Source organism: Prinia subflava, chromosome 4 (assembly GCF_021018805.1).
Source record: "Prinia subflava isolate CZ2003 ecotype Zambia chromosome 4, Cam_Psub_1.2, whole genome shotgun sequence".
In the NCBI taxonomy this organism is placed as follows: Eukaryota; Metazoa; Chordata; class Aves; order Passeriformes; family Cisticolidae; genus Prinia; species Prinia subflava.
The window spans coordinates 50,135,053-50,207,141 of NC_086250.1; the positions used below are offsets into that span (position 1 = coordinate 50,135,053).

Genomic DNA, 72,089 nt, shown 5'->3' on the forward strand with positions numbered 1-72,089 from the left:
GTAAACATTAAACCCTCACCCCAAATACGTCTTTTTCTTAATGGAAGAAGGCTTGGCTCTACTGCAGATACCAAGAAATTAACCAGGTTTTAAAACCCAGCTTCTTGGAAATATTGGTGCATTCCCAGACTACAGTCCTGCAACTCTGGAAATTTATAGACAGCATAAAACAATTTGAGGAGTTTTGGGGTCAAGAGTAACCCCATTGTCATGTAATGGGGTAGCACACCACTTTCAGGGTGTTGTTTTCAACAAGCCCCAAGAATCAGCCATCACCTTTTGAGAACGGGTTTTTCACTGCTGAACAAGAGAACAAATATCTTTCAAGTTAAAGAACTGACTAGACTTTCCCTTACTGATATGCTAGATGTTAACACTGGCTTTCAGTTTGCTTTGTCCAGCAGTCAATAACCTTCACTTCTCATCAAAAGCCAGCAATAAAGCAGCATTTACTGTTGGCTTTTCCATGCAAAAGGAACTTGTAGCTTGTTTGGGTTAATTAACAGGTGGTTTATGTCTATATCCAGGTAAGGGTGGTGAGAAGTACCTCTAAAAGGGTTGGTCAGTCTGCTGACAGGATACCAGAGTAATATTCTCTCTGCAAAGCATTGATGAGGCAGCTGGAACTGCAGAGGTCAGTGAATTATAAGCAGATCCTGGGTATTTCAGAGGTCAAGGTTCACTGAGTGGATATGTGAGGGTTCTAACAGCACTGTTCAAACTGCCTTTAATCAATTGTTCAAGCCACTATTCTGCTAACAAATAACAATGAAAAACTAATTATGTTTTGTGGCTACAGTTCAGTGGAAGATTTTGAAGACTGAAAAACCCAGAAAACTTCTTACATCATTTGTTGTGAGGAAAAGGCAACTGGTATAATGAGATTTCCTGAAACAGAGTTATATATTCTGTACAACCGTATTACAAAATCTAGTAATTGTCTTGCAGCCATTGATCTGCAAGGGTTTCTGAAATACCTTAGCAAGGAAATTAAGAAACACAGTTGTTTTCCTTGGAAAAGTAATCAGGAAGTTCCAAAAATTAAATGTCACTGTTACAGTGCAAGCTAAAGAAAGCATTACCAAAGACTATTACTCACATAATCATAGGTGGCTACCAGATTGGCATGGCATTATTGTCCACTTTACAAACCTGTGCCAATTCCTCCCCATCACATTTTTGTCCCTACCATCTTCAAAATTGGCATTCCAGGAGAATGTACTCCAGCACCTTCGCAGGCAGCGAGATGAGGCTGATTGGCCTGTAGTTCCCCAGCTCCTCTGTCTTGTCCTTCTTGAGGACCAGGCAGGTATTTCCTGTCTCTCAGGCCTCAGCAGCCTCCCCTGACTGCCTTAGCCCCTCTGAGATCCCCGAGCATCCTCCCTGGGACACTGGAGATGGACCTTCATGAGAAGGAGTGGATTTCTCCTTAGCCCTGCACCCCCTGCCTACACTGACTCTGTTCCGCTGCTCCACCCACCAAGCGGCAGCACGCAGCCTGCTACAAACACCCTTTGAAACATGTCCCCATTTGTCCCAACGACAAGCAAAAGTGAAGGCCCAGAAGCCTTCTGCTTTCTGGGTGGAGAGCTGCTACACAGTCCTGAAAGCAGGCTGGAGAAATTCCCTAACACTTTTTCAGGGTACAGCTGGGTCAGCACCCCCACCGGTAGGATGTTCCTGTCTTTGACAGCTGACCGAAGCTCATCCAGCACCTCTGCCTCCAGCACAGACCCCAAGGAGGATTGCCCTAAAATGCAGGAAGAGTCTGGGAACCCATAATTGTTACTAGCTGAGCCTGAGCCCACGATTTTGACATGACTGTACTTCAAGTCCCCCGGAGGAAAGGGACACATTTGCCTGGCCTCTGGCTGTTAAGATCTGACTGATTATTAAAATTATTGGAGAAGCCTCTGCCTGACTAAAGGTGTTAGTACAGATCCTTATTTAACAGTAAGTATGAGGTAGAGAAAGGTAGGAAAAAGGCAACTAGAGGGAGAGAGGGAGAGAAGGGAGAAAGAGAGTGAGAAACACAATAAACATCAGGAATCTCACCACCCCATAGCTTCTGATGACTGGTTCTCGTCTTGTTGGCGGCTGCAGTCCTGTTCCTGTGGTGGGGGCAGACTGTATCTATCAAGTGGGGAGGAAAGAGTCCACCAACACCAGGTCCATGGGGTTTATATTATGCTGAGGCTAGGTGGAAACACCTCTTGTAATTCCCCTGGATGATGTATTATTGGATCATGGGACATTTCATCAGTCATTGACATCTTCTGCAGCTGTCTCTTACCCAGTATAGCTCAATCAATCATAGCCCATCAGCCCAGATGAAAACCTTCATCCTCTGGTACTTCAGAGGGGAGTTCTCACAGCTGAGCCATTATGTAAGGGATGATACTGGCATGGTAAGAAGGACTATCCCACTTGGCAGGATATGCCTCTTCACAGCCTCTTCCCTTACTGGAAAGCCAGTTTGTGGCCTCAGGTGTGCACACCCACCTGCACTGGAAGGCCCTGAGCCTCACTAGCCACGCAGCCAGCTGGTTGTTTCATTCATCTGTGGCAGGCAGTCCCTCACAGGGGGACAGGCAAGGTGCATCTGTGAGCACAGAACTCTGGAAAGCTCCATGAGCAGGGAAGGGGTGGAAAGCAGTGTCAAGAAGGGGAATAAAACAAAGCCATGTTCTGATTGCAAGGTTTATTAAATATCAAGTTCAATTAAATACACTGTAATAACTTCACAAAACTGTATTCATATAAAAAGGAAGAGTGTCACAGAAGCATTTAATGCTTTTCTCACTATCTGTCAACTCCATAAAATAGTGTGTAAAACCCTAAAATTCTTTCAGTCTTGATTCATCTCAGTACAATCATTCCTACTTTTCCAGAACTGGGACTTTGTTCTATGCTCTGCTGGTGACGTTTTCAGATGGAAAATGACAACTCACATCTTAATTAAAAACTGGTAACTCCCTGAAATAAGTAAAACTGCTTATATGGTTGCTATCAATTTTCCATCCTATCTGGGCTAAAGACACCATATCAACAGCTGCTAGCAGCAACAAAAAGATTGGGTATCCTGTCACACAAGTTCTGAACAGACTGAGGAAAGCTGGTAATATTAATGTTCCTTTTTTTCCCCTTCCACTAGAAGTGTTTTTAGGTGTACTATGTGCTTAAACAAGAGCTGCAAAAGTCTGAAGCTGCAGCAATTTTTAATACAGAAGTGAACACTAATACCATGAGAGGTACTGAGTTTGAATATCTCTCATGATATTCAAGTGTATTGTGACAGTGACTGATCATGAGGCCAGGTTGCCCAAAGAGGCTTTTGTGTCTCCATTTTTGAAGGAACTCAAAAACCAACACAGATCTGGGAAACTAGCCAAAGGTGGTCCTCCTGGAGCAGGAGGGCTAGAACAAATAGCCTCCAGAGGTCCCTTCCAACTTCATTCATTCTGTGATACAATATAAAAATACCAAAAAGACCATAAAACATCTCTTGGCACTACTACACACTCACAGTCATTTTAAACATACGTCACATAAAGTGACAACAATGTAAAGTGCCCTCTTCTCCAGCTTGAACACCACTATAAGTTAATTAGCAGCAATTAGTCACTGCATTAGGACTGAAGCACTGGGCTCAAAGCACATCAAATGATGTCCTAAGCATTGAAATAACACTGGAGAACTTAGAAACACAACGAGTGAAAGGATTAAACAGAACAAAGGAAATGCTTTTGTTAAAGCACAGAACATGAGTGGACCAACATAACGTAGCTACTGCTTGCTGAAACATCTCTGACAGTTTTGTCAAGCTCAAGAATCCAGATCAGCGAAATTCTTGGTCAGAAAAAACAGATGTGGTTCCTACCGTGAGTGCAAAAGAAGCCAGCTATGCAGAAAAAACCCAATGATGAGTGCACTGTGCTTGACATTCACTTAACAGACTTAGAGTTTGTACTCAGACTGCAATGAACAAGTTTTCACATCTGAGGTCGGGAGAAGGGAAACCACAGATGCTCTATAAAAGCAAAAAATGCACAGTCTTTTCACAGCATTTCATTCAAATCATGTAATTTTTGGTTAAAACATCACGGTATTCCTCTATTGCTCTGCAAAGGGGATCCTGGTCCACATTAAGGTTTTTTGAAGATCCAGCATATCCAGTTTCAAGTTCAGCAGTGGCTGGGGGGAAATAACACAAGATTCCTTATGTCACTTTTAAAGTAGACAGGGAGAATTAATGCACTAAAAGAACATTTTACATGACACAAGAGTCTGCAAACCTGAAAGAGACTTTTAAAATTTCCAAGGACATCTAACAAGGGAAGAGCTGGGCACAAAGGAAGAAACACATTTTGTGCACATTTGCTTATCAGTCAACAGCATTTCTAAAGCTAGTGACAGACATTGTGGAGGCTACACACGACTCCAGTGGCCCTTAACAGGGCAAGTGGATTTCCTCTTTGGACGCCTGGCCTCATACTGTAGAGCGGGTTTTATGCTCCGTGTTGCAGACATTGAACTCGTGTTTGTCTAAACACTACTGAATGATCTCTTCCTAAAGAAATGTTGGCTTTTATTCCTGATCATGTTCTTACTTCAAACAAGACTGCAACAGCTCAGCTACAAGGACAAGCCATGAATCACAGCTAGAAAAATCAAGATCTAACAGCAGAGAACATGTACAGTGTGGTTTAGTACTGGATGCAATCCACATATAGGGAAGGAAGAGATGGCTGAAGTCTATAAAGATCTATAAAAATCTGGGGGCTTCTTTGATGTTTTTGCTGGAGATTAACTCTAGTGAAGGGAACTTCATCTTAAAGCAAGTGTTTCTGTGTGGGGCAGTGGATGAATTTTCTTTTTGCTTGTTTTTTCCTTGGCAAGTGCATTCAATATTTTGGGAAGCAGGAATTTTTCACATTCAAGTCTAAACTGGAGAGCTAGCAGAACAAAATCTCTGTGCTTAGCAGAGGAAGTTGAAAGCAACAGCTTGAAAGCTGTTAAGACACAGAAACAGTCACCTTTTTCCTTCATAACACTCCTAATGTAATGACACATTACCTTCTTTCAGCTCCTTAGTGATTTTTTCATCCAGTTCCTGTCGTACCTAGAATTATACATCAAATACACAGTTAAGACATAATATAACCCAAATGTAACTGTTAAAACTGCTAAAACATTCTTACACCCCATGGACAAGGGATGATAAAACCTAAAAATATCATCCCAAATGGAGATGATGGCCCATGGTGGCCAAGAAGATGCCAAAGGCCTTGGACCACATGAGCTATGTGGAAAGGCTGAGAGAGCTGTGACTGTTTCTTTCCTGAAGCATTACCTACCAGAGGGGTGCAGTAACAGAGATGGAGACAAACTCTCCTCAGCGGTGCCAAAAGAACAATTCCCCCCAAGCCTCAAGTCTTTTTCAGGTGTGGACAGTAAAATCCTGGAGAAAAGGGACTCTCCAGAACATGAAATGAGACATGGGCAGGAGGAAGCAGGAAATCTAAGGCCTAGACCAAAAGATGACCTAAAGCAGGACTAATCCTAAGCAAAGCTGTAGTAGCTGAGCTGTTGGAAGAAAGCACTTTCCTTAGTTTATGAAGCCTTCACAATGACCAGAAGGTCCCACAGGACCCTCTGCAAAATGTGCAGCTGAATCAAGAGAAGAAAAAGGTTTTATTTGCCTCTTATTTGTTCCAGTAACAATTTTGTGATTCTCCTCCCTGCCCGAGGAAAGAGAAAGAGGTGGGGAAAAGGCAAACACAAGGATTTATCTGAAAATGAAAAGGCCTTTGAATGTAAATACACCTTTGAGGACTCTGGCAGTGTCTCCACTGTTTTCCTGCCCCTCTGGAGAACGCATGAAGTACCAAGGCCTGAACAACAGGCCCTGACTGAGGGCTGAACAATAGGCCCGGAGCCAAAGTTGACTTATAGATGAAACTTCCAATCAAATGTTATCTATATATATTTGTTATTTATGGTATTGTTGTATGTGTGCATTTATTGGCAGAACATTTACCTTTCTACATCTAGAAACTGCATGAGGCCACATCTGGCCTAACCAGGGGGTTATAGGATCAAAGACAACCCCCTTGGTTCCTCCTTGAGCCCTGGCCAGGCTTTGGGAGAAAGCCAAGAGGAGAATGAAATTACACATTATGTCAGCTCGTTTGTTTAACAGTATAAAAGCTGGGCTACTGTCAAAGCAAAGTTGGGGGAGCCTGGTGGCCTGCAAGGTGGATGCTCCACAGGAGTTACCCATTACCTTGGTTCTCCAGTCCTTCCCTGTGACACCCTTCCCCCACAGCTGAGGTGTCTCAGACTTGGATGATGGCAAAGAATTGGAGTAACTGGTGATGTATCTTTCTTTATCACTATAGGCATTCTTTCATAGTAATCATTAGGTGCATTGCTTAGCTTCTCCTTTATAATTCTTTACTAATGATTATATGCTTTGCTTAGCTTAGCATATCCTTCCAGAATTCTCTGCAGTTTACTATTATAGTAAATTCCACTATTCCGCAAGTTGGTGTCTGTGTCCTGAGCAGGCACCTCTCACTGCTTAGCTCTTCAGGCAGTAACATTCTGGGTCACTTGCAGCAGTCACCATCTCAGGAATTCTGTTTCAGGAAGTGATGTTCACTTCCCACTTACCCATGGAGCTTCTTGAGTACAGAGTAAGTTGGATCCTCTAAGTCTGCATGAGATAATACTCAGGGTCTAGGAACTCAACTTCAGAGCAGTGCTACTACTGCACACACAACCAGCCACTGTTGCTACCCAGAACTTTTTCACTGCCAGAACAGGCAGGGGCAGTAAAGAGCCTTCTGCTCTGGTTTCACCAAGTTCCATTAGAAGAGATGAAATCTCTACATACAGTGCCATCTTAGAGAAGCTGAACTATCACAGAAGCCATAACTTCACAAAGACATAAAGCACAGAAGTACTTGGCAGCAGTTACTCTCTCACTCAGAGAAACCAGCAACTCCAAAGCATTTCCAGCTTTAGGCCAATGTGAACGATCAACACCTGGCAGCATCAATAGACAGAACATTTCCAGTAGCACGCAAGGTTAAAGAGCACAGGCTACAAACCTTGTCACATATCTGGCTGCAGGGGAGAGAGAGAAGATTTTTGATTAAGGAGCTGAAGAAGAAAGAAAAAGAGCCTTAAGTTCAAAGGTCTTCAGTGAGACACAAGAATATGGCCTACACATAGAGGAGGCAAGGAAAGAAGCTCACCATAGAAAGACCACTAAAATACAAGAGGGCAGTTGGAAAATGAAACCAGAAAAGGAACAGAAGTTGAGAGAGAGCATAGGGAGCTGACATTCCCTTTCTCACATTATGTAGGGAAACTGGTTTCACAAATCCACCAATTCACACTGCTTCCATCTAGCAGAGTTCACTATTCTTTTCCATGTCAAGACACCCACATTCATTAGCAGCAGCCTTTGTCACAGCTGTTAGAATAGAAGCTTGACAGTTTGTAAATATGACAAGTGGCCTTGAGTCTCAAAATCTTGCAACACTTGCAGCAGAAAGACATTCCCTGCCTTGGGCTATGCACTAAGGCCCCATCTTCTAAATTCTGGTACACAGACCACTAAAAATACTTCCTATTTATGACTCTGAGAGGGAAGACCAGGTTTTAAGACTTTTCTGAACACACTGAACACTGAGATACTTGAGGCTACAGGTGGTGCCATGGCAGTCACAGTTGTTCCCTAATTGACGATTTCAGGAAGACTTATCACAATAGAATGTGAAGCTCAATTTATTGTGAGGGAGGATAAATTCACAGCAGGAAATCTGAGCTCCAGACTTCTGCTTTTATTAAGAGAAATCTGGCATGCTGAGATTTCCATCCTTCTCTTAAGAGAACCTGGTTGAAATGGTAAGAAATAGGTAAGTTTTCTGTGGGTTTAGCAGTTGTTTGACTCACCCTTATTCAAGGAAGTAAACTTCAGAGTTTGATATGGTATTAGAGTTCAAAGGGAGTCTTATGAGGACCAACTGTGTATAGTGAGAGTGAATTATCCTCAGCTCCTCTGGTGACAACAAACTAAGTCTCCACAGTTTGTGATCAAGGGCAGAGAGAACATCAAGGAACAAAGTCTTACCAACAAAACTGCATTAGGAAGGAAAAATGTTAGTATAGAAGAAAGCCTCCAAATTAAGAAGCATATCCCCTCTGGACATCAGTAATTGAAGACTGGGAAAATGTCATACATAATTGTTCAACAACTTCGAGAGCATGGCTCAAAGCTGTAAGACACACATGCTTTGGAAAGAAACTCCATGGATGCTGTTGAAGTCAGGACACCGAAAGGGAACAGTATCACCATTCTCAGATCTACTGCAGACTTGTCTTGGAATCAGCTCAAGTGTTTTTCACAAGAGGATTTGGAAGCATTTTTTACAGAACACTGAAGAGGCCTATACAGCAGTTTGAGCTATACATCTGTATTTATTAGCAGCTATAAAAAACAATGAGCCATGAAATAGCCTGGAGAAATATTTAATTTCTGTAATTGAATTTCCCTACTTAAATGAGGGCAGCAAACCTGTGAAGGTGTCCATCTTGATACTGACAAAACTTTGAGATTCTCAGAGAGTTCCAATGTCTTTTGGAAAATTAAAATGGAATGCACTACCTGAAAACTGTTGCTGTAATTGAGTTTTAAGAAGCACAGAGTACTCCCACTTTCTTTCCCCTCGGTGTCTGTTTTTCTTGTTCTTCTCCAAAAAAGGCACAACTGTGAAGCCTTTCCTTTTAACCTAGGGCAGCTTTTTTGCCTAGAAGAGGAATAGTTTCCTCTTTTGCCTGTTTCTTAACACCTTGCTCTCACCTCTCTGTCCTTTCTTTCCCTCTCTTGTTATAGGCTCCCTACCCCTCCTGGTCTCCTCTTTATTTCCCTTTCACAGTGGGTCCCTGAATTTTCCTTCCTTTCTAGTGCTTGTATGCAGAATAGCGAGTGCAGATGATACAGTTCTAATGACCTCATGAGTTCCACTAATGTCTGCCCACCTCTCTGCCTTCAAAATTGTTCACAGCTACACAGAAAAGTTCATTCTGTAACTGCCAGAGCTACTCATTTCCTATGCTGCTTTGGCCCCATTTGTTCGCTTGGCTTTCTTTTTGTAAAACAGGTGCTCCATGCAGATATATGGTTTAAATGGGTTCTTTCCAATGAGGGGGGACCACCAAACTGAGATGGACTTAAAAGTGAACAAATACTTGTCACATTCCCTTGATAACAGAATACAGTGACTCAACAGAGAAGCTGGGCCATGCCTCGATCCCATGTTAAGTGGGTCTCCCACTGATTACAACTATTGGTGTGGGGTTTTCATGGTATAATGTTCAGCATTCTGTGAGGGGTGTGCTATCACACTGACTGCTAATTACAGGGCATACTTGGACCAGAGGTACTGCAGAGGTTGCAGCATTGCTGCAAAACCAGAAAGCTGTGAAAACTTGCCAAAATGTAGGTAATTTTACTGTTTCATGAAATAACACATGGGACGAACTATGAGAACAAATGTCTCCTATGTGTAGTATGTGTTCTGCACTGAAGTGTAAGAGCAAGTTATCCCATTCATATCATCCTATTTTTGAAGCATCCTTTTGTTGGTATTAACATACAAAAGCAAGTTCTGTGAAAAACCTGCTGGAGTGAAGATCAAGGAAGAAGAAAAAGGTGTCTCAGAGATGTCTGACTAGATTTTCCACTCAACATGATGTTAGCCATTTTAAACGGGTTAGCCAAACCATACACTGGAATTTCATGTTGAGCTTAGCTGGGAACTCCCTATGCCACAGTACTCCTAGTCTCAGTTTTTCTTGTAAAAGAATGTTGTGACACCATTCACTGCTTTGACTTAAATACTTTATTGCATTTGACCCTCTTGAAAATTTTTACAACCTGGATGACCAAAAGTCTTCAGCCTTACAACATACAGCTGTGCACTGCTCTGAGGAGTAGCAGTTGCTTTGACCTATTAGACAACGGGGCATGGAATAATAAATGGATTTTAACTTCAGGCTAAAAAGGGAGAACCTTGCATAGGGCTACTCTTCAGCAGTTGAAAATGGTATTTCAAAAGGCTTACCTTGGCCACAAAGGCTGCAACCCTGTTTCTTGAGGATAATGTGTTCTCAGCTGGACTGAGGAAGCTTCCTCCTAGACTGAGACTCCTGTTCAGTCCCAAACTGTTGCCAAGATGTCCCAGTGCAGTTGAATACAGAACGGGAGTTGCAGCCAGACCTCCGCTGACAATGCTGCTTGTGATTAGCGATTTGCTCTTATGGCGCTCCCGGAGGAGCTTAGCATTGGCTTCTTCAAGTCTCTCATTAGCTCTGAAACATCCAGAAGCACACAGACAGTTACCTTTGGAAGTGACACTTTCCCAAAGTTACTCTCCAGGTCCTTGACTATTATTTAACTTCTGAGATGAAGAGCCTCCAAAAACAGTACACCATTTGACCTGAGCTTGTTTGGAAGGCCTGTTTCTAAGATGTTACACTAGGTGCAAGGAGCAGCAAGTGCCACCAACGCTTAGGAGTGCTCATCATGAGGGCTTCAAAGCCTTTTGTGAAAGCCATGTGTTTACATAGCTTCTCCTGGAAGGTACGCCACCTTCCCAAGGAAAGCTCAAAGCTCAGAGCCACTGCTTAAACAAAAGCCAAAGAAAATCACTTCTGTTTTTTCTTCACAGAACAGAAATCTGTTCTCTGAGAGGCCTACCCCTATTCAAACAATAAAGGACGTGAAATTCATTTTTTCTTTCGTACAGAGGATGAGATTAGAGAGACTGGCAAAAAAGCCGCCAGTTAAAACATCAATTTGAAAGGTACCCTGTTAATGCCATGATTAGTGTTTCAGCAGAACACGACTGAAGAGAAATTAAGGCCTGCTGAGCGGAAGGGTATTAAGGTACTTTCCCCACAAACAGGTGCAGAAGAGGAATTAACAAGAAATATACACGAAGAAAGAGGATTCTCTTATTACCAGTCCAAAAAAAGCACAGACTTACCTTTCCAGTTTCTTTGCTAGGCATTTTCTAGTTTTCACTTCCTCCAGATACAGCTCCTTGTACTTTTCCAGTTCTGCCTGTGCACATTCTTTTGGAAAAGCACTCTCTTGTTGAGTATTTTTTATCTTGTCCAATTCACATTCAAGGTCTCTAATTCTGTCTTTTAGCTGGTTTCTCAGAGAAGCATGATGACTTGCTCTGATGTGTTCTAGTCTGTCCTGGGATGCTGCCTGTGCCTGAAAGAGACAGTGCACCTTCAACCACCACAAAGAAAAAGACAACTCTCTCCACCTGTCAATCCCATGTACCCAAGGTCATGGGTCCATCTTGGCTCAGAGAGATGGCTGTGCCTCCTCACTACCACCAGCAGAACCCTGGAGCTACCACCAGGAAAAACAATTCTTTTCACTCAGGACAAATCAGTAGTACTATTCAAAGCTACTAATGAAAGGGCATTATCTCTGTAGGACAGGATTCCTCAAAGACCTTAGCAAGATGCCTCACCTCCTCCTGATCTCCACACCTGCAACTTCAGTCACTTCTTTTCTGAGCACCCTCCCCCGTACAAGGAGAAAACCGGACCTGCAGCAGGTCTGGCTGTAACAGCTGGAAGGTGCAAAACCTCTTCAAACACGAACAGTGAGAAGCACACCAGCAGATAGAGCGCCCCAAGCACTGCAAAATGGAACCTGCCTTGGGCAAGCTGTTGATTCAGGAACCTGCTGGCACATTACACACCATAAGGGCACTCCTGCCCAACCATATGCCCCTCTCCCACTGCCCTTTGGCACAGACACAACTACAATGCTAACACACAGAATTGGGCACCCAAAGCAAAACACTGAAAAATGGTGGCCAAAACCAAAGTCTACAGCGTGCCTACACACACTGAGTGTGCCTACACAGTGAGTGACATCAGGAAGTCACTCACTTGCAAAAAGAGATTGACTTCTTGTAGTTTTTGTCTTATTTCTTGTCCTGCTCGTTCATCAACCTCTCTTTTATACTGTTCTATTTGGCTGTGATCCACCATGTTAGTCTCCAAGCGATGCTGGAGTTTTGCCACCTCTTCTTTCAGCTGGCATTTGCTCTTCTCCAGTTTCTCACAGTTCCCATGCAGGGTAGATAGCTCTTCTCGCAAATCCCGGTTTTGCACTTCTACCTGCATGCTTTTTTTAGACTCCATGTCCAGCTGCTGGGAAAGTTCAGCAACCTGTACACAGGAAAAAAAAAAAGAAAACTCAGAGGCATCTAAAGGAGTGAATTCTGTTAAAATCGCTAAAGGCGCTGTCCATGGAGAGTATTTATCATCTGCATACGCAGTATTAGAAACTTAAAGGAACCTGTCAGTCAGACCTGGGTGATGCTGCCACAGCCTCACGCTGCAGCTGGGCCTGAGCTGAGGCCGCTGCTGTCAGCCCTGATCCTCACCCATGGCCATGACGTCGTGGTAGGATGGAGAACTGCCCGTCCCTAAGGATCTGCACTCTTGGCTGACCCCGCCTGCTGTCACCTGACCTGTTCTTTCTTCTTGAAGAGTGCCTGTGGGACAGCCTCTGGCCCAAGAGGTCACAGACCCTGCCAGCCTTGCTGCCACTCTTGGCTTGCCCTCCCTCTGCATGACAGTCTGCCCTTCCTGTGCCACTGCAGATGCTGCTTTGCACTTAAGGATTGCATATTTACCCATAATGACAACTACATCACTATTATACACAGTCACCTGCTTCTCTAACTGTAGAAAAAGCATTGAGAGAGATCAATCAAATTTAAAATACAGCCAACAAAAGAAAATCATCAACATAACAAGAAATACAGGGAAAGCTTCATACAGGTTTGAAATAAAGTAACACCACAACCAAATCAACCCCAAATTAGCAGAGCTCACCTTTGTTCTCAGTCTATCAACTTCACTGACCATTTCAGAATATCTGCTCTTCATTTCTCCCTTCAAATTAAGCTGTGACTCCATTTCTCTCTCCTCATACACCCTTATTTTCTTCGTAGCTTTACTGAGATGTCTCTTCAACCTAAACAGCAAATCAGTTTGGAAAACAATACAACACAGGAATAAGCTACCTTTTCCACATGCTCTCAAGTAAGGAGTGCAGACACAGCTTTCCTCATCTTTAATATACTTAACAGTACTGGGAATTGCTGAGAAAAAACCTGCTCTTCCTGTGCCACAAATCACCAGGTGTATCCAAATTTCAGCGGAAAAAATGAACTGAAGACTTCTTTCCCCACCCCCGGAGAACTGCACAGCAACCTGGATTGGCAATTCCTCTTGCAGCTATCAGTAAGTACAGGCTCATGCACAGACTTACCTTGCAGGAACTAACATGAGACTTCAATTTGCTCACAGAGTATGTATACCTGTTCTTATATTACAGTTCAATAAAACTGGACTCCTATTCAGGGACATCTCTCCACCATACCTCTTCAAGTCTTTCTGCAATTCTAAGTTTCTTCTCATTTCTTGGTCCAGACGGAGTTCAACTGGGCGTTTTAACTCTAAGAGTTTCTTCACTTTCTTTCTTTCACTCTCACACTTTCAAAACAGAAAAGATACATGACACACACAAAGAATAAGAACAATAGTTACATGCAATATGTGTCTCTAGCATTCTCCACAGAGAAGCTGCAGTCCATCTCCATCTGTTAGCCAAGTTCCACCTTAGATTTCACAGCAAACTGGCCAATATTGAAGAACAAATATAGATGCCTCCACTGAAACAAGGGTGGAAAGGATGCTGGACTACTTTCAAGAGTTCTCAATTCATAGCAAGGATTATGTAGGTATACTTATCATGGGAGAATACAAATCAATCTAAAGCATTTACAGGATCTTTACTGATCAGCAGGCAGAGGAATTCGATCTTTAAGAATTTTTTCAATATACTATTCCCTTCCACCTCTTCTTTGTGGCTACTTACTTATCTGCTAGTTGCTTTGTACTTCCTTTATTCCTCTACAGGCGAGGAGGGAAAAACTGCCCCTTTGAAATTGTCAGTCCTCTTGTTTCCAAAGCACTAGTTCATTTCCCCAGAATTCCTTCAGTATGTTTTCCTGCAAGGCTTTTAAGCATCCACTACCCTGAAAACATGCTGCTGCTCCTCCATGCACTGCATTGGGAAAATAAAACACTTCAACTCTGGCCAGAAAACAAGGGGTCAGAAAATGGCCAGAAGGAATCCAAGAAAGAATTGGGGAACTGCAGCTCTGCTTGATGTGCTCAACTGATGCAAACCATACTGGGAACTCTTTCAAAGAGAGTCACTCCAGGACTTACACAAGATATCCAGATAGCTTTCATTTGCTTCCTGGATGGTCCACAAATCAAAACACATCCAGAGCCTGAATGGCAGGGGTAATAAAAAAAAGCTCTTTATGTAAAAACTTGACCAAAAGGTTAATGTGGTTCTCTCAGGTACTGGCTTAGGTCTCTGGAGAATTTTCTGCATTTACCTGTTCAGTAAGGTCTGCCTTTTCCCTGTCAAGTTGAGCAACACGCTCTTCGAGGTTGGATCTTGACTTAAACTGCTCTTCCCACATGCTCTGCAATTCCTTTGATGTCAGAGCCAGCACATTCTGCTTTTGTACCTGTAAAAGCAACAATGGCAGAAGAAGAAACTAAGGTGACCGTAAAGAAAACGCTGCAACAGAAAGCTGTAACTTAAATGGAAACTCTCTCCTCTCCCCATACATTGTCTATGGTTAATGTTGATGCAGAATGTAAAACACAGCTGGGGAAACACAGCCAAGAAGAGAAACTGAAGATAGTAAAAAGAATGAATGCTATAAGGGTGGTGAGATGGGGCTGAACTTTGGGGAATAACAAACACACACACAGAATCACCCTGTAGCTTTCTTCCAAAGGTTCTCCAGAGTTTATGACATACTTTCTAATGTATTCATTTCTAGTGCTCACCACAGAATACACCCTACAGTCATGGCTCCTGTAACAGTTGTACATCTCCTGAGAGCAAGAAGTTGATATTGGTATTGATGGCTCTATCTAAAGAGACAAAGATTTGCCTAACAGATGCATTTGAGTTGAACAGAACTTGCTAATTCAGTTCAAGCATAAAGACTGGAAGTTGACTAGATGCTTTTAGGGGCATTTTTTAAGGAAAAAAGAAAAGAAAATCAAAAAAGGAAAAATCAGGAGATGCTGACTGGCTACAGAAAATGAAAAAACACTTAGCACAAAGTCTCAGAAAAAAAAAAGTCCTTAGCATATATCACTTTCTCAAGCCCTCACAGAGGAGGTAAAACACTGGGTCTCACAACAAAAACTGACATGGCCTCAAGACAAGCTCTGACAAAACTGTAAAGATAATATGGATCTGTCAAGTCTGGTCTCCTCTCTCTCAGCTTTCAACCACAGATCTCCATGATGTCCACAACATCCACTTATCAGTCATCTGCTAAGGCTTCACCCTGGTAGGCAGCTAAGCATTACACAGCCACTTGCTCACTCCCTGCAGGTGGGATGCAGAACAGAATGCATCAGATAAATCACACTGATCAACACAACTATCTTGCACACCACAACACATACAAAACACAGCAGTAGGAAAATGACATTTACAGCCTTTTCCCTTGAGGATGCCTTGCCCTAAAACCAGATGGGTATTTAACAGCTGTGTGCTTACACAGCCCACATGATCTTTTCATCAATTACCTATACACAAAAAATTCAAAGACTAAAGCAGTCATCAACAGAAGCCTACCTGCTTGTGGTGGTCCTCTGCAGCTGCCTGTGCTGTCTGTAAGCTCATTATCATGTCTTCCAGGCGGTTATGAACCTACAGAGGCATTACAAGAGGCAAGAAGGAACACTATGACTTTCTAGATTGAAGTTACACCTCACTGACAAAAGTCTTACACAGAACCTCTTCACGTTTTTATTCGTACACTGTTTACACCCACCAACAATGATCAAAATGGCCCTAGTTTGATGCCACTGTAAAATTGTTAGCAATCATCACCTCTGCCTTTTCGTGCAGAGAGAGAGAGAAAAGACCACGTGGGTGGTGGTCAGTGAAAGAATGTTCAGTGAAAACAGGCAGGAGTAGCTTTTCTCATCCCCAGTACACCTGAAAGTCATGCCCTATTAATCAAAGCAGAAAGATTTGTGACTGTCTTCCCACTTCTCTTGACAGTATCAGTACATCACAAAGTTCAACTATTACCTGTAGTGATTTTCAAGGTACCTTCAGCTATAATTGACAACTATAGTCTTAACAAGAGCCCTAGTTCACTGGCTACAATACAAAAAACAACAACAAAATATCTTAATTCTGTCCTCACATGTTAGTACCTTATCTGAGCTAAAATTAACCACTGTGTAGAAGCAGTGGTAAACTCCAAGGCTCACAGTGAGTTTTGCAGATACCACAAGCAGTCCTCTTCACTGTTTCATGAGAACAGCAAGTAGCCAAAGGAAAAGCAATTCTGCACAGCAAAATCTCTGAGACGTGTAATTTTTGTTTCAGTCTGATGATGTCAGCCAGGTCTCTGGCATAAAGGGCTTGGCATCAATATAGCCTGTGGAACTTCCACCAGTTAACTTGATGAATACTTTAAATGAAACACACTGCAGTCCCCAAAGCAGCATCTGATGTTATGAAGGGTCTAAAGCAGACAATAGTTGCACCAGTGTACTGCTGTCAAATCCTTACCTTGTAGAGTGTTATGTTTGACTTGCTATAGCATGGGAAAATTTTAAAAACTGGATGGCTGTGAAGTAGAGCAGGCTGCTTCCCAAGCAGCCTCTCTTGAGAAAAATGCAGGAACTGAGCTCCCCTTGGCTCTCCGGGAAAACCTCACCATAAAATTTTCCTAGGTAACTAGGCTCACGAGTAACTAAAGGGAGAATTCATGAGCAGCTTACTGAGGCAGAAGCTTGCAGGTCTCTCTGCAGGGCCTCAATCCTGTTGCTTTGTTGTTGGGCAGTGGCTTCCAATTTGGTGTTTTCAATTTCAAGGCTTAAAAACAAATACAAGTCTAATTATAAAAATCTGCCAGACCACCAATTCCAAAAGAACAGTGCAAAATAATAAAAAACAAGAACATCCTTCAAAATCTTAATGATTTGCAGTGATGCAACAAAGCTACCTATCTATGCTGTGGTTTCCAGCCAATCCCTACAAGTGACAGATACCTCGCCCCTCTGTGTTCTCTTACTGTTGCACGTGTTCTTCCAGTTGTTTTATAGTAGTGTTAGTCTCAGAAGATGCCAACAGCTGGTCCTGCAGTTTCAGGGCAGAAGCTGTTGCTTCTCTTTCCTTCTCATCCAAGGCAGTCTTCAAGTCATGAACACAACGCTCAGAATTTAAGTATTTTTCTTCCACCTCCCGTAACTGTGAAGTCACAGAAAGAATCTGCAGTTGTCAGGTGAGCTTTTATACAGGGCAGTCAGCTGCTGCCCACAGATTCATGTGCTGCAGACATCTGCCCAAAGAACTGTAATCATCTCAAGTACTTTCAAAAGCTTCCACTAGCAAATGAACACAAACTGTGTGCTACAGTGGCCTCTCCCATCCCTCCACAGATTTCCTGGAGCACAGTTCTAAGCACTGATACTGCTGATCTAAGCACTGACCCTTTTGGTAACTTAGGATGCTCTTAGTATTCACTCGTTTGCTCCTCTGTGAAAACATGATTTAAACAGTTCATCTGTCTGTAGTGACTCCACAAGTCCCTCATAAGGATCAGATTTTAAATTATTTTCCTTTTAGAACTCAAAGGCCTCTATACATCCATACTTTGGAAAAACACTGTGGAAGGTGGTCCCTAACTCAGAAATAGCTTATACTTCCCTTGCAGGAAAATCACTTAAGGATGGCAGATTATAGCAGGGCCAAAGAAAGGGGAAAAATGCAGAGTAAGTTACAAAAGCATTCAGAATTTGATGTGTTACCTGGTGACAGGGCAGGGTGGGGGGAGTGGGGGCAGGGGGAAAGCAGGACAGCATAAAAATGTCCAAACACAGCAGTCCAATACTTCTACTGTTCTTCAGATATCAAACAATCTGCTTGGCTAAACCGAAGGCAACAAGACATAAATATAGACACAACTTTATTTTGAAAAGCACCTTATTGCATAAAATTTTGTCCAAGTAAAGGCATAATGTCCACATGTCAAAGACATGGACACCAAGATTATAAAATAATGCAACTGATTCACACATCATTAAATCTATCCTGTTGAATTTTTCTCCTGGGGTTTTAGGACAACATCCAGTCCTACTTTTAACAGGCACTCTAAGGTTAATTCATATAGTTACAGACAGTATGTACCTTGGTTTTAGCCTTTTCCAATTCCTTTTGCAAGCGCAGCTTGTCCTCCTCCAGGTCACTGCGGTAGCGCGTAGTAACTTCGAGTGAAGCTTCTGACATAGATTGCTTTTTAAGAGTATCAGCAAGCTCCTGCTGCAGCTGTCTGATCATGCCCTAATGAAACAATTAAATGAATAAAGTAGTAAGAAGATTTAAAAATGCCTTTACTTTGACTTATTTGATTACAGAGTTAGACTTGTCTTTGGACTGAACTCAAGTAAAATTGTCTGTCACCAGCAGGCATGTGCACAGACCATCACCTCTCCATCTTTCTCAGCTGAGCACCCCCAAACTGTCAGCAGTTGTTCATGAGCATTTCTGTTTCCTAATACATAAAAAAATTCCAGGTATTGTTCTTCTTGAAACCATGCATAAGCACACGCTGCAATCATGGGAATTTCTCTACCATAATCCAAAGAAATCTGTTGTTATGCAAGAACCATAACCTGACTGCAGATACTACTTTGTTGACCAAAGGCAGGACTTGGTCTCACATCATTCTTTGTTCTATTTCTACATTTTACAAATATAATTAAATGGATACCTCTATCTAAAAGCTCTTTTTAGATACACTGTAATATGTAGAACACATCCTCTTACAGGTGTCTTAATAAGTATGTTTTAGAATAACAACTGCCTTTATACTGACATATTAGGTTTACTAAAACCTGGATAGTTCATACAGCTATATAAATGTAGTATTTTCAGAGGGAACCTGTTGTTTTGGTATGAAGAATACACAGCGATTCACATATTAAAATGACTGACAGTATTGCTGGAGTTGTCTCCCCACACACACCTTATAGTAATTGACAAATGAAGAATAAAGCAGTTATCTCACACATGCCAATATTTATCTCACTCAAAGATTCCGGACTTGTTAGGAAGAAGGAAGTGTAGTTTTACATCACTATTCAAATCATTAGAAGAGACAAATGTGGGGAGACAGAGATTGCTGAGGGCAGTCTTGACTTTGGTATGTTGCAGCTGTTAATTATCCAAGAGTGGGAACAGCCTTGCCCTCCCAGCTATGGGTGTGAAAAAGAGTGAGTTAGCTGGAGGCCACTGGCCGTGGTGTGAGGAGGAAGGGCCAGCAGGCTGTGTACAGACAAAGTACGCAGCTGTACGAGCGGCAGACAGGGTTAGGCAGCCAGGCTAGGGACAGGAAGGAGCTAGCGGGAACTGCAGAAGGAAGAGAGAAGAAGAACTGAGGCACTGAGTGTACAAACTAGCTGCTGGCAGAAATGGACACACCCTGAGAGCTGTGTAGAGCTGCTTGTAGGAGGACACAGAGAAAAAGGCATGAAGGACTGCTAGATAACAAGGTCCTGATGCTTAGAGCCCTCTGAAGTTTTTAATGAGCCACTCTGAGTGCAGTGTCTGTCTTGACTTCCACAGACAAACAGTACACCAGGGTGTCTAAATATTGACTTTTATTAGTTCCTGTTTTCTAGGAAGTAAGGGAGGTGAAACAAAATGGGTAAGCAATTTTTAGGTCTTTACCTGAAATTGGCCAGAATACTCTATCGTTACAGAATACCCCACCTACTCCTTGGAACACAGGTAATGATGCATTCTCCAGGAAGACCCCTTAGAGGCCCCAGAATATTCTCCCTCTTCAATTTTGATAGCAACTTAGGGAGAAGCAATGTTCTTCCTCTGTAGGAACTTAAATTAAGTCCATCTCACACAATTCACTCATTTGCATCTTCATTTCTCAACTGTCGCATATTGGATCATTCTTCCTTTTACATCACTCTTACTTGTGTCATCAGTGCAATACTTGAAATACCTAAACCAATTCTACCGGGCAAAAAGTGGACTAAGAAAAAGAGATGAAAGAAGTTCTAGAGAAGAAACACCTTTCTTGATGAAAGCAGACTTGGTTACCTTTTTTCTGCTCTCAGCTCAGATCTGAGCAGTAACATCCCATTTACCAAAACTTTCCACAATTTCAAGAGAAACACAACAAACCAGAACAAATCATCATTATCTGGTCCCATGCATATGTGTTATAACTGATACCCTTTAGAAACACAAAATAATTTCAAGAACTGGAAAACTTTAAATTGCTGTAAGTATATTTTACCTCTCTCTCTATTTTGTCAGTCTCGTATTTGAAGACTTGTTCTCTTAAATCAATACACTTGGCATTTAATTCCTTATTTCTCTCTTCCACTAGGTAAACTTGCTTTTCAGTATCAGCTCTGAGTTTGTTGAAAATATCATTAAACCGATCTTGCACATCATTCACTACTTTTTCTTTGATGATCCCCTTGTTCTGCAGATCTTCCAGTTGCTGACGGAGCAAAAGGTTTTCACTCTGGAGCTGGGCCAATCGCTCCTGCATGGATTCCTGCTTTATTACAAGTTTGTTTACTTGGTCTTTCTCAAGTTGTCGAGCATGATCGTATTCCTTTGCCTGACTCTGGGTCTGACTTAATTCTTTTTGTGTCATTTCTAAAAGCAATGTTTTTTCCCTGAGCGTTTGTCTTAGCTGGTGAAGCTCATTTTCTAGAGTATTAGCTTTGCTTTCAGCTTTACTCAGCTGCTGAGACAAGCTCTTGTTGGCTTCTCGCACATCTGAGAGGTCATGATGGAGCTTGTCCTGCAAGCGAAGCCATTCATCACGTTCCCTCTGAAATGTTCGCTCCACATCACTTTTTGATGACTGGTGACGTTCAAGTTCTTGAACAGTAGTGTTCAAGCGAGAGCGAAATGATTCGATTTCTGTCTCCAGTCTGTCTTTGCTTTCTTTTGTCTGCTCAAGTTTGGAAGTCAGCATTGCGGTTTCTGTCTTTAGTAAGTTCAGTTGTCCATTGTACTGAAAAACTGTTTGTGTTAAGGCTTCCTCATTCAGCTTAAGTTCTTTTTGGAGATCTTCGATTTTTTCTTTTAAGGTCTCATTTTCCTCTAAATATTTGCCTTCTTCCTCCTGGTGCCTAAGTCTTATTTGATCAAGTTCTAGTCTTAGCATGGCAATCTCATCTTGCAGTAACTGATTTTTGTACAACAGATCCTTTTCTCTCTCAGTGTCGGATTCCTGAATGACAGAGAACACGAATAAATATCCACGTGGGAAATAAATCTACAAAACCACTTCAGCATTAAACTGCATTTTTATGTTTCTAACATAGCAACATGACTTCAAAGATGAGAGTGAAATTTCAGGTAAGATGTAAGCTACTCTATGAACCAGTGAATGTGTCCAGCGCAGGCATGGAATGAATGCGTAAGATATCCATAAATAAACGTGCCAAATACATCATGCTTTTTTTTCTGTAAACCAGCAACTAAATAATAAAATTATTTCTTTAAAATATTTCAGGTATAAAGGTTATAAAATGACAGTGCTTTCTTGTGTGTGCACGCCTTTAAATACTCCCCTTTAGATTAATTTAGCTGTGTTACCCATGTGGTAAAATCTCTGTTTACCATTCTAAACAGGTTACCTTTTTTATAAAAGTCTTTTTAACACTTTGTTTTAGCATCACTGAAAGTTCATTATACAGCTGAATCATCCCTGGAATGCAAAAGTCTGTATAGTGCCTGTTCATTATACAATTTTTTTTCCATGTAAACATATTCACCCTGTATTTATTGGGCAGCACAGCCAAGAACAAATAATTCTTCCAGGAATTGCACATTCTTAGTAAATTCAGTAAACTTTTCAAGACTTCTTTTCTTTTTAATAGTGTTCACGATTGCTTATTCTCCTTCAATTATTTTAACTAGTGTTGAGAGTTTAATTCATTGCTGATCTTTCCTTCATAAAGCTTTCATATGTGAAGGTGGAAAAGAACTTCACACTTCAAGTTTGGTAAGGGAATAAATAATTTAAAAAATCCCAAGTAATGGGAACACAGAGTGAGTGTCAACTTCTTTTCTGGTCAGTCTGGATGTAGGCAGCTAGGTGTTTCACTGCTAGAAACCTTTAAAAAGTGATGATAAAATGTGAAGGAAATAAAACCAAGATAGTTTAAAAATGGCATAAATAGCTTTTTCTTTTAGCTTTCTACTTGTACATGCAGTGTAAGTACATACAGCACTCTGATACTGCTTTCCAGAACTTTGAAAGACATAAGGGAAAACAGAAGAGATATTTGCACAGTAAAATTACACTAGTAAATTGTAAATAATCCATCAATAAGCAGAAAAAAAAAAGTTTCATTATACTTTAGAACAAAGATGGTGAAATTTAATTGATTAGGAAAAAAAGTCTGCTTACATCTGAACTTTTCCCTATAGTTCTTCTTGTCTCTTCTTCTAGTTCCTTTTGTCTCCAAAGGTGGTTGTTCAAAATGCCTTCTTGCAGGGCTCTGGCACTCTTTTCCTGAGAGAGCTGCCTCTGTGTTTCATCACGCTCATCTTCAACCTACAATAATGCAATTAAATTACTTGCACCTTCAGAAAAATCAAAGCTAGCAATATCATCCCACTCTCCCTTTTATGCTTGTAAATATTTTTGCTTTCTACGGTTACAATAATCCATCTATAAATTTTAATTTTCTTCTGAAAAATTAAGAAGAAATACAGAATGTTTTGTAATAATTTAGAAAAGTAACTCAAAGTCAGGCTTTGAAATACAAACAAAAAAGGGAAGAGACTACTTGGAAAACTGCTTTGTACTTGGAAACCTGTTCAAAAGATCTGGCAATAGTAACACAATGCCTCTTCCATGAACAAAGTACCTCTTCTTTAGGCATACTGGAATACAACACCAATTTAAAAGAAGCAGAAAATAAGAAGGCAAGTGCTTAAGTTATTATCTAACATACCTGTTTGAAGAGCTTTCTCAGTGTTACTAACTCCATTTCTAAATTCCTTGATTGTAGCTCAAGTTGCTGTTTCTCCTCCATCTCTTTACAATATTGCTCTTCTTTCCTTCTGAGTTTTTCTCTTGTTTTCTCATAGAGTGTTTCTGCTCTGAACCTCTTTTCTTCTTCTTGTTTCAAAGTAAACCTGGGATTTGACAGCATAGTTGAGAAAATAAAGCACTGATATAAAAATTAGGAATTCTACACTATGAACTTGCAGAAACAACTAAAACCATAAAAATCTTAAATACTTTCAAATTTTATATTTTTACTCTACTTTTTAACTTTTAAAAGAATTCCAATATCATTCCATTATCCATGCTATCAGTTTTACAATATATAGAAATAAACCATTGACTGCTTTATCACTTGTAAGTTTATCTAGGTAAATATACTGAGGTATGCACATTTCTGTTACTTTCATCTTCATCTTACAGACATTTTGATCAAGAGGAATTTGTTGTCTTGGCAATCAAAGCAACACAAGCTTTTGACTATGATTAATATACATTTTCTTAATGTGATGAGCATTGCCTGCATATTGTGGATTCAATGACTGCAAGTAATGCTGATGAAGCAGCATGTCACTTATCTCTCTGACAGAGCCACCAATTTTTTAACAAGACTTTCGTAAGTCTTAGTGAAGGGCTGACCACAGGAAAAGCACACAGGTTCTATTTGCTCAGGAATGAGATCAATTTTCTAAATTTTATGTAGAAATGCAGAGGGTTTAAGTTTAATGTGATTAAAAATAGTTTTAAACCTCTACGGATCTACATTTGGAAGAAACAACAGCAGTACGATTTTGAAGATAATTTATAGATAAACCCTTAGGGAATATCAACTTCTTCACTAACTGAAACAAACAGCAGTAAGCACCCACATGGTAAGAAGTGGTCCATAGCGTGCCCATGGTACCAAAACAGAAAAGCAGTTTTGTGTTTCACAATTATTTTGAGTATTTTTTCTCATATCCTTGCAACAGTCAACAAGAAAAAAAAATAGTATTAAAATAAAGAACAGAGCTGGCAAGTGAAAATCTGCTTTAGAAATTCCGCAAAAACAGGTAGCAGGAGCCACTAATAAATTGTTCCAAAGATTGACAGTAAGATTTGTATTTCAATGGTTTGTATTGCAATGAAGAAAGCATTACACAATTTCCCACACAAAAAAAAGCTTCTATAAGTGTAAGGCTAACATAATGTAATTGCTTTCATAATTTAAGAATGAAAATAATAGTTATTCACGCTTGTTACATACTTTGGAATTTTGATAAGCAGTGGCTAGGTAAAGTTAATTTTCTTCACATGGGGCTGTGTTTTGAATTTGTGCTGAAAATAGTTGATAATATGGATGGGTTTGTTATTGTTCAGCAACATCTCCACAGCAAAAAGGCATTTTCTGCTCCTCCTACTGCCCCTACCAGCGAGGGGGCTGTGAGCACACAAGAAGTTGGGAGGGGAGACAGCTGGGACAGATGACCGAACTGACATAAGGGATTTTCCAAACCATGTGACATGATACTCAGTATATACAGTGGGCAGAAGGAGGAAGGGGAGGACAGTCAGAGTGATGGCAGTGTCTTCCCAAGTAACTGTTACATGTGATGGAGCCCTGCTCTCCTCGGAATGGATTAACACCTGCCTGCCTACGGCTAGTGGTGAATGGATTCCTTGTTTTGCTTTGCTTGTGTGCACAGCTTTCACTTTCCTTATTACACTGTCTTTATCTCAACTCACAAGCTTTCTCAAGTTTACCTCTCTGACTCTCTCCTTGCCATCCCCCTGGTGGGGATGTGAGTGTGCAGCTGTATGCGGTGTAGTTGCCAGCTGGGCTTAAACCATGACAAACTGCTAGAGTCCAGTTCAGGCAAAGCTGAGACTGGCTTTGTCTTCCTCATAATCCTCTTCCACATACCAGGAGGCACAACTCAAAGCTCAGTTGCCTCAGCCTCTCCTCACAGGCCTGGTGTTCCTGCTCACTGACCAGTTTGCTAGTTCTCTGCTGAACTCACACATATCAATTAAGGTCCCTCTGGTACCCGAAGGCCAAAAACTGGACACAGTGCTCTAGATGCCATTCAGTAAGTACTGAGTAGGGGCAAATAATCCCTCCCTTCCAGCCCCTGATTTGCTGCCATTGGCCTTCTCAGCTGCCACCTCATGCTGGTTCATGTTCATATCTTGCTCTAGCAAAACCACCAAGGTCTTCTCAGCAAGCTCCCTGCCCAGGCCATCCCCAAGATATCATCACAAAAGATCTTCCTTCCCAAGAGCAAGGCTCTGCATTTGTTCTTGCTGAATTTCCTGTGGTGCACACCAGCCACTCCTGTCTGAAGTGAGGCAAGCAGTGGTTAAAAACCTCACATCATCCAAGTCTAGCTCACGATTGCAGAGAATGAGGCAACCCTGGGTTTGACTTCTCAAATAAGCAAATTCTCTAAACACTTCTGAGTTGCTTTCTGTGGAGTTACCTGAATTTCTACTATTATACATCAACAGAAACTGCAAAGACAAAAACATACACATCTCACATAAGTCTTCTTGTAAATCTGATTTTCCCATACAAACTCTCTTGTTCTCTTCTCTTGCTATTAAAAAAAAAAGTGAAAACATCCAGATGATTTTAGATGGCACTAATATCCAGGTGTTCTTTCCTGACATTACATCCTTCCTTTACAGCATAACTTGCCCATGGGATTCAAAATACAGTAAAACAGAAGACTACAAGCTTCTTATCCGTCACATGTATCAGCACCACCTTCTGGCACAAGATAACACATTATCAGAACACAAGATTACATACTTAAGGCTTTGGATATCACTTTTCCATTCCACTTCTTGATGAGCCAATATGGATTTCAAATCTTGAGTCTCTTCTGCTATTAATTTTGATTCCTCCTTTTCACTTTGCAATTTTCTTACTTCTCTCCAGACTGCTGCATATCGATTTTTTTCATGCTCTATTATTTGTTCATATTTAAGAAGTATGTTTCTAATTTTCAGTAAAATAGCAGAACCTATTTTGAGATAGAAAAGACAAAGATGCACATATGCATAACTACTTTCTAATCTGTAAATTATTTCATTTGGTGTAGGTGATAAAGTTTTGGTAGTGGGAAGACTGAAGGCTGTGGGAGTTGTCAGTGAGAAGAGGCCAGAGGTTGCACCATGCCAGACAGAGACAATGGAATCACTGCAGGGCACAGCTGAGCCTTTCAGCCATGCTGGTGGCACCTCAGAAAAATATAATTAGGAGAAGATAAACCCACCACTCAGGCAAAGGAAAAGGAAACAATTTGGAAAAACAGCTGCTCTGTATACACACAAGTCGGTGACAAAGGGGGGAGGAGGGAGGTGTTATCCTAAATATAAATGAACCAAGATATCTAGGAGTGCACATGAAGAAATCCTATTTTTAAAGAGAAACTTGTAACATCTGAGGAAAAGTGACTTTAGAACATACCTGTATGATCCACAGTAAGCTGTTCCAAGAGCAACACAGCCTCTTTATAGGTGGACGTTGGTAATTTGACATCCTCTGATGTTGTTTCAGACGAGTTAGTTAAATCAAGGTCATCAGTTACATCCATTTGTATGCTGACCTACAAACAATACAGTATTTTCTGTATACAACTATGTGATATTACAGATGCATGAATGACTCATTATTTCATTCACAGTTCATATCTGATTGATCCCGTCTGACTGATTAAAAGCTGATTAAACTATCAAGAAACTAATTTTACAGTACCTTGTTCTTTTCAATGGCTGTTTTTGCTGCAGGTCTGGAAAACAGAAATGTATTTCAGTTCTGGAATGTTTATCTTGCATTAAAAACAGTATCTAAAGTTGTTTTGAAAACCTAATTTCAGTAGAGAATTAAAGTAAAATTTAATACAAGAATTTTTTTAGATGTAGGTGAATACTAGAAAAAAATCATCATTATTGGAAGATTATTTTTTTCACAAGATATTAAGCAGATAGCAGAAATAACAGTTCACTCAAAGTCATAGGAATCATACAGCTACAGACACGGAGATATACAGATACACAGTTATGTGCATTGCATGTTTAAAATTAGAGGTTTAGTTCTCTTCAGTATTTAGACTCTTTCCCTTACATGTCAAAGAACTGTAATTTTGGATTATCTAGTGTACTTAGGCTGATAGGAATGGAGTTAATTTTCTTCAGAGCAGCCCACACAATGCTGTATGTTAGATTTCTCACCAAAACAGTATTGACATCACACCAGTGTTTTAGCTATTGCTAAACAGTGCTTGTACTCTGTCAACAACTTCTGTTTCTCATTTTGACCCCTACAGTTAAGTTTGAGGTAGACAAGAAGTCAAGAGGACATACAGCTGAAGAAAAAAAAATTAAAAAAACTTACACCCTAATATGCATGTGATGAAATAGCAACTTTATTCTTGTAAAGTCTCTCCTCTCCCTTTTTAAAAATATAAAAGATATCTTTACATATACACTGACCTTCAGGTAATTTTTCAGCAATTGTGCACACTGTCTTTTTAATGAACTTGGCTAAGATGTTCAAAGCACATTAAGCAAAAAGGATGTGTTTTGGAACACAAAAAGCATCAGGTCATATCGTCACATGAAGGAACAAAAACCACTGTGCAGATCAGGTTGACAAAAAAATTACCTTTAGCTTTAGGTCAATTTTTATCATTAAGTAAGTTTTAGCTATAACACTCCTTGTATTCAGTACCTTCCTTCCTCTTGAGATGTTTCACTGGAAGTGCCATCATCTGGTACTCGAAAATTATTCCCACTGGAAGAGCTCATCTGCTGCTTAGCCTTCTGCTTTGAACTCTGTCCTTTATTTTTCTTTGTAACCTCATGATCCAGGGAAAATTCACTACTTTAAACAGAAAGAAAAAAAAAATTACCAATTGAGTAACTTTACAGAAAATATTTCTTTGAAACAGACATACTTAAGATGATGTACTGAAACAAATGAGATGAAAAAGATCTCTGATAAAACACAGACTTAACTCCAAGGACTATGAAGTATTTAAAAGTATTTAAAAAACCTTGCCCTAGGAATGAGGGGGGAATGTGGAACCTGAACTAGATTCAGGCAGTATATTATATGCACATTAGAGGATGTATTAAGAGCAGAGATTCCTTTGAAGGACAGACAGAAAAACACTCCTGCTTAGGATTTCATAAAAATATCAATGCCTCCTTCAAACTTTTGAGATTCATATGGTAAGATGTTTTACCCTCTTCCTAAAATAAATGTATTTTTCTTAAATGTTTGTGAAGCAGTGGACTACTCAGTATTGCTTCCACCATTATAGAAACTGCTTCAACTAGCACAATATTAGAAAACCTAACACATATTTAAATAACCCTACAAGTAAGAATTAGACATCATGTCTTTAGTTTATACTTTCATTGGCATTTTAATAATTTCTGACCTCTCCTCAGGTGAAAAATTTTTGTTGACTTTTTCTTCTGTAGTGTTTTCATCCTCCATTTTCAAACAGTCACTCTTCCTTAGTGTAAGCTTTTCCTTCATTTTCTGATTAGTAATGTTGCCTGGTGGTGTATTTAGTGTATCAACATTTTCCTCTTTCGCCACTGTCTGCGTATGGATACATCTTTCTTGGCTTTTTTCCTTCTCAACCTACAAAAAGAAAGTTAAGTTTCAAGTATTAATCAGTATTTTCATAAAAGAGAAACACAATATCCAAGACTGTACAATTCAGGGTTTACCTCTGAAAAAGTCTAAAACAAAAAAAATAGACAAGTATTTTCACAAACATTAAATTACAAAGTGCATTGTCATTGAAAGTACTTCAAATTCACTCATGATGAAACACAGTCCTTGGAAATAAAACAACATTGAATCTTAAAACACAGAACAACAAAAATGTAAAAGCATTACTGATGGATTAAAGAGTTAGGAGGACTGCACAACGTGAGTTATACGAACAGAAATAAAAAAAAAAAAAAATCAAGTGGAAGTGTGCTTGGTTACTGCTTCCTCCATGGAGGGTAGGTAGGGTACCAGGGAAGAAGATTCCAAACCCACAAGTAGAAAGAACTCCACTCACAGCAAACAGGATTTTAAATGAAGGACAATGAAGACACACCATGCAGAAATCACAGCAAATGAAAGGTTTGCACAAGACCCTGTTCAGAAGCTATTTTCATTCTTTGTTTCAGAATCAAAACTGAAGCGATAACTTCTTACACTGGAACTGAGTGCCACATACTGTTAAACTGGAACAACAGTGCATTCTGTGTTTTCTGAAAAATGGGGGAAAAGTAACTCTCCACTGCTCTCTTTATTCATAAATACTGTATTTTCATTCAAACAACAGCTAATTTGCACAAAGCATCTTCACTCAATGATGAATAGCTGAAGTGAACAGGACCATTGATATGGAGAAAGACTAAAGAATAAGGAGTAGCAGGTGAACTACCTCTTTTTGCAGCTGTACCTTCTCTTTCTCCAAAGCCAGGAATACTGCTTGTAGCACTCCTACCTTACTCTTAAATCTTTCCATATCTCGTTTTAGCACTTCATCAAGACTCCTTTCCAGCACGCCACATGATTCCTGAGCATTAGCAAAAAGACTTTGAGTTTCTGTTTCTCCTATGTTACTGTTGATAAGGCGGTCCTTGGGAACATCATCATTAAATCCAGAGTATTTTTTAGGTTTCATTTCTGTTACAGAACGTGTATTTTCATCGCTTGTACAAACAGGTCTTGTTTTAGGAAGAATATTAGAAATGTCACCCAAAATACTTGATTTTAAGCCATGTCTCAAGGAGTAAGCAGGACCGTCCTCTGCATTTTCACTATTTCCATTATCATTCTCTTCTGTTTCCACAGTAGGCATTTTCTTTTTCTCTCCTTTTGCTAGAGACACCTTTCTGTTATTGACACTGTTCATGCCAGCTTCTTCATCTGCATTCCAGGTATCTTCTACGTTTGTCTTTAAGCTATTTTGATCAGGAAGAACACCAAGACTTGGCAATACAATTTCCATTTTGGGTACTTTTCCACCCAGCGTAAGTTTAATATCTCCAAATCCACCTTGGCTTTCTAACTTATTACTTGATTCTGTCACAGGAGCTGAAATAATGTGAGAACTCTTCACATCTTCACCAAAGCCTGCTTCTGGTATTTCTTCCACAAGGGAAGCAGTTTTCCCAGCTTCATTTTCACCAAACAACTGCTTCAGCTCTGCTGTAATGTTTTTAAAATTTGTTTTCAATTCCCTTTTCTCATTTTCAACCCACATTCTTTCATATCTTTCTTCCCAAGGCTTTAGATTTAACTCCTTGTCAGCACTGTGCGATTCCTCATTTTTTGTTAGGGCTTCCTGATGTGAAACTTCTGCTTTGTCAGTCTGATTTTCATGCGCTGTTTTTTCTATCAAGTTGGTAGTTTCTAAAATATATTTATCCTTAAGTAAACAGGTACAGACAAAAAGATTACCAAGAAAAAGGAAGTTACAGTTTATCTAGGTAATTTCCATTGCAAACTCAACCTATCATGTAACAGAAATAACAGTATCAAGATATTTTGAAAGTGATTTTTATAATACAAATCAGAGGATACTAAATTAAAGGTTCACTTACTCACCTTTTTCTTAAAAATAAAGACCTTACTAGCTACTAGGACTTACTAGAGACAACAGTTTTTCTAGGATTGGAGTTGTCTCAACAAGGGTTACTTTTACTTTTAGGCCTGCCTGCTTTCTGTAACCAGTGGCCTTTGTTAGAAAGCAATTTATTTATTCATGTCTTATTGCTTTAGTACTATTTTTCTTTGGAACAGCCAATGTTTCCTCACCTTTCTTCCTCCATTATTCTACTGTCTGGTACTTTACAATCCCCTGCCAGCTAAGCAATATGGTGTTAATGAACATGACAAGCTTTTTATTGCCCACCACACAGAGAACTGGGCCTATTTTTTCACCCAAGGTGCAGAAATGTTAAATTCCATTCCAAGCTCTGAAGAAAAGCTTTTATTAGGGAAACCTGTCCATTCCTTCCCTCATCCTAAAAGTCAGGAAGCCGAACTTATGTGAAAACCATACCATGGTCTTACTGAACACCCCCCAGTCTCCTCATGTCCCTGACCCCACGCCCTGCTCCTCAACAGCTTTAACTGCTTCCATCATGTGTCACAGTTCTCTCAACACGCTCCTTCCCCATAAGCTTCTTAGTGCCTTCCACAGAGGCCTGCAGCTCAGTCCCAATGGGCTAAGACCATCCAACTCCTCTCTCTCTCTCTCTCTCTCTTTCTCCCTGTCAGCCAAGGCCTTCTCTCTCTGCAAGAATTCCTGCTTTCGGAAGGGGGAAGGAGCACCTCAGTCAGCAAACACCTGTCTTAGCCTCTCCATTCCCCACGTTCACTGCCCAACCACTACCATCTTCCAGCAGGCCTAAGTTCTGTGCTCTGCCTGTTATTATTAAGCATATTCCTCTTTCATGATACATGGGTGTAGGGTAGAAGTAACTTGCTCCACTGTCCCCTGAGGTGCTACAGAAGACTCCAGACCCCTCTATCCAGCCCTCTTCCTCTCCTGTTGAAGGCCCAACACAAATAAGATGCCTGCCTCATCCCTGTCTAAAAAGCCCTCTGAAAAAAACCTTTTCAAACACTTACTAACATGGCCAAACAAGGACATATTTTGCATGGGCAGGGAAACCACTGAGGTCACAAAATTTAACTTTTGTTTCTTCTTCTCTTACAAAACAGGAACACCAGTCATACTTAATCAAATAGATCAGCATACTATAGATAAATTTCCTTCTTTACTTGAATGTTTATTTTCCATACAGAAAAAATGAATTTGACTGCACTGTTTCTTGTGTAAAAGAAAATATACTGAACAAAGTCTAAGCAAAGCAGCTGGAAACTAATTAGTGAAACAGCAAGTATCCAATACAATGATAAGGAATATTCACCACCATAACAAGACTGCACCCCATTTTACTTCAGGTTGTTATACAACCTTTATCTACAGGATACTCCAGAATTATTCATTGACTAGTAAGTTTCCTTTGCTTTACACGTATATTATATATAACTCTCTGCTTTACAATGTATAATACAATTTACTAAATCAGACTCTTAATTCAAAGTCTTTGATGTTACATACCCACACTCCAAAGTTTTCAATGGCCTCCTTATTATCTTCTTTTTCAGCTGCTGATGACATATGAGAAGTAGATCCTGAGTACTCACCTACAGTGAGAAAACTGTATTTTTATAACCAGCATGACCTAATACTACTTATTTAAACTTAGAGTGCAAGTTAAATCATATTTGTGAGAACAATCTTAACACAAAATAATGCAACCCCTCTAATTTGTGCAATCTTAGAGACAAAAATTACTGTAGAACAGACTGAAGATGCATCTGTGTAGATTGCTTTTTTACAGGGCATTTAAAGGAAATATGCTGAAAATGGCTGTAAGTGGTCATAAATCAACCAATCCTCTTTCTTAAAGGTGTGTTATCTTGACCTCTCTTTTTGACATGCTGTGTGCCATACAAGTAACTACTTACATGGCTCCAGCAACTGTAATTTCCCTAAGTGCAGTGCACAAAAATCATTAAAAAATCACAGCTTTGAAATATTTTAAGGCCCCAGCTTTACTTTAGGCATGAAACAAATCTGTCTCTAGACATGGATCTGGACTGAGTATTTCAAACTGCTACCTTATCTGTTGCAGAAGGCACAGATGGGAACTGAAAGACAGACCTGTATAATGCTGAGAAATAATCCATGATATGAACACTGCTCATACTGTTGAAAACCAGATTCCAGTCTTCTCTCTCTCAGAATTTCTGTATAATATGGGTAGGTCACAAACTTCTCAGATAATCCCAGGTACAATCTAGAAGCAGCACCTCACTGTCATTGTTCTAGTGGAAGGCACATTGTACACTTTCAAGTGACAAGTTTTCAGAGAGAAACAAGTCTTAGCAACTCAAGTGGGGAATCTAAAAACAAGAGATGGAGGCTTTTCACCCTTATCACTCTGCACCTCCTGTCTTGCTCCATTACCACCACAGATTCTAGGCAATAGCCTTTCTGTATACAAAGTTTCACTGCTAAAGAGGGACACAATATCTTTCCTACGAGAAAACTGAGCAAAACAGAAAAATAGAAAGGTTTCATCATCAAAAATACATAAGGACACAACCTCATTTCTTGGCATTTTCTGCTTTAGGTGAGTACTTATGCAAGCCTTCATTCCTTGAAGGGTTTTTACATTTGATACAAGCTCAGAGTTACAACTTTATGTCCAAACTGGAGTCCGAGCTCCTCAGTTAGTCATAAAAGGTCTCCAGAGGTCAATTCTGACCCCAAGTTACACAGTGTGAATTAACTTTTTCCTCCCACCTCACTGCTGGGTAAAATTTCTGAGATTTTTTCTAGATTTGATTGTTGGGTATTTCAGCACAAGGCACTTCATAACACACAACAATCCTTAGTGGATTCACAGCACTTATTTCACAGGGTAGATATGATGATCTCTTGGTAAGTCTGATGCATTTCAAACAGTCTGATAAATACTATAATAACAGCAATAATTAGGCATTATCTAAGGATAATGTTCAACAAGGAACACAGGCATTTTTCCCTTTTCCTGTTTTTCAGCAAGAGCTTTGGACTTTACTCATGCTTATAGATATCCCAATACCAAACTTTTTGCAAATGAAGGCTTCAGCCAGCAGTAAGAACAGACAGACGTGCTGGTGGTCAAGGAACCACAAGGAACAAGGTAGGTAGCATCACAGAAATTACTGCAGAGTGTCCTACGTTATCACTACCAAGACTGCTGTAATCAAAAGCAACCCAAACTCCTATGTAGTCTTGCCCATCAGAGAAGTTTTCAACAGGAGCTACGTTGAGTTTGAAGTCTCAGTCTTCAAGTAAGATTTTAGGATCTTTTGAGCCCATAAGATTTATTTCACATAGTGCTTAATCAATCTTGGAATTTCTGTGTAACTGGCAGAGAACAAGGGAAAAGGCAGGAAAGACACAAGGCAACCAAGTTCTTCCATCCTGAGGACTGCCTGAAAAGCAGAGATGACAACATGTATGCTGGAGGAAGCCAACATCATGGAAGGGTAGACTGCAGGAGGGAGCAAGCATGTACAGGTGCATATTTCAGAAGTCCCTCTGCTTCCAGAACACCTTGTTAGAACCATTATTTAAAATTAGGAAAACAGATTTGCGATTACAATGTGTTAGTCCATGAAAAAACATGACAAAGAAATGGTCATGAATACCTTCAATATCCTCAACATCTTCTAAATCAAATTCCTGCAACAGATCTGCAAAACACGAAACACATGCCTGATGAAATACTCCTAAAAGATTATGAAGCTAAACCCAGAACCACTTAAGGCAAATATTACCTGATTTCTGCTGCCTGTCTTTAGAAGTTTCGCTCATTTCCAAAGCAGATATGGGAGTCTTCAGCTATGAAAGACAATTCAATGATAAAACACCAAATTCAAAGTAGCTACTTAATGAGCTATTTAAAACTATTTAATGAGCAGAATAAGTAGTCAGTCTGACATGAACAAATACTTACCTGTGTATTATTGTGTTTCTCCAAAAAGCCTGGAAGTGAAAAATATTTTGGGAATGTTATTTTTTAAAATTGTGGGTACCTTTTACTGCATTCAACATCAGTAGATTTTGCAGCTAAGTACTAGTCTCAAGCATTATTTAATCAACAGGACAATACTGAACATTCCATTTACCTCATCATGCAGCATGTGTCTTAGTATACAAGAATGGCTCTATGGCAAAAATTTTATATTTAAATAATTTTTTATATTTTATATTAATAAAACCCCAAACCAACATTACAAAGCCAAACGGTTTTCAATTTCAGTAAACCTGGTGGTCCAGCAGTATGGAAAGACCTTAGAAAGATTACCATACCCACTTTTTACCACCTTTTCACACTGATCCTAAACCTGTCTTAGTAGAATTCTAGTCTAAGCAGAATTCCATGACAAATAGTTAACAACTACATTTGAAGCCCCTGGAAGCTTGTAAAGTTTTGCTCAAGATGCTCAAAAGACAGTGTCACAAACTACAGGCAGAAATCCCCAGCAAAACCCCCTGTACTTGTAGTCCTATTTTAGCTCCTGGGCAAAGCACAACATAAAGAACTATCAAAATGCTTTCAAAGGTTAAGCTCGGGGGGACAAAAATGCTAAGGCAGATCACAGCTGTCTTCTGCTGCATTATCATCTAAGAATGTTAAATGTTGAGAAAGATCAAACCTAATAGACATACACTATCATCACTATGAAACAAGAACATGAATCAAAAAAAACTAGATACTCATCTGAAGAACACAAATAATACAAAGACCTTCCTTTACAAACCGGCCAGCAAGTGCTGTTATTACTGGCATTAATTAACAAACAGTAAGCAGTTCACTGGTATGGTCTGCACTCACACCATGACAGCATTTCTAAGACAGACACCGATAAAAGTTCTCTTTAGCCTATTAGTGCTTAGAGACAAACATTAGCCCGCCAGGAAGTTACCATTGTCACTTTCCCCTGACACAGTCTGGGACCCTGCTCCGTGTCTGTCTGCAGCTGGGAGCAGCACACCACATGATATTTTTCTTGGCATTTCAGAATCTGCCTGTGTAACCTAAAACACATTAATGAGAATTGGTACAAATGCATTTTCAACTCATTTCTATACAAAAATACACATATATTTATGTAGCATGGTATCAAGAATATTCCAGATACAAAAACATTTTATAAGCCCTTGGCAAGATTCCATCAAAATTCAGTATATTGGAAAATCACAGCAATTGTGTTTGTTCTCAGATCTTAGGCAAAAACTTCACACCACTATTCTGCCACGCTGACAAACTGGACATCCACGAACAAGAATTAACATGGGAACTCAAGACACAGGTTTTGAACCCAGAGCTGCATGTCTGCAGCAGTCCAACCTTTGTACTGAACCTGTATCTGACATTCAGGTTGGTACTGACACTCCCATGGTATATATCCTAGGGATATATCCTGTGCTGGTGAATGAACACAGTGCTGCTCCCAACTGCAAGAGCCATTTGGGTTGAACAAGAATTAGCAAGGCAAAGCTTACAGCTACCTTAAAACTAACAATGTTTTAGCCCTGTATTTTTAAGAAGGGGATGGGAAGAGTTCTCGTTTTCTCACAAGAACCCGAGGGACTTAGCTACAGACCTTGCCCATTGCCACAGACAGAAAGAATGAAAAAGGCAAACAAGGCCAGCATGTGCAGAGTCTCTGCTGAAAATGACTTTAAAGAGGGCCAGAGTACACCTACAAAAGGCAGAGAGGATCTGTTCAGAAGCAGCTAGGCACCTGGGTTGTAGACCCCAAGGGCAACAGCTAACCAGGTCAGCAGAGTAGGGCTGTATAGTGAAAAAGCAACAATCCTGCCAGCCTCTGTGAAAAGGTCAGAATATTTTAAGCAGCAAGGAACCTCACTATTTCAGCACTATGCTAGAAACAAAACTCAAAGGCCAGTTGCTGAGACCCAAGCCATTAGCTCAACCTAACTTCATCCCAATCCTAACCAAGCAGCTGGCCTAGAGCAGAAGTATTTCAAGGGCCCTCAGTTACAAACATATGGCAAAGGGGAAAAAATGGAAATAGGCCTTATCAACAGTAGTGCCCAAATCAGAAGGAAGCTCTCAAGTGATTCTGGATCTTACTCCTACTTCCTGCAGTGGAAACCCTTGAGTCCTTCACAAAAAGTACCTCGGAATCCCAGGGAGAGTCAGCATCTTCCTCTTGCTCTGTTTCCACTGTTGGAAGGACACCTACAAATAAGGCAAGAAGTGAGATGCTTGATTGTTTGCACATCCAAAGATGCAGGTTCCTTTGATGAGGACAAACTAAGAAGCACGTTTTATTTAAGCATTTCTTCCCACCCAGACACATCATCTTATCTCCTTTACACTTGCAGCTCCTTTTGCTTCCTTTCTTTCAGAAGATGGCTATGCACAACAGCTGACAAAGCTACAGGCAACATCCAACATGCTTGGGTAACATTCAGGAAGATACTCCAGCATCCTGCAGTTCTATTGTGCACAGAGTTAAGGTCTCTCCAGCCTACAGCTCCAAAATCTGGCATTTACTATCACTTTCCACTGTACAAGGGGTATCACAGAAACACTATCCAAAACCTCCTCACACTAACATCCACAAAGTCACCAGGAAACAATGCTCCCTTTGTGCTACTAGGAAAGATCTTCCCTGACAAAGTTGTTACCCAGCCCCTTACTAGAAGCTAGGCATCTGAGCATTGCCATTTAAAAATAGAGGCTCACACCTCAAACACAACCCAAACACACAAAAGCCATTTCTATCTTGGGGGGTGAAAATTCAAACCTTTTCTCCACCAGACGATTTTAAGGTTCAGTCTCAGGGAGTTCCTAGCCAGATTTTACTATCATATTTCTATTTTAAGCTACTCCATTAGGAAAAACTGATCCAGGATTCAATTGTGTGGAAACATACACATAAAGAAGGGGGAAGGAGCTGGATGCCCGTGAGGGCACCTACCCCAGAAGAGGCAATTGCTGGCTCCAATCTGAATTCTGACTACTTATACTATGCTAAATACATACTTAAGGTAAAACATATATAGACAGAAGAGTAGGTATAGGCTTATATTATAATATTATAATATTATAGAATACAGCAGGTTATGCCAATGCCCCCTGCACAGCATCTGAGAAGCAGCTACACATGCTCTAGTAACATCTACTACAACAAGCCACTCTCTGGAGACAGACAATGGAAATGGTGCTTTCTCTTCCTACTGTCAGACCTCAGGTAAGTACCAAAGTGCTCTACTCTGACTAGGCTGGTAACGTTTTCAAGCACAAATATGTGGTGCTGGAGAGACCCTCTACATTTTGACACTGGACAAGGTGAGGCACTGGAACAGCTTTCTCTCAGCTTGACTCAAATCCTTCTCTGGCTTCAGCCAAGAGCAATCACAGCCTTTCAGTGTGACAGTACTCATCATAAAAGGAATGCTATTTTCACTCAAGACACTCTAGTCTTCCTCTTTTTCATCTATGCATTTTGTTCAGATCACTTCAGGAAGAATATAGCAATAAATCAAGAATGGCACTTGCTTCATATTGCATTGTGTGGTACACAACGCTACAATTTCAGTTCTTTAAGAATGAATGAAAAGTAACACAATCTGCTTTCCTTCTCTGCCAATGCCCACTAGGACCCAGAGGAAAGAGAAAATTTTGCTATCACAGGAGTCAATCACCATTTTAGTTCATTTTCTAAGTATTAATATTTGTAGAGGAAGAGGATTTACAGAGTAATTTCTCTCACCAGAGTTGTCCTTTGAAGCTTTGTGGACTTCATTCCTATCCTTACAAACAGAATTTTTCACATCCTCAACAACTGTAGTTTGCAGCTTTTTGCCACTGCCCTCCTTCTCCTCTTTGTGTTCAGATGATTCTTCCTAAAAGATATCAACCAAAACAGCTGAAAAGAACAGTAAGAAACATCATCTTTGTTGTCCCTCCATAAGCAATTCCTCATGTCAGTCTAACTCTAGCTTCATTTAAGTTACAACATTCCAGAACATATTTATTTTTTCCTCTACTTTGATCCACAGAAAATTGTTAGTTTCCTGCTCTCAATCTTATGCAAAATTCTTTTTGTTTCCTCACTTTCAGCTATCACACCATGAATTTTCCTAAATGGTAGTAAAATTTCATGGATAAAAACCTGTAACAGAACTGAGAAAAATCAACTGATTCCAGAATCTACTGCCTATTCTTTTTCCATACTATACTTATATGACCATACCATAGCAAAGAAACTGTCTGGACTCAAAGTAAGACACTAAATCAAAAATGGATGATCAAAAGATAGATATATGTGAAAAATAAGTATTAAGAGAAATCCAGTTTACTATGTGTTTCTGACCTATCTGACCCTTAGAAAATACCCTTGGTGATTGAATCATCGTTATATACTTACTTCAGTGCTTGAATGAAATGCTGCTCTCAGATTTTCTTCTTGCTTATTTAAGTGCAAGTTTTCACTTTCTTGTTTCAGTGGTTTACAGACTTTATCACCTACTCCTTCATATTCCTCTTCTTCAGTATCTTCACCATCCACACGTTCAAGTATGACAGAGGTTGGTCTTTCACTTTCAGGTCCTGGGGCTTTTTCTGCTAACCAAGAATTACTGTCACTTTCAAAGCCATCACTGAAGTTTGACTTTTTCTCCTTAACACCACAACTATCTAAGAGAGGCTGGGGTATCTCTTTTTTCCAGTCTGTCATTTCAGAGTCTGCAAAACAGGAGTCAGCATTTCTGTGAAACTTCTCCTCAATCATACTTTTCTTGCTCCAACTTTCGTGCATATCTTGCAGATTATTTAGATTTTGAAAGACAGCTTGTTTTGGTACTGACTTGCAAGATATTTCATTATTCATGATTTTTGGAGACACTGTCATTTTATTTCCTTGAAATCTTTCACAAGAGCCAGCTATGAAAGACACAGGAGTATCAACAGATTCCTCCACCTTTTCATCATGTTCTTTACTTATTTCATCATCATCACAGACATCTCCAGTTCCACATCGAGCATCCCCTTCATACTTTGCTTTACTGAAATACTCTGATTTCTGACTAATTTCCCCTTTAGGTTCTGCTTTTTCCTCTTCCAGTATTTCATTAGACTGAGTTTCTTCATCTTCCAGCTCTTCCTCCTCCTTTTCATCTTCAGTAAAATCTTCATCCTCCTCCTCCTCCTCCTCTTCCTCCTCATAATCTTCATCACCATCTCCATTGTCATTTTCATCCTCTTCCTCCTCCTCCTCCTCCTCTTCCTCCTCCAATTCTTCTTCATCTGGGTTGCTTGCAGCTGAGACATCTTGATTAAACAATTCTTCACTGTCTCCTTTGTTCACATTTACACCTGATGGGATTCTTTGTTTGAGAGTTTTCTTTGGTGACTTAGGACTTTCAATTCTAGAACCACCACCATCATCTTAAAGTACAAAAAAAAAAAAGAAAAATGCATGTGAACAGAAGGAATTTTGTAAACAGTAATAGGCATGTTATCAGATTAATGTACAAGAGAGGAGCCATTTGGGAATGTTTAGAAATGGAGAGGTGAGGTTGGGCAGGATGGAGGATGAACTTGATGAAGGAAAAGGGCTTAAGAGGGGATTACTATCTTCATTTTAATGACTTCTTTTATTCTTAATTATTAAGTGCCATGTTTCAAAATGCTACTTTTCTCATTTACTATTTAAAAAAAACCCCAAACCAACCAAAAACTTACCCAGCAAGTCTACTTTATATATCAGTATATCATGCAACCTTCTGCAAATAACTTACTGTTTTTCCTGAACTGCTGTGAAGCATTCATTAACAGTGTCAGGTTTGGCTTCTGCAGCTTCTGTAAATAAAGATTGATTTAAGAATTTTTTTTACAGTAAAAACAACAAATCCTTTGTTCACATCAAATCTTGAACAGTAAATATAATCAGACTGTCCTTATAATAGTGCTGGCTCCATCTTCTAGTTACACAAACACTCCTCTCATCTCCCATTTATGAAGTATTTCACAGTGTGCAGGCAGCCTTCTGCAAAGTGCTTCCAAAAATGTTTATATGCATAACAGTTCTAAAAATCTGTTTCTAATATTTGTAATACTTAGGTAAAATTCAATTATATTTAAAAGTGCATTTTCAGGACATTTACCTGCAAATGTGCACAAGGTAAATAACTATTAAGATCCCCATACTTAGTGCATAAATTTAGTCTTTGCAAGTACACTTAAAAAACACCCCTGAATTTCAAAATCATGGCAGAAAAATGTATCATTTCTATTTAAATCAGTGCAAGAAAATGAAATCAACTTAAAACTTAACATGCTTGCACCTCTAGCATTACAGTTAGCTGAACTACGTCACTCAGGTTCTGTATCACTGCACAATGCCAGAGTTGATGCTCCAGGCATCACTCACAAGTTGATAATTCTACAGATTATTAGTAAAAACAGTAGGCATGAGAGATTGTAACTAATAAAAGGAGTACTAGCCAAGCATTCAAAAAAAAAAAAGAGGAAAAACATGCAATGTAAGATCACATGCAAGTACTGAAGGTCATCTTATAGAAGAAAATAGATGACCCATTTGAGTAACTCATCTGTTCATTGAGCACTCTTGAGGAACCTGCTGAGGAAAGGAGAACTAGGTGATGAAGAATTTTTGTAGCTCTTGGTACATAAATGTGCTTTATCACTTAGGAATCTAACCCCAAATGTACAGAAAACAATAACAATGATTGGAGAAGAACAGGATTGGTTATAATAATAACTTACAAATTTCTGAAGTCTGCAAATCTGACTCATATGAACAAGAAAGAATATACTATGTGGTTATCTTATCACCTACTGCTTTTTGGCTCCAAATTACAAATCTGCTGCGTACTTTGTCACAGCTACAGGTCCTTTAGGAAAATCTCACAGCAGAAGGAAGGTTGGCAAGCCACAGACTACTTTAAAGAGAAAACTATGTTGGCTGGAGCTGCAATTTCTTTCAGTTCCAAAGAAAATTTGCCTTCAAAGCCCTTATTTTGACAGGATATTTTTCCTGTAAATGTACCATACCTTGGGGGTAAAATCAAGTTCCTCTTCCTCAGAGGTATGCCAACTGTCATCGCTCCCCTCTTTCTCAGAGCTTCTTTAAAAGCAAAGCAAAATGAGTACCATGTCTCTCAAGTCATTCCTCAGGTAAGTGTTAGGTATTTTTAAAGTCTCACCTTATTGAATCTCCTTGGGAGAAGTCATCTATTGCTGTTCAAACATTAATTGACAAACATGTTGAAATTAAATTTAGCATGCTAAAAATTAACCATTTAAAAATTAAACATTTAACATGGACAACTCTACACATCATAATACAATGATGCTCTGGGTAGTAAATTCACTACAAGGTGGCATAAATGACTGCATTTCCAAAACAAAACTGCATCTTCAAACAACACCGAGTTCAAAAAAGAAAAAAGAGAAATAAAAAGACCAGAGCTATATCTCTTTTGGACTCAAAAACAGAAACACTCCTAAACTAAAAAGTAGCATTAAAAAACCATAACATGAACATCCTACATTAGTAACCAAATACCAAAATGGTCGCGGTTTAGCAAGACATTAGGAACTTCCAAAGTACTCATCTTTCACACAAGTACACATCACATGCAGAGATTCATTATTTTATGCAGCATTATGTATAACACTACACCAGATACTAAACTATCCACTGCTCTGCCCAGTTACAGACTATTTTGCAAAGGTAATGAAAATGAAAAAGCATAATCAAGCTCTAAAGCTCAAGTAGAAGAATCACCAACAGTTCTGTACACTGCATCAAAAGGGCATTCTGCAGACAAAAGTGGCAAACCCAGGGCATTCTATAGCACACTCCAAGCTTTTATCAGTGTTACCAATGTGACTTGCACGTAGGATAATAGGATCAATCAGGTCAGAAGGAACCTCAGGGAGTCTCTTAGCCAGCCTTCTCAAAGCAGGCTCAGTTATGAGGTCAGATAAGGTTGTTCAGGCTTTATCCAGTCTGGTCTTAAACACCTCCAAGGAGGGTGACTGCACAACCTCTGTTTTACTGTTCCCACATCCAATTAGAAAATATTCTGTTGCCATTTATGCCTCGTATATCTCTGCCTCCTGTCACATACCACTGGGAAGCACCTGGCTTTGTCTTCTCACATGTACCAGAAGCTGCTGCTAGGTCCCCTGTAAATTCACTTCTCTAGGCTGAAAATTCCCAGTTTCCTCAACCTGTCCTAAAAGGGCAAATATTCCTGTCCCTGATGAAACTGATGACCTTCCACTGAACTTGCTCATTGTTGAAAAATAAATCTCTCTTGCACTGGAGGCTCAAATTCCACCCATAGCACTGGACACAATCCAGAGAGTGCCAAGTAGAGGTGGATAATCACTTTCCTCAATCTCTTGGCTATGCTGCTTAATACAACTCAAGACACTGTTGCCAGGGCACCCTGCTGCTGGCTCATTCTGCCAACACCCATCAGGCTTTCTCAAAAGCATCTCTCCTGCCAGGCAGTGCCAGCTCACTTTGTAGTAAGAGGTTGTACCATTCCATGTGGAGAATTTGCATTTGCACTAGCTGAATTTTGGTAGACAGGCCTGACAGTTCATTTACACAGACTGTCAGAGTAAATGCCTCTGAATGACAGGACTGCCGTGAAGAGCATCTACAGATCCTCCCAACTTAGGGCTATTTGCAAACTTCATGAGAGTGCACTCTAGCACATCATTGATCTACTAAAGAAACCTGAACTCTAGGAATACAGCTTCAAGAGTGCTAGAACCTCTCAAATATCAACAGCTAAGATGAAATAAAAGGGCTCTTCAATTCCCAAAACAGAAGGGGAAAACAAACACAACTTCTACATAGAAGCTATTTCAGCATTCCTCAAGTTCTCGATAACTATTTCTTGTTAACTATCTTAACAACCAATGCAATGTATTTGGCAGAATCGTTAAAGGGAAAACAAAGGCATATCATGCCTGAAGATATCTCCTCTGCTAGCCTGAAACACAAAAGAGCATGGAAATTTTGTCTGTTCTAAAGACAGGGTACATGTGGGAATTTTGATGAGTACATTTCCTGACCTGCACCGGGCTTTTGGACAATGAAATACAGTGTGCATGTCATGTAGAGAAAACCTAGCAGCTGAAACAAGGACAAGCTAACAGTTAAAATACCAACACAGTCTCTAATTTTTACTGTTTCCTATTGCAAACACACAATACTTAAATAATATTAATTAGTTGTACATATCACAGTTTCCTGTTAACTCGAGCAGTACCTGTAGTCTAACAGGTGATGTCCCTGCTGATGTCCCAAGCTGAATAAAAAAGTCTCTACCAGTGTGGAGCAGTCAGTTATCACTCTTGATGGTTGACTTCAGTTATATTTTCAATTAGTACAGTTAGAAGTAATCAAAAGAGCTGATTAAGTTTTCTGAAATTTTGCTTCCAATGAACAGATTAGCTCAGTTGGATAGAGCGTGGTGCTAATAACACCAAGTTTGTGGGTTCAATCCCTGTATGGGCCATTCACTTAAGAGCTGGACTTGATGATCTTTGTGGGTCCTTTCTAACTCTGAATATTCTGTCATTCTGTGAATAGTAACTTTAAGCAATGATCGAGACCAGGTCACAGTGTCCTTCCGAAGGCAAAAGAGAAAGTTCATGAGCTACCTTTCTGACAGAACTCTGATTACAGTAGAAATGGGATCTAGAAAAGCAGTCTCTGGGGATTGCTTGTTTCTACTTTAATTCAAGCCCATTTCCATTTCAGAGTAACAGAAGGGTTTATTTAAAAACAAAATTATTTACTATCACTAATGGCACAAAGCAAACACTAAATTCAATAATAAAGAACCAAGGCACAACATGCAAACAAACAAAAATCACGCAAAGCCTGCTGTCAAATGTAGTTCATAAAACCAGTACCATCAAAATAGGGACCTTTGGGATAATAAACATCATAGATGTCTTGATATTTGTGTACTGTACAACATGTTTCATATTTTAAATGCTACTGCATAAAATACCTTTCCTTGATTTTCCTGTTCTTGATGTCTGGTTAGGAGATTGCTGCATTCCTATATCCATTTAGGAAAAGGCATGGAAGGGACAGATGGAATAATGACATCAGAATAAACTGGAATTTCCAAAAAATTGGAAAACATGAGCAGTACATCAAAACAGCTACAGCAAGGGAAGAACATACTGTGACTATCAGCCTATTCTACAGTTATAAGTGCTGGAAACAAGCCAACCACAATCTACAGCACTCAGCTCTCAAGGGACAGTGTCAAACAGTAACTTAATGTACCTGCTCCATGTAAAACACCCATATTTCAGTATTTAGAAACACTGAAATGGATTATCAGAAATATGGTCTCCTGACAATTTTGTACTTCCCTCAACTTGACTACTCCTTGTCCAGCAGAGATGAAAATTAAATTCCTTCATGGTTGTAGAGTGCCTTACACATACAGCACACAAAATTCCTTATTCTCAGCATCTCAAAAATCTGTATGTGTCAAGAACCTTGGAGACTATCCAGAAGTTCCAAGGATATCTTGGCTCCCTCTACTCAGATCAGCATGCAGCTTTGAGACGTTATTTACACTCACTCAAGTTACAGTTTTCCCTCACTAAAAAAGGAACTCCATAACTTTTTGCCTTAAACCTGCTCATCTTGAAAGCTGTCAGCTGGTGCCTGATACAAACATAGACCTCTTCTACCTCAGTTTGAAAAGTCCTGCTGACATTTATTTGACCATGCTGAGCCACCGGTCAGAACACAGACATGACAAGAGGGCAGCATGTTCCCCCAGGGCTATAGAGCTGGCCACAACTGGACCAAAATGGGTGCATTCCCTGGTGTATCTTGCATGTGTTTGTGTGTGTGCATGTCTGTATGTTGTGGAAAACGAAATCAGAATATAAATCACTATGCATCTGCTCTACCCATCTCAGTAAAGGCAACAAATCATTCTGTTACTGGAGCTGACACCGAATTTTTTCATGATGTAACATTTGTCTCAGAGCAGATTGGAACAAGATGCATTTAAAGAGTTAAGAGAGAACCTCATGATGGTTTCTAATGCCTTCTACATTTCTCAGTTTTCTGAAGAGATAATACAGGACGGCTTTTACTGACCTTGTGAAATAGAAATTACTGAAGCACCTAATTCTCTTCTAAGAGCTCTATGATGGAAACACAACAGTTTCCGTAGGGACCCAGGAACGTGAAAGGAACACTACATCACACAGTAAATATTCAAATAAACAAAAGCCAACTTTTGAAGTAGGCTGAATTTCTCATTGGAGGACAGTATTTTGAAAAATATTCAGCAAGTGCAAAAGCAGCAAAAGGAACAAGGACAACACTGAAGAGTCAGAAAAATTGTATAGAAGAGCAACAGAAAAGAAAATAATTCCAAAATGGGTTTCTGTGTTCTCCTGAGATCATTCAACTTCTCCTGTAATGGAGGATTCAAAGTCTGTTACTGCAGCACATCAGAAGGGCTCTCACGATACAGGACCTGTACGTTTTGTGTGCAAGCTAGAGACTGCAGAATTAATGCAGGTAAATATTCTCTATATGTTACTAATCTCTCAGAGACAAGTAACAGTGTGCACTGTTTGGGCAAAAGCAACATCTTCCTGATTAAACCACCTGTACCAAAACCTTTAAAAAAGAAAAAAATTCTGCAATCTATCAAGAAATTTTCCAAATCTCTGACTAGGTCAAATCAGGTGTTCTTAAGTCAAAGGAACAGAGTCTGACTCTAAATTAAATTCCTGTATCTAGGAAAAGTCAGTGAGGAAAAAACATCCCATTTTCTGCTCATTCTTCTTGACATATGTAAAAATGGAGTAAGGAACTGTATTATAAAAGAATAATGAACTGTGTTTGAGCACTGTCTTCTGCCCATTTGCCCCATGGTTCCAAAGTAACACCCTTAAAAACTTGTAGGGCTTGAGATGTAAAGTACAAGACAAACTATTTAATTTATACTAAGGTATCCATTTTCTAAGATTCCTCTAGGACTCTCAGCTCATAACCATAAACTGGATTTTTAAAACTCACTGAAGGAGTTAAATTTTTTAACACAAGGCAATTGTTTTCTGTGATAATACCAAATTATCACATGGTAATAATTATTTCCTAAAAAATTTCATAAAAATTAGTGAAAGTTGAAGAAAAGCATTATTTTTATTGTAAATCAAACTATGTGCAAGCCAACACTGCATACATAGACACTGCAATGTTATTGCCAACAGAGTTACTTTTCCAATATAATATTTGCTAAGTATGTCTCTACAGCACCTACATGGAAACAGTTGTAACTGATTTGGAGAAATAGGACATGCAAAAGGATCTTAGTGCAGATGGAACTATTAATATTAAAATGAAGACACAAACTCCATGGAAATCAACAAGACACATACCTTTCTGCTCATTTCTCTGTTGCTTCCCAACTACAGAAAGAGGAACAACTACTCAGGTGGAACCCACTGCTTTTGTAATTGGATTTTCACAATCTGAGTTGCCATTTCTAGGTAAAAGTACACACTTGAAAAATAAAAACACTTTTGCCTGGTTCCTTCCCTATCCTCTTTCTCTCTCTCTCAAGGAAAACCCATATAGATGGGCAGTCTGACAGATAGAAAGTAACAACCCTGAGAAGTGAACACAAAACTCAAATCAAATGCTTTCACAGCCTGACAAGCAGCACTTCCAACTACCACCAAATAAGCACATTCACAGAGCTCCATCTGAAAGCCTCCACTAAAGCCAACAGTGAACACAGTAAGCACTAACAACACAAACCCACTAAGAAAAGGCCACACTGATTTTCCTCATGAGCTGCTCCATGGTTAAGGTTTTACCTCCTCTGTCCACAGCAGGTGCACCCAGGGTAAAACCAGCAGCTGCTGCCCGGTGCGGAGTGCCAAGTGCTGTGAGGCCTCGTGCACCACCACCTGTAGAAGCTTCTCCTGTGTTTTCCCAGTCTGCATATTCTGCCAGCTGTTTACTGAGACTGTACAGAGAAAGGGAGGAAATACATTTGGTAAAAAACAACCACATACCTGCATATACCATTTAACAGAAGAGTTAACAGCCACTTCTTACCCACCCTATTCTTATCCTATCCATAGCCATGTAGATGTATATACTTCTATGTATTTACTGCATGACTATTACACACTTCAATATTCACTACAGTCACATTCACTTTATAGTCGTATTCAAACCTATGAAGATATTTACTCCTGCTTGGGACCTGTCAAGTTTCACCTCTGGGGAACTGTAGGATACGGACAGATTTTAAAGTTTATATTGAGCAGGTGCAAGCTTAGCAATAAAACCTGAAATTTAACAGAAAACTCTGGGTAAAAATTTTCCTCAACTTCCAAGTTAACACTAGACACTGGAATGATATATATCAGAAGACAAGAGGGAATGGCCCCAAGTTGTGCCAGGGAAGGTTAAACTGGATATTAGGAAAAATTACTTCAGTGAAAGGGTTGTCAGGCATTAGAAGAAACTGACCAGTGAAGCTGTTGAGTCACCTGCCCTGGAGGTATTTGAATTTGTAGACTGGCACTTGGGGACGTGGTTTAGTGGTGGGCTTGGCAGTGGTACGTTTATTCTTAGAGGCCTTTACCAATCGAAATGATTCTATGAAGACATCACTGAGCACACCTTCCACACAAATCTCAGCACACTACTAAACCTTGGTGCTGTTATCAAAAATTATCAAAAACCACACTGATAACTGACAACTTACTCTAATGATAGTTTAAAATGTACCTGGAATATCCATGAATAACAGCATAATCCTCAGCTGTCCATCCATTAGTGTCTTTATGGGAAACATCAGCACCATAGCGAAGAAGAACCTTTATCAGATTAAGCTCTCCACCAGAAGCAGCAGTCATGAGTGGGGTTCTGAAGGATCCAAGAAACATGAAATGAAATAGATTTTACAGTCACTGTAATTATTTTAGTTTCTGTTTGCCCTCAAAAAAGTATTCTGTCCATTACTGTAAAATTAACAAAAGAAAAAGCATTTTTCATTAAGAAAAACAATAAAATGGAAGAGGGTCTCAAAATAATTAAATGTTTAATATTAAAACAAAGCTTCCACACATACAACATTTACAAAATCTACCGGTATACAGGAGATGACTTTTCACTTTGAGGGAATGTCGCTGAGCTAGTGGCAGGCTTTCCTGCCAGAAAGGCCATCACACACAATAACATTTTGCAATCCTCAATGTGGAAAGCATTGAACAAGACATGACAGCAAGCCACCAAGGTATGACCATCTTTCACAAGTCACACAGAAGTAACTGCTTCTGTGTGGCTCCTTGTTTTGGGTTTTTTCAGAACTCATTCCCATGCCCCTCTCAAGCTAACCTGAAGAATATTAAAGAGACCCATGTAAGGTTTTGACAGTTCCTCACCTTTCACATTGATCTCGAGCATGCACGTCAGCTCCTTTTTTAAGGAGGAACTCCATTATTTCTTCATGATGTTCAGAGACAGCAAGAATAAGAGGGGTACATCCCTCCTGAAAGGGCAGATAAAGTTAAAAATCAAAGTTAAAAAAAACCCAAACCAACCAAACAAAACTTCAAGAAAAATATGAATGCAACTTGTGGAAAGCACTTCATTAACAAATGTAAAAATTTACCTTATTTTGGGCATCAATATTGGCATTATGCTCAAGTAACAGCCCAGCTACAGTAGTATTACCAGACAGGACAGCCAGGTGAAGGGCAGTGTTGCCATCAGCATCTGCCAGATTTGGATCAGCACCATGTTCCAGCAGAATAGCCACACATTTTTCCTGCTGGCACTGTACTGCCTGGAAACAAAATACAAAACACTTCCAGCATTTACATTTCACTTTGTTGCAATTCCTCCAACTTCCCAATATGGGGAATTAAGAGCACCTTCGAAGATTAGCTAACATATGCCCATTCCACACCCATCACTACATGCATGATTTTACAAAGGTCTACATAAAGAATACTGAAAAATGCATCATTTAGTTCAAAATCAGTAAGCCTCACTTGCAAGAATGTACCATAGTCCACGTACCTTCATCAGTGGTGATCTGTTATCATTGTCAAAAAGATTTAGCTTACACTTGTTTTCTACTAGATACATAACTACATCCACATGGCCATTTGCACAAGCAAGATGCAGAGCTGTCCTAAAAATGAAATAAAATTAATTAGCACAGACAGGGATAATTTCAGACTTTTTTGATAAACAGATATGACCACAAGTTCCACTTTGCAAATTTCAAGCTTAAAAACCCACTCCAGTACCAGCAGTTGCACACCAAATGCTTGGGACTTGATAGCAAAAACCCTCCACAGCATCTGCTTGGTAAGGGGACATTTCCTTCACCACAGAACTGAACCTGCAGAGATTCCTGTGTCCAGGTGTTGGGTATTGCCCTCAGTGGCACTACACACGTGGCACAGCAACAGAGACCGAAGCTAGGGAATCTGAGAACAATGGCAAGTCAATTTCTAAGTTTTCTTGGATCATTCATGGGCCAGAAGTACACTGGAGAGGTAGGAAATGGGATTAATTGCAAGAATATTAGAGTTCCCCCGCACTCTGAGAATTTCTTTTTCTCTAGCTTTTTTTACAGCAGAAGCAAAACCAAGAACACATTTGCACCAAAGAGCCTCTCACAACATGTAGCAAACCAGAGCAGAGCAGAACACTCTGATCCTGACTACAGGAAAGTAGTTTTTGACTCTCCTGTAAGGTTTCACTGTCAGTCATAAAAAGCGTACTACAGAGAAGTCCTCTCCAAGGAGGCAATACTATGTTTCCACAATATATGACCAGCACAAGAAAACTGAACTTTTTTCTTCCATTTAAAGCCTTGCCAGAAAGAAAAGCAGTCCTTCAAACCAAAACATCTTAGGTCTGATGTCAACTAACCAGTCTACTTGTACACAGAGACACAATCACTGAGGAAGACCTTGCATGTGTTTCCTCCTACAAATCCAGGTGTTTTCAGGGCAACAAAACTAGATGAGTTTTACTGCTGCCAGAAATCCAGCCTTCTGGACAGCCAGCCTAGGAAGCTAAGCTACTTTGCTAAAACTAGCATCTCTACAGAATATCACAAAGGATATGACTCTGATCCTTTCCAGAAAAGCTCATTCCCTTATGCTCATGACAGATCACTAGGACCCTGCTGCAGCCCAGGGCTTCTCCTTTAGGTGGAACTGTTAAGTGCTTGCTGTGCTTGACTCAAACCCCCACACAACACCACCTGTCAGAAGCAACAGCTCCTCCTGCAAGTCACTGGCCAGACCTTCCAGTCCAAGGTAGTGATTAGCTGTACCAAAGCCTCAAAACAAAAAACTAACTGCCACCTAATACCACACTGTGGCTTAGGCTGCCAGATCACACACAAAAGGCAACTATGCATGCAGTAACAATAAACAACATGTTTATTTTGTGCTATAAATGCTTCCTAACTGCAGTGTCCACTTTTTTTTAAAGTTGCTCCCAGCTGAGGCAGTGCATCCTCCGGGCTCAACTACGGAACCTGAACGCTGAGCCCTCAGAGGTGCACAGATGGGTGAGACTACACTCAGACTTCAAACGCCGGCTGGAGAACGGCCCCGAGGCTCCGCTGGCAACTCCCCTTTGCTTCCATCCCTGCGCCCCTGGGCAACGACACAGGACTCCGGGAATGAGGGCACTGAGGAGGCCGGGTCAAAAATGGTTAGGCGACAGTCGGCCGAATTCAAGGGGGTTTTGGGAGCACAAGCGTGGTTCCCACAGCCAGCCAAGGGCTGCTGCACTGGGCTGCGGCGCCCGCACTCCCACTCCTCACAGCGACGCTGCCGTCCGCTCGTGCGCCGGGGAGCTACCGGGGGCTGCCACAGCTGCACCTGGGGCTCCCGAGACCGCCCCGCGGCTCCTGCCCTTACCGCCCCGCGGCTCCTGCCCTTACCGCCCCGCGGCTCCTGCCCTTACCGCTCCGCCTTGTCCCGCCCGTCGATGCCGTATTTCCTCAGTCCCTGCCGCACCTGGGCCAGGTCGCCGCTGGCAGCCGCGCGGTGCAGCTTGCCCAGGTCCTTCTGCCGAAGCTCGTAGGCACCGGCGGGGGAGGGAAGGGAAGCGCTGCCGGGCGGTGGCTGCCCCTTCCTCTTCCTCCCGAACCCGAAGATCCTCTTCATCCCGCAGCAGGAACGCAGGCACAGTCCCGTCTAAGGAGAGCGACGGCGGGAAGCACCGGCGGGCTGTACCGTGCCTCAGGCAGGGACAGGGGAGGGGAGCTCCCGGCAGCGACCTCGACTCAGTGCGGCTCCTACGGAGCGAGCCTCAGGCGCGGCGGGACCCCCGGGCACAGCCCTCGCCCCCGGCAGCCCCAACCGGCAGCCCCAACCGGCAGCCCCGACCGGCAGCCCCGACCCGCACCCCGCGAGCCCCGCGCAGGCGCGGGAGGGCAGCGGTGGGCGGGCCCGCGCAGGCGCGGCCGCGGGAGGCGGGACGGACTGGTCCTCGGGTGGAATTGGTGTCCCGGGGCACTTAGTGCTGCGTGGGTGCCGCTGTCAGGCTTGGGTGGGTGTGTGACAAGAACAGATAGCAAGGATTTATACAGGAGGAAAGGGGATGGAGCGGAGCTTCAGACATCGTCTAGGTACGTGCCTGACCAGATGCTGAGGAATACGTCTGGTCCCGATGGCTGGGTTCGCAAACTGCCGACTGAGATGCACGCTAAACTTTGGGTGGGAGCCCGAGACAAGAGGCCGTGAACTGCCAGTCTTCGGGATATCCAAGAGCGCGAAGATGAGTGACGCCAGTCAGGTGAACAGACTCTCAGAGACACAGCAGGAGCCTGGAATTGCCGACTTTTTGGGTAACAAAGGAGATGAAGACCGGTGACGCTAATGAAGTCGTTGGGCATGGGGAGTGGGACAAGGGCGCAAGAGCGAGACTGGCTGAGGGGGCGACTGTGAGGCTGTAGAAGCCCAGAGGTTCTTTCTGTAGGTGCTCTCCTTAGAGGCACTGCTCGAGCTGTTTGTGTGTTACTGCACAGGAATAAATTGCTTTGTGGAACGAGGTGTCTGAGACTCTGCTATGGGAACCGTGGGGTCGGACCGGTAAGGAAGCCTGGTCAGACTGTGAGAGCAGGGGCTGTGCGGAGCTGGGTCAGGCGAGGTGCCCCGAGCCCCGCCGTGCAGGGGCTGCGCCTGCAGCAGGGAAGGCCTTGGCCCTGCGTGTGTGACTGTCAGAGTCTGGGAATGGTCACACTGGCAGGGTTCCTAACACCCAGGACAAGCTCCGGAAAGTTACTTTCTAGTAAATGGGGCTAAGTAGGCACCGACACAGGAATACAAACATGCATGTGGACGGCCTGTATGGAAACCTAGCACAGAAAGCAAAATATTTGGTAAGTTTGGAATAATTCTCAATATTGTGTGGCTCAGTGATGCCACTGAGTAGTTCAGATACCATATAATCTGGGGGTGATGCCCTGGTGCAGTATACCCTAGGGTATTTGGCAAATGGAACATCTTGCCCCAGAGCACTTCTTCCTATCTCTAGAAACTACTTTTTGCATATGAATTTCTGAAAAACAGATGGCAAACAAAGCCTAATTCAAACTGAGGAACATATTTCACTATGATTAGCAGTAAAAATATTTAATGCAATGGGACAAGAATATAGTACACTTTTAAAGGAGGTGATTCAGCCCTTTGAAATATTTTCCTTCATCACTAAGACTGGTACATATATTAATTTTTTTTTTCCTTTTGATAATGAATCTTCACAACTTTATCAAATGTTTGCTTCTGGCAGTATCCTCTTGTTCTGAGGTGACTGATGTACAGTCACTCTCATTAGTTGATTCTCAATGTATTAGCAGTGTTCTTTTTTTTTAATGTGATTTCTAGAAAGAAGAGCCAAAATAATAACAACAATAATTTTAAAAAAGATGGAAAAGTACTCTTTTGCTGAAACCACAGCTAAGTATGTTCAGGTTGCAAAACCTAAACTTCTGTGAGTATTAGGAAATTACTATTAGTAGACATTTTGAGAGTCTCTATAGTCACTCTGACCCTTTAATGGAAAAATGGAGAGCAAAGTGCATTTTTTAACTGGATATGTTTTCTTCCAGCCATCTTAGAAGAAAGGCAAGTTTTATTTACAAGATGGCAACATGGGGTAAACACAAGTCATCTCCATGCTCTTCAGGAGGAAGTACTTAATCTCAACTTTTTTTCAAGTGAACACATGTTCAGCCACAAATAATTTTGTTTTTACAGATTATTCCCAGCTAAGATCAGGAGACCCTAAATCCATGTCAAAAATTTGAGAATGGTATCAATAAAACCCCCTGTGATTACAATGTGAGCTTTATTTGGTGATTTTGATAGCTGAATGGGCTAAAATTTGGTTTCATGCTTTTAAAGATAAGAGGATGCTGATGGGGTCATAAAGTCATATGGGTACAACAGGAACTGTTCATTCCTTACTAGCCAAAAAGATGCAAAATAAATAGCTAGTCTGTCACTAAAGCAACTGTCAGCTATTTGTATCAATCTTTGTGCGTACTATTTCTTTAATCATGTTGGCTGAGGGTGCTGTTGAAGATATCAAAGTGTTTTTAATTTTGATCAATTTCTATTTTTAATTTTATTTTTATGGCTCCTTTTTGGATTTAGGTTTGTGGTGTTTTTTTTTTTTTTTAATTTTGGTATTTTCTATTCTGTTGCTTTTTTTGTTCAGTGTTCTCTATGCTTATCTGTAGTTTGCTCAGTATCATCTAATGGCAGCGGTTTCTTTCCCTGTGTGCATAAAATGTTTCATTCCTGTGAATTCTTGTTTCATTACAAGATTTGTGTACCTCAGGAAGGTTTCCAAATAGGGCTTAAGTGTGACTTAAGTGTTGCATAAGCATGGTATTTGGATTAGTCTGCTATAGGTACACCTTTCGTTCAACATGATTCACTAGCTGGATAATTGAGCTCACACTCTTTGTACAGCTGAGGTATGAAATGGCAGTCTGAAATGCCCCTCTGCCAGTATGGCTAATTCCCCTATTAGACCACCTGGTGTATGTTGTCTAGCAGGAAGGAAAAGTGTCAGTAAAGACTTGGGCTGATAACAATATGCTGCTAAGTATCTGTTTTAGAACACCTGCTTTGCAACTGCTGTATTTATAGAAAGAGTGGTACAACTTCAGAAAAGCTGTCTGGGAGGATTGCATGTCTCAGTAGTGCTGACTCGGAGGCTTTGAAGGGGACAGGGTAGTTGGAACACATCCTGCAGTGACTTCAGCAGCTTTTGCCTTAAGCAGAGAGCTGCAACTGTGGGGATACTTCTGCTCTGCTGCCTCTGGAGCCTTCTACAGTCATTGGGTAGTTGCTGAGTCAAGCGGGGACAGTTTTACTTGCTCCCAGTCCAGCCTACATACCATATCCAATCCACACTGTAGGATTAACATCTAGCTTTCCATTCAGAATGTAGAAGGGATTTCTTTTGACTTCCTCTAAGTAATGAACAAGAAATTTTATTTTCTTTTCAATACAGTAAAAGCGTTACTGTATGAGATAGGCTTAGTTGGTCAGAGAAAGGTGCTAACACCACCAAGGTTATGGGTTCAATCCATTTATGGGCTGTTCACTGAGGAGTTGGACTTGATGATCTATCCTTGTGGGTCCCTTCCAACTCAGAATCTTCTGTGATACTGTGATTCAGAAGACGCTTACTAGCATATTCAGAACCACACAAACTCACTGGCTCACACTTTTTGGCCTACCAACATAGTTATCATGGAAATGAACTCTGTGGTATTATGAAGTCAGGTAGGTCGCAATTGGATTTTTTAGGTTTGGTTCATTTTAGTTGAGAAAAATGCAAAATAAGACCTTTGTCTTCCTTCTTTTCATTAAACTACTTGGACATTATAAACTGTAAGAAAGAAGGCAGAAATGTCTGCTGACAGTAGAATGGCAATGTATTGAGAACTTATTTCAATTCCCAAACGCTGTGGTTTAACCCCAGACACAAACTCAGGTATCACACAACTCCACAATCACTACCCCCTGCATACACACCACCACCCCCCACCCCCGCCAGTGGGATGGGGAACAGAATTAGGAAAAAATAACACAAAAACCATGACTTGTGGGTTCAGATAAGAACAGTTTAATAATTCATACAAACAAAAACATAAGAATCGTAATTTAAAAAACCCACAAAACCCATAAGAAACAAGTGACCCACAATACAGTTGCTCACCACCTGCTGATTGATGCCCATCCTGTCTGACTAACTTGACCCAGTTTCTACAGTGTGGAATATCCCTTTGGCCAGTTTGGGTAAGCTGTCCCAGCTATGTCTCCTCCCAGCTTTTTGTGCTTCTCCCCACTGGCTGAGACATGAGACATTGAAAACTCCTGACTTCAGATAAGCACTGCTCAGCAACAGCCAAAACATCAGTGTTACTGGTCCGGTTTGGGCTGTGGAAGAGTTAATTTTCTTCACAGTGACTGGAGCTATGTTTTGGATTTATTCTGAACACAGTGATCATAGTATAGAGGTGTTCTTGCTATTGTTGAGCAGTGCTGTTGGGTCCCAAGAGAGCTGTCCTGGGCCATCTGCTCTGGGATAGCCACAAAATGTCAGGTCCTGAGAGCACAGTCCTGGACTGCCTGCTCAGGTAGATGATATTTGGGATACCCCTGAGGCAAATTAGGCAGAACAATGCCAAACAATCAAGTAGAAGTTTTGTTTATGGCAGCAATAATGGCAGAACTAATCTTCCTTTCCAATCTTATTCATTCTGAAAAGTGCTGAATGTTCAGAATCCAACTGTGTTAAGGCTGTACATTATTCTTTAATGGAGATCTATCAATGGAGATCATCTATCAATGATTCCAGTAATGGTAGTGAAATAATTTGATCTAAAATGCTTTGTAGGGTTAGACCTGTGATTGGGTTTGATGCATCCATACAGTGAACTTAAGACATCAGTTATTCTGAGTCTACAGCACATATATTAGCCCTGCCCAGAGGTGTGCTTCAATACAGAGAACGTGTGAGAAACAGTCTGGAGAGGTATGGGAGCCTTCATCCTTCCAGCAGTGAACAACTATACAAATAACAGTAAAGGCAGAAAGTTAATTATGACATTGTTCACTTTGGTGTCTGATGAAATGTTTTGTTGTGCTTATACTTTGTGCCAGATGTGTTTCAGATATAGATAAATCTGAGTTTGGAATACACTTAGACATGGTTTTCAACAGACAGTGAGGGAGGGAACCATGATTATTCTCAGAAAAGTCCCCTGAAAGCTCCAGTTGGTAAACGGTTTTTCTGTGACCCTCACACACTGATTATTACCTTTTTTCCACGTTCAAGCTAGTTTCAATTTCTTGAAAGACTGAGACTTTCTGAAATAATTATGCATACTTGATGTTTAAAATGAAACCGGCATCAAACAAAAAGAAATCGGCTAAATCAAAATTAAAATGCAAGTGATTTGCTTATATTGCATAGTCTTTGATCAAAATGCTAAGCAGCCAGATTTCATCAGCTTGCATGGCATCACAGAGTTTACTGCTGCTTCTTATATCATTTGCATTTACTTACAGTTTACAGTACTGTTGCTCCTTAGCAGAGCTCTCATTCTCAGTTATGTGAAGAACTTGTGCAATGTACTGTTTAATTAAATTTGTTAGCTTCCAAAGAGCATTTGGGATTTACAACCCATACATCTACTAATATATGTAACTGTAAAGGGGATCACCTGGAGAGGAGGTGTAACATTATTTTAATGCACTTTTTGCAACTGTGCTTTGGTGTATGTGTGGAGAGTGAGGTGTCAAAAGTTCTAATGTCTGCCTTCATGCATTTGAGGAGATGAGGACTGATTAGGTGGACTTCCATAGATGTCTGCTTCCCAGCAAGACCTCGGAATGGTGTTTCTTCTTGACTTCCAGGTCTGCAACATTTCTCTAGGTATGAAAATACTGGAAACGTTCCAAACGCATTAAGTGAAAGGACAAGAATGAACAAATGGAACAATTTTAAAACAAAGAACATGAGTGACACAGCATAATGCAACTACTGTAATGGGAAACACCTCTGACAGTTTTGTCAAGCTCAAGAATCCAGATCTGTCAATCTGCTGGTCAGAAAAACCAGATGTGGTTCATATTGTGAAGCCAGCTATGCAGAAAAAACCCAACAGATGAGTGCATTGTGCTGGACATCCATTTAATAGACTTAGACTTTATACTCAGACTGCAATGAACAAGTTTTCACATCTGAGGCAGGGAGAAGGGAAATCATAGACGCTATATAAAAGCAAAAAATACCCAGAGCCTTTCCATAGCATTTCATTTAATTAGATAATTTTTGGTTAAAAATAGTACTTCTCTATTGTTCTGCTAAGGGGATCCTGGTCCAAATGAAACTTTTTTGAAGATCCAGCATATCCAGTTTCAAGTTCAGCAGTGGCTGGGGGGAAATGACACAAGATTCCTTATCTCACTTTTAAGGCAGAGACAGGTAATGCAGTAAAAGAACATTTTACATGACACAAGAGTCTGCAAACCCGAAAGAGACTTTTAACAGGGCAGGTGGATTTCCTCTTTGGACGCCTGGCCTCAAATTGGAGAGCGGGTTTTATGTCCCATGTTGCAGACATTGAACTCGTGTTTGCCTAAACACTACTGAACGATCTCTTCCTAAAGAAATGTTGCCTTTTATTCCTGATCATGTTCTTACTTACTGCAAACAAGACTGCAACACCTCAGAGATGGCTGAAGTCTATAAAGATCTATAAAAATCTGGGGGCTTGTTTGATGTTTTTGCTGGAGATTAACTCTAGTGAAGGGAACTTCATCTTAAAGCAAGTGTTTCTGTGTGGGGCAGTGGATGAATTTTCTTTTTGCTTGTTTTTTCCTTGGCAAGTGCATAACATTCTATGCAATACATTGAGAAGCAGGAATTTTTCACATTCAAATCTAAACTGGAGAGCTAGCAGAATAAAATCTCTGTGCTTAGCAGAGGAAGTTGAAAGTAACAGCTTGAAAGCTGTTAAGACACAGAAACAGTCACCTTTTTCCTTCATAACACTCCTAATGTAATGACATATTACCTTCTTTCAGCTCCTTAGTGATTTTTTCATCCAGTTCCTGTCGTACCTAGAATTATACATCAAATACACAGTTAAGACATAATATAACCCAAATGTAACTGTTAAAACTGCTAAAAACATTCTTACACCCCATGGACAAGGGATGATAAAACCTAAAAATATCATCCCAAATGGAGATGATGGCCCCCCCGTGGTGGCCAAGAAGATGCCAAAGGCCTTGGACCACATGAGCTATGTGGAAAGGCTGAGAGAGCTGTGACTGTTTCTTTCCTGAAGCATTACCTACCAGAGGGGTGCAGTAACAGAGATGGAGACAAACTCTCCTCAGCGGTGCCAAAAGAACAATTCCCCCCAAGCCTCAAGTCTTTTTCAGGTGTGGACAGTAAAATCCTGGAGAAAAGGGACTCTCCAGAACATGAAATGAGACATGGGCAGGGGGAAGCAGGAAATCTAAGGCCTAGACCAAAAGATGACCTAAAGCAGGACTAATCCTAAGCAAAGCTGTAGTAGCTGAGCTGTTGGAAGAAAGCACTTTCCTTGGCTTATGAAGCCTTCACAATGACCAGAAGGTCCCACAGGACCCTCTGCAAAATGTGCGGCTGAATCAAGAGAAGAAAAAGGTTTTATTTGCCTCTTATTTGTTCCAGTACCCATTTTGTGATTCTCTTCCCTGCCCGAGGAAAGAGAAAGAGGTGGGGAAAAGGCCAACACAAGGATTTCTCTGAAAATGAAAAGGCCTTTGAATGTAAATACACCTTTGAGGACTCTGGCAGTGTCTCCACTGTTCTCCTTGCCCCTAGCCCTCTGGAGAAGGCATCACAGCTGGCTAGCCCAAACCACCTGAGCAGGCACCTCTCACTGCTTAGCTCTTCAGGCAGTAACATTCTGGGTCACTTGCAGCAGTCATCTCAGGAATTCTGTTTCAGGAAGTGATGTTCACTTCCCACTTACCCATGGAGCTTCTTGAGTACAGAGTAAGTTGGATCCTCTAAGTCTGCATGAGATAATACTCAGGGTCTAGGAACTCAACTTCAGAGCAGTGCTGCTACTGCACACACAACCAGCCACTGTTGCTACCCAGAACTTTTTCACTGCCAGAACAGGCAGGGGCAGTAAAGAGCCTTCTGCTCTGGTTTCACCAAGTTCCATTAGAAGAGATGAAATCTCTACATACAGTGCCATCTTAGAGAAGCTGAACTATCACAGAAGCCATAACTTCACAAAGACATAAAGCACAGAAGTACTTGGCAGCAGTTACTCTCTCACTCAGAGAAACCAGCAACTCCAAAGCATTTCCAGCTTTAGGCCAATGTGAACGATCAACACCTGGCAGCATCAATAGACAGAACATTTCCAGTAGCACGCAAGGTTAAACAGCACAGGCTACAAACCTTGTCACATATCTGGCTGCAGGGGAGAGAGAGAAGATTTTTGATTAAGGAGCTGAAGAAGAAAGAAAAAGAGCCTTAAGTTCAAAGGTCTTCAGTGAGACACAAGAACATGGCCTACACATAGAGGAGGCAAGGAAAAAGGCTCACCATAGAAAGACCACTAAAATACAAGAGGGCAGTTGGAAAATGAAACCAGAAAAGGAACAGAAGTTGAGAGAGAGCATAGGGAGCTGACATTCCCTTTCTCACATTATGTAAGAAAATTAGTTTCATAAATCCACCAATTCACGCTGCTTCCAGCTAGTGGAGTTCACTATTCTTTTCCACGTCAAGACACCCACATTCATTAGCAGCAGCCTTTGTCACAGCTGTTAGAATAGAAGCTTGACAGTTTGTAAATATGACAAGTGGCCTTGAGTCCCAAAATCTTGCAATACTTGCAGCAGAAAGACATTCCCTGCCTTGGGCTATGCACTAAGGCTCCATCTTCTAAATTCTGGTACGCAGACCACTAAAAATACTTCCTATTTATGACTCTGAGAGGGAAGACCAGGTTTTAAGACTTCAAAATTTTTACAACCCTGATGACCAAAAATCTTCAGCCTTAAAATGTACAGCTGTGCACTGTTCCGAGGAGTAGCAGTTGCTTTGACCTATGACAAATGGTCATATGTGGCATGAAACAATAAATGGATTTTAACTTCAGGCTAAAAAGGAAGAACCTCGCATAGGGCTACTCTTCAGCAGTCGAAAATGGTATTTCAAAAGGCTTACCTTGGCCACAGAGGTTGCAAGCCTCTTTCTTGATGAGATCTTCTCACATTGGCTTAGGAAGCTTCCTCCTAAAATGAGACTTCTGTCCAGTCCTAAACTGTTGCCAAGATGTCCCAGTGCAGTTGAATACAGAACGGGAGTTGCAGCCAGACCTCCGCTGACAATGCTGCTTGTGATTAGCGATTTGCTCTTATGGCGCTCCCGGAGGAGCTTAGCATTGGCTTCTTCAAGTCTCTCATTAGCTCTGAAACATCCAGAAGCACACAGACAGTTACCTTTGGAAGTGACACTTTCCCAAAGTTACTCTCCAGGTCCTTGACTATTATTTGACTTCTGAGATGAAGGGCCTCCAAAAACAGTACACCATTTGACCTGAGCTTGTTTGGAAGGCCTGTTTCTAAGATGTTACACTAGGTGCAAGGAGCAGCGTCACCAACACTTAGGAGTGCTCACCATGAGGGCTTCAAAGCCTTTTGTGAAAGCCATGTGTTTACATAGCTTCTCCTGGAAGGTACGCCACCTTCCCAAGGAAAGCTCAAAGCTCAGAGCCACTGCTTAAACAGAAGCCAAAGAAGATAACTTCTGTTTTTCCTTCACAGAATCCTGTTCTGTTCTCTGAGGGGCCTATTCATACTCAAAGAGCAATGGACATGAAATTAATCTTTTGTGTGGTATGCAGGATGAAGAGATTAGAGTCTGGTAAAAAAGCTGCCAGTTAAAACAACATCAGCTTGAAAAGTATGCTGTTAATGCTATAATGTTGCTACTGTGGTGTTGCTGCTGAAACACTGAAGAGAAATGAAGAGAAGGCTGATGAAGGGGAAGGGTCTTTCACCAGAATTAAGCCATCTCATGCTTCCACACATGACGCTGAGCAGGTGGAGAAGTGTGATTTGGAAGGAAGATACGTAAGGGAGCAAGAGTCACTTTTGTTACCCCTCCAAAATTACGGACTTGCCTTTCCAGTTCCTTTGCTTTGCATTTGCTAATTTTCACTTCCTCCAGATACAGCTCCTTGTACTTTTCCACTTCTGCCTGTGTACACTGTTTCTGAAAACTATTCTCTTGCTGGGTATCTTTCATCTTGTCCAATTCACGTTCAAGATCTCTAATTCTGTCTTTTAGCTGGTTGGTCAGTGAGTCATGATTACTGACTCTGCTTTGAAGTTTTATGAAGTCCTGAGAGACTGCCTGTGCCTGAAAGAGACATCACACCTTCAATCACCACAAAAAGACAGTTCTCCCACCTGGCAAATTGCATGTAAAGTTCAAGGGCCCAGCTTGGCTCAGAGAGGCGGCTGTGCTTCCTCACTACCATCAGCAATTAAGGCAGAATCCTCAAGCTACTACTGTAAGTAATTCTTTTCACTCAGGATAAAGCCCAAATCAGCACTACTATTCAAAGCTGCTAGTGAAAGGGCACTATCTCTGTAGGACAGGGTATAGAGACAGTCAAAGGCCACTTGATATGAAAGCCAGATAGGTCCTCAGCTGCTTTCTGAAGAGCCTCTATTCAACAGAATGCAAGAACTGAGCTTCCCTTGGCTCTCCAGGAAAACCTCACCCTAAAATTTCCCTATAGAAATAGGTAACTAGGCACAGGAGTCATGAAAAGCAAAATTTATGAGCATCTTACTGAGGTAGTGGCTTGCAGGTCGCTTTGCAGGGCTTCAATCCTGTAGCTTTGTTGCTGGACAGTGGCTTCCAATCTGGCCTTTTCAAATCCAAGGCTTAAAAACAAATACAGGTCTTATTATAAAAGTCTGCTGGAGCACCAACTCCAAAAGTACAGAGTAAAATATTCAAAATCAAAAGCATCCTTCAAAACCATTATGATATGCTGTGATGCAACAAGACATCAATCCTGTGGTTACCAACCAGCTTCTGCAAGCAAGAGACACTTTGTCCCACTGTGTTGCCCTCTTACTGTTGCACATGTTCTTCAAGTTGTTCCACAGTCTCCAAATATACCGACAGCTGGTCCTGCAGTTTCAGTGCAGAAGCTGTTGTTTCTCTTTCCTTCTTATCCAACGCAGCCATCAAGTTCCGAACACAACGCTCAGAATTTAGATATTTTTCTTCCACCTCCCGCAACTGTAAAGTCACAGAAAGATCTGCAGTTGTCAGGTGAGCTTTTATACAGCGGGTCAGCTGCTGCCCACAGATTCATGTGCTGCAGACATCTGCCCTCACCCTCTGCCCAAAGAACTGTAATAATCTCAAATACCTTCAAAGCTTTGCTTCTGCTAGCAAATGAACACAAGCTGTGTTACTCCTAGTCATCTACAGCAGCCTCTCCCATCCCTCCACAGATTTCCCAGAGCACAGTTCTAAGCACTGACACTGCTGCTCTGACCCTTCTGTGGACCTGTGATGATGCTCTTTGCATTCACGTTATTGGCTACTGCATGAAAGCATGAACTGAAATGCTTTTATTCCTAAAGAAGAAAGGAGTCTTGGAAGTGTCAGAGGAAAACTGCTGTGGCAGACCTGCTCTGGAGCACAGCATGGTGCCAGAGGGAGTTTTCTGAAGTGGCCAAGAGAAGTGTCCAGCTCCCACTGAGTGAGAAGCAGTGGCTCCCTGAGGAGAGGCAGCTCTGCCTCAGTGTGGTGGGGCCAGGAGGGGTGACAGCAGTTATATCCTGGTGAGCACTGTTTCAGAAAAGGCTCCCAGGTGATCTGTGCTCCCAGACCATCAGACGTACTCTGGTGTTGGGAATCACACCAGGGTGCTTGGGGAATGTTCTTGAACCAGGAAGACCTTGGATGTAGAGCAGAGAGAGGGAATCCCACGTCTCTGATTGAGGAGTGGGGAAACCCTGAAGAGAGGCAGCTCTACCTCAGCATGGTGGGGCATGAAGGCAGGAGGCACTGAGAAAGATCTAAGCCAAATGTAGTCACCATTTCCTTAGATCTCTCTCCTGGCTCCCAGGACACTCTTTTGTCCTTTTTCATGATGGAGAGGAAAGCATTGAGCACCCCATGTTTTATTCCTGTAGGGACAGGCTTTCCATACCTCCACTTCAATCCTCTCCAATTCCTTGTGCAGGTGCAGATTGTCTTCCTCCAAATCAGCCTTGTGGCTTTTAGTAACTGCACAAACAGTCCTGAAGCATCCAAAATTTGACAGGAAACATGTCCAGTTTGGCATATATTTTTCCCTGCTTGCTCCCAAATCATCTCTTTCCCCCCTTCCTACAAGCACAGTGAAAGGAAAGCCAAGTACATGGAACCTTGGAGAGTTAAGCTTAGAAGCGACCTCAGGACCTCTCCAGTCTCACTGCCACCCCGGTGCAGCCTCAGCTACAAGGTAAGGCCATGCCGTTTAGGGCTCCTTCCACTACTTTTTAAAATCCCTCTGGATGCAGCTGCATGAACTGCCTGGGCAAGCTGTGCCACTGCCTGACCATCTACACGGCAAGATGTTTTCTTTTATGTGTGGTTGGAACCCATCATGTCCCCTTGGACAAGCTGCTTCTGTTTCTCCCAATGCTTCCATTCATACCATTTAATGCACCACCTGTTCCTTTGCTTAAAACCCCTTTGCTCTCCTGCAGGGCAACCTTGCTGCTGAGCTAACTGTAAATTTCCCAGTGAGTCTAGGTCTGTGTGGGGAGAGCGCACCACAGACAACACTTTCTGGCAATCCTCAGTGGACAAAGTTATTAGTGTACCAAAGGTCTGAGAGCAGCCAAGAGCACACCTACATTTACCAGTCACACGGGGATCTCCTTCCATGTGGCTCTTCCTTTTTCTAAGCTCATTCCCATGCGTCTTCTCAGTCACACTTGCTGATAACTGAGGAGGCCTGTGTGCTGCTTAGACAAACCCCTTACCTGTCACATTGCTCTGCAGCATGTCTGTCAGCTGCTTTTTTTAGAAGACACTCCAGCATCTCTTCATGCTGTTTGGAGACTGCAAGATTTAAGGGGGTACATCTCCCCTGAAAGGACAGAGAATCTCCATTAGGAAAACAGACACAAGTTTGGCACCTGTTTGAAAGAGCATCTTTACCCACATGCCAAGGTTACCTCGGTCTGAGCATCACTACTAGCACTATGCTCAAGTAATAGCCCTGCTAGAGCATTATTAGCAGACAGGACAGCCAGGTGAAGGGCAGTGTTGCAGTCACCATCTGCCAGATTTCGGTCAGCACCTTGTTCTAACAGAATAGCCGCACATTCTTCTTGCTGGCATTGTACTGCCTGGGAACAACACACAAAGAACGGGGGAAGACTTTCAACATTTTTGTCTCACTCTTGCCACATCTCCTGAATGCTGGACTTGAAGGACATCTACAAAGATTTAATTAAAAGAGGCCTAAGCCACACTGATGATAACATGCATATTTTTATGGTCCTTCTGTGTAAGAAATCCTTTCAGACACCTCTCCTGTAATGCAAAACTGTCAATAAGCTCCACTTACAAGATCAGAACACAGTCCACTTACCTTCATCAGTGGAGTTCTTTTTAAGTCACCAGCCAGGTTCAGCTGGCAGTTCTTTCCTGTTAGATGTCTAAACACATCTGCATGGCCACTCGCAGAAGAGAGATGCAGAGGTGTCCTAAAAATTAAACAGATGGTCTCAATACAGACAAAAGATGAAAAAGATCGGTGTCTTTACGCAGCCCTAGGGACCCTGCCCGGACTCTTCCTCCCACATTGCTGCTGCTGCTGCAATCCGGCGCTGATCAGCCACAAGGCAGAAGAGAATGGGTAAGGTCAGAGCAGCTACGAAACAGCCCTGCAGAGAGACCGCGGCAAAGCGGCAGGCAGCAGCACACACTTCCAGCAGTGCTCGAGCCAGCCCGGCAGCTCCAAGCCGTGAAAAGCTCTAAAGTCCATTCTCCCAGCTGACAGGACAAATCTCGGTTTTCAAACCATCAGCTTGAATGCGATCCCACACACGGCCTTAAGGGCGGGTGCTTCCACTTCACATGCAAAGCTGCTGGGGGAGTTGGTCGCACCATGCTGATGCTCTCCTTTTGCCTTTTCCTTAAGAGAAGCTTGCTGAGGACTAGTGGAGCTTGGCTCAGAAAATGCCGCGGCAGTGCCTGCCAAAGCAGCCAAGGTGTCCCATCAGTGGCCCACAGGACTGACCTCCTCTGCTGGTCCCGCGGGTCGATGCCCACTCTCTTGAAAGAGCAGCGCCGCCGCCTCAGGTCGCCGCGGGCAGCCACGTGGGGCAGCCTGCCCTGGACCTTGTCACTGAGCTCGGAGGTACCGGCGGCGGTGGCACAGGGCTGCCCAGAAGGGCTACTGGAGGGCGACTGCTGTCGCCTACTGCTGAAAAGCCAGCCGACTTTCTTCAGCAGGCCATGCAACGACATGGCTCTGCTGGGGACGATCAGCTGCAGGAAGCACCCAAAGGGCTGCTTGACCCCGGGTGGGGATGGGGATGAGGGCGAGGACGAGTGACAGGGAAACGAAGACGACCAGAACAGGAGGTCGGCACAAAGCCGAAGAGGTCGGCCAGGAGCCTCCAAGACGGCGGCAGGGACGGGCAGTGCTTCCAGCGCGGGACGTGCTGCTGCTTCCGGGGCGGACTGGGCACCTCTGAGCACCGGCTCCTGGCACCAACAGAGCCATGGGCACCAACAGAGCCATGGGCACCAACAGAGCGGCTGGCACCAACAGAGCCGCTGGCACCAACAGAGCCATGGGCACCAGCAGAGCCATGGGCACCAGCAGAGCAGCGGGCACCAGCAGAGCGGCTGGCACCAACAGAGCGGGGGGCACCAACAGAGCGGGGGGCACCAACAGAGCGGCGGGCACCAGCAGAGCAGCGGGCACCAACAGAGCCACAGGCACCAACAGAGCCACAGGCACCAGCAGAGCCGCGGGCACCAACAGAGCCGCGGGCACCAACAGAGCCACAGGCACCAGCAGAGCCACAGGCACCAGCAGAGCCGCGGGCACCAACAGAGCCGCGGGCACCAACAGAGCCACAGGCACCAGCAGAGCCACAGGCACCAGCAGAGCCGCGGGCACCAGCAGAGCCGCGGGCACCAACAGAGCCGCGGGCACCAACAGAGCCACGGGCACCAACAGAGCCACAGGCACCAGCAGAGCCACAGGCACCAGCAGAGCCGCGGGCACCAGCAGAGCCGCGGGCACCAACAGAGCCACGGGCACCAGCAGAGCCGCGGGCACCAACAGAGCCGCTGGCACCAACAGAGCCTCTGGCACCAACAGAGCGGCGGGCACCAACAGAGCCGCGGGCACCAACAGAGCGGCGGGCACCAACAGAGCCGCGGGCACCAACAGAGCCACAGGCACCAGCAGAGCCGCGGGCACCAACAGAGCCACAGGCACCAGCAGAGCCGCGGGCACCAACAGAGCCGCGGGCACCAACAGAGCCACAGGCACCAGCAGAGCCACAGGCACCAGCAGAGCCGCGGGCACCAACAGAGCCGCTGGCACCAACAGAGCCACAGGCACCAGCAGAGCCGCGGGCACCAACAGAGCCGCTGGCACCAACAGAGCCGCTGGCACCAACAGAGCGGCGGGCACCAACAGAGCCGTGGGCACCAACAGAGCCACAGGCACCAGCAGAGCCGCGGGCACCAACAGAGCGGCGGGCACCAACAGAGCCACGGGCACCAACAGAGCCACGGGCACCAACAGAGCCACAGGCACCAACAGAGCGGCGGGCACCAACAGAGCCACAGGCACCAGCAGAGCCGTGGGCACCAGCAGAGCCACGGGCACCAACAGAGCCACAGGCACCAGCAGAGCCGCGGGTACCGCGCGTCTGCGGCGCCACAATGGCCGGTGGCACCCGCGGGGCGTTACCGGAGCGGAGGAGGCGCGGCCGCGGGGGAAGGGGTGGCCCGCGGCTCGTGAGGCGGCCCTGGGCCCTGGGCCCTGCCCCGCCTCGGGCTGCCCCGGGCCGGGCCGCAGTCTGCTACAGCCGCTCCAGCAACTCTTCCCTCACCCGCTCTGGGTGCTTCTCTCAGCGCAAGGTGAGGGTGCCGCTGGACACACGTGCCCGAAATGAAGCTCAGGGTGGGGTCGGATCCCAGTCCCAGTGGATGGGGACCACCGGAGGTCTTAAGAGGTAATCGCTCCATGGCTGCAATGCTGGAGATCCAGGACGATTCCCCAGCTCCTCTATCTTGTCCCTCTTGAAGATCAAACAGACCCCTTACCCCTTACGCCATTGTAACTGCTGGCACTTGGTGCTGTGCCAGCTGCCAACGCAGATTTTGTGTTGTGCTGCTCCACCAGCCCAAGCGACAGCACACAGCCCGCCACAAACGCTTGAAAACGCGTCCCTCTTTGTCCCAATCACAACAGAAAGGGAAGGTCCAGAGGTTCTGCCCTTGCTTTCTGGGTGGCTTCAGTTCACTCTTTCTTGAGTAACTGTGTTTTGCAAGGTGTTGCAAAGTCTTTTAAACTGAAGAAGTATTGGAAAGGGGGTTTTGATGTGAAGAAAGTTAGTAGATGCAAAAAGGGGCTAATGGGCACTGTCTGTAGCACTGTGCCAGAATAAATGAAACTTGCCAGTGATACAGCCCTTTGTAGCAGACCTGCCAGGATGTATAGCACAAGTCCTTGCTGCCATGTGGCTTGTACATATGCTGCCACCTGTGACCCTTGCAGTCACTCAGCCCTCAGGGACATCTCAGTTTGTGTTCACAGAGATGCAATGAGAGTAAGAGTCACCAGCCTAGTGTTAAAAGGAGATGATGCTGTATAGATGGGGGAGGTATGTTGGGAGATCTGTTCGCCAGTATGTTTGGAAAAGAAAACTTATACCATCATTGTGGTAATTAGTGTTTGGTGCCAGTGTTTTCCCAAGTGACTCCTGCCGTGTTGCCTGTCACCAGGCCTAGTGTAGGTCAGGTCATTTTGTGTTATTTTAGTCTCTGTTCACATCATGTGGTGTGTCCCATAATCACTGCACAAGTCAACAACAAGACTTTTGGAGTAAATCCGTTCAAATGGCTAAGGATTTTCCTATGTTCACTCCTCTTTCACTATCCACACAACTTCATAGTCTCTTGCACTCAGATTTCTGAACTCTACTGTGCACTGTCTTTAAAGCTTCCCTGAACAGCCTTTGGGGTTTTTTTTTTTTATTATTTTTGGTAGCTAGCTTTAGAACAGCTTACAGCTTGATGCAATGGGAGGTGGGGAATTAAACAGCGTTGGGATACAAAATAGCTTTTTAAAAGGCGCAGCATGTACTCAAGAAGGGATTTCGTGCTGACCTGTTGCCTTCCTGCCTCTGTTTCCCTATGGAGGAGTAAACTCCCCTGAGTGAAGAGACCTTTAGTTGTGCTCGTAGAAGCACGTTATTGCTTTTCGCGGGCACTTTTCGCCATCTAGTGGCAGCAACGTCTTCATGTACTGTTTGCCTCACAATTTTACTTTTTAGGCACGGTACAAAATTGTTGTATAACTTCTCCATCAAGCAGCAAGGTGCAACTCTCCATCCATGCTACTGACTGTACTGCTGTGAGTAACGGTCTCGAGAATAGGTGGAATGGTCAGGTTGGGAGACGTATCCACTGTCAAGTAAAACCATAGGAGTGCTCAAAATTGGTGCTTTTCTGGAGCTTAATGGAGTTGTGAGTTAATTAACCAAATACTCATTGGGTGACCATATGGAAGCCTGGTTGTTGATTTAGGGATATATCCTGGAAGATAGCAAGTACTATGAGGAATGACAGAGGGAACTGGGGTTGTTTAGCCTAGAGAAGATGAAACAGCAGGGGTCTCAGGGTTGCTGTTCTCTGAGACTCTCCTCGGGGTTGCTGTTCTCTGAGGTAATAAGGTTTTTGGGACTTTCTTTCTCAGATCTTATTGCTCTCCATGATGATCTGAAAAGGATATTGTAGCTAGGTGGGGGTCAGTCTCTTATCCCAGGTAACAAGTCATAGAACAAAAGGAGATGCTTCAAATTGCACTCTGGGAGGTTTATACTGGATAATAAGAAAAAAAGTCTTCACAGAAGAGTTTGTCAAGCATTGGAAGAGGCTGCCTAGGGAAGTGGCTGAGTCACTGTCCCTCTATTTAAAGCAAATATTTAAAAGATGTGCAGAAGTGGCATTCAGGGATATTGTTCAGTGGTGAACTTGGTAGTGCTGGATTAACAATTGGACTTTACAACCTTAAGGGTCTTTTTCAGCCTAAACAATCCTGCAATTCTATAACTGTAGAGCCTCTAAAATGAAAAGCCGTATTTTGATGGGAATGTGTGTTTCATCAGTGCCTACCATAATCATTAGGTATGCTGTGTCTCTCAAATGCATCAGTTGTGTTGGACGTGCAGGTACTTAGAACAGCTCCACCACAGTGATGCCAAGTTGCTTTAGAGGAATTTCCTTCACTGAAATACAGTTCTGCAGATATGTAGGAATTGTATGTGGCCATTTTCCTGAACTTTCATCCACTTTTGAACCAGGGTGTGAACTGGAACTAGGTTTGTTTTTATTGATGACTAGTTCTAGTACCTGATATGAGGATATTAAAATATGTGTCTTTTCACATCCAGAAATTAGAAACCTGCTATTAGTTACTCCATATTTGAAACATGCTGTAATCCCACCAGTTTGCAAGTGTCATAGGAATAATATCCATCTATATTACTGCTGAGCAACTGAGTCTCTGGCATAGGTGGACATGCAAAAAGTCTGTAGCACATAAATCTGCGGTTCTTCAGTGTACTTATTTCACACAGGAATAGACATGACATAAAGTACATATATTTGTGGATTATTTTGGGTGTATTCTGATTTCCCCAAAAGTGACCTTGGAGTATTCCAGATAAAAAACAGGGGGCAACACCTAGGAGCAGTCTTGAAAAACCTCACTGGAATGGCCAGACACTCTCCAGGAGGTTATAATGTCTGAAAAGTACTATGCAACACATACCTTTGGTAAGCAGGCTTTTTAGACAATGCACTTTTCTTTGCTTTAAACCAAGCATTATTTCCCAAGAGATAGAAACACTGTGCAGAATACAGTCCAGTCAAAAGGAATATTCAAATTACAGCTCAAAGTTGCATTGCACTGGAGGAGGAAAACTGAGGTTTCTAACCCAAGGAAACTGAGGGTTCTAGTCTACATTCCATGATAGGGTAACTGTCTTAGCATAATTAGATTATGTTGTGTAGATAGATTTGCTCCTATAAGCATGTGGACTTGTTTAGCAGTATCTTCAGCCTGTTCATCAGGACATGAGGACAAGACTCGTACCCCACCACGTTTGCTGTGTGACTACAGAGATGTTTCCCCACTGAACTCTAGTGGCTTGCCTCTCCTATGTGTGATACTTGTTAATTTGCTTTACCCTATGGAAGCTTCACAGATGGCTACTCTCCTATTACTAAACTGCAGATGTTTAGTTGATATATGTTTGTTTAGCAAGCATCTGTGGTGATTTAGGATGATCTTGCCCCTGTGCTTTTGCCTTCCACTCGGAATGAGAGGTTGCTCTTATTCCTTTGTGGGCTATCCCTTTTAAAGTGATTGACTGGATTCCGCCTGAAGCATACTCTAATTCTAAACAATGTAATGTTATTGAAAGACAGGGTATGAATTTTACATAACCTAATGAAAGAATTACTTTTGATGATGAAAATATTAATTGTGTAAGAAAAAGAATTATAAATGCTAAAAACATTTTGTAAATGTTGTGAAAGAACTGGCTACATTTTTTTGCTTTGTTTTTGGGTGCTGCTGTTATACCAGGTATATAATCTTGTTTGGTTAGTTTCTCTAAGCATGACATTTAAGTCAGTAATCACAAATTAGTCATTTTCTTAGTTACAAAGACCGGAGCTTTCCTTGCATGTTGCTACAGCTTTCAAATTATAGTGGTGTATTGTATACACCTTGTACTGTTTGTGTCTTTATATACATAATAAATATG

General features: G+C 41.9%; 1 protein-coding gene across 6 annotated transcripts; it reads right to left on the reverse strand.

The window, feature by feature from the left end:
- Positions 1–2,682: 2,682 nt before the first annotated feature.
- ANKRD26 (ankyrin repeat domain containing 26) lies at positions 2,683–52,375 on the reverse strand. Of its 6 annotated transcripts, none has more exons than XM_063396741.1 (38): positions 51,901–52,362; positions 49,987–50,101; positions 49,577–49,750; positions 49,347–49,453; positions 48,691–48,828; positions 47,766–47,917; positions 42,074–42,107; positions 41,922–41,991; positions 40,646–40,706; positions 39,274–40,292; positions 38,617–38,749; positions 37,015–37,076; positions 35,794–35,905; positions 34,821–34,849; positions 34,642–34,705; positions 34,513–34,557; positions 32,369–32,454; positions 29,675–30,664; positions 28,664–28,872; positions 27,949–28,101; positions 26,974–27,007; positions 26,686–26,824; positions 26,026–26,239; positions 23,182–23,365; positions 22,632–22,778; positions 20,493–21,446; positions 18,365–18,517; positions 17,250–17,425; positions 16,957–17,050; positions 15,794–15,868; positions 14,526–14,660; positions 13,496–13,608; positions 12,946–13,087; positions 11,992–12,273; positions 11,061–11,296; positions 10,137–10,383; positions 5,077–5,122; positions 2,683–4,194 (listed from the first exon to the last, which is right to left on the reverse strand). In XM_063396741.1, exons 1-38 carry the CDS (start codon positions 52,101–52,103, stop codon positions 4,073–4,075), a joined length of 7,449 nt encoding a protein of 2,482 aa, XP_063252811.1. In that variant the 5' UTR covers positions 52,104–52,362; the 3' UTR covers positions 2,683–4,072. The 6 variants fall into 6 exon arrangements, 5 of the variants coding, with proteins under 5 accessions (XP_063252811.1, XP_063252813.1, XP_063252812.1 ...); XM_063396743.1 differs by having other exon boundaries at positions 29,738–30,664; positions 41,922–41,994; XM_063396742.1 differs by having other exon boundaries at positions 27,949–28,098; positions 41,922–41,994.
- Between the last annotated feature and the right edge of the window lie 19,714 nt (positions 52,376–72,089).

Excerpts from the sequence above, each read along its gene's own strand:
- ANKRD26 (XM_063396740.1), bottom strand. The coding sequence starts at position 52,103 with ATGAAGAGGATCTTCGGGTTCGGGAGGAAGAGGAAGGGGCAGCCACCG. Across the intron at positions 34,558-34,641 it reads AGACAGGCAGCAGAAATCAG|ATCTGTTGCAGGAATTTGAT; the intron begins GTAATATTTGCC and ends CGTGTTTTGCAG. Across the intron at positions 5,123-10,136 it reads TTGCAGCCTTTGTGGCCAAG|GTACGACAGGAACTGGATGA; the intron begins GTAAGCCTTTTG and ends GTATAATTCTAG.